Source organism: Papaver somniferum, chromosome 1 (genome assembly GCF_003573695.1).
Source record: "Papaver somniferum cultivar HN1 chromosome 1, ASM357369v1, whole genome shotgun sequence".
NCBI lineage: Eukaryota > Viridiplantae > Streptophyta > Magnoliopsida > Ranunculales > Papaveraceae > Papaver > Papaver somniferum.
This window is the reverse complement of record NC_039358.1, coordinates 39,061,577-39,133,665: the sequence shown is the minus strand read 5'-3', so window position 1 is coordinate 39,133,665 and position 72,089 is coordinate 39,061,577. Positions and strand designations below refer to the sequence as shown.

General features: G+C 37.2%; 2 protein-coding genes across 5 annotated transcripts; both read left to right on the top strand.

Moving 5' to 3' along the window:
* The first annotated feature begins 26,200 nt into the window (after positions 1-26,200).
* On the top strand, positions 26,201-31,291 carry LOC113327887. 4 transcript variants are annotated; one of them, XR_003349249.1, is made up of 7 exons: positions 26,201-26,426; positions 26,525-26,620; positions 26,751-26,803; positions 26,891-26,996; positions 29,600-29,771; positions 30,476-30,604; positions 30,851-31,291. XR_003349249.1 is itself a non-coding variant. In XM_026575011.1 (5 exons), exons 1-4 carry the CDS (start codon positions 26,265-26,267, stop codon positions 26,964-26,966), a joined length of 387 nt encoding a protein of 128 aa, XP_026430796.1. In that variant the 5' UTR covers positions 26,201-26,264; the 3' UTR covers positions 26,967-26,996; positions 27,713-27,910. The 4 variants fall into 4 exon arrangements, 1 of the variants encoding a protein (XP_026430796.1); XR_003349250.1 differs by lacking the exon at positions 26,751-26,803 and having other exon boundaries at positions 30,476-30,598; XR_003349248.1 differs by lacking the exon at positions 26,751-26,803.
* Positions 31,292-37,341: 6,050 nt separating this feature from the next.
* Positions 37,342-41,833, top strand: LOC113283723 (DEAD-box ATP-dependent RNA helicase 13-like). Its single transcript, XM_026533053.1, has 12 exons — positions 37,342-37,434; positions 37,755-37,928; positions 38,294-38,682; positions 38,807-38,987; positions 39,775-39,897; positions 39,971-40,087; positions 40,198-40,302; positions 40,605-40,745; positions 40,879-40,944; positions 41,059-41,217; positions 41,348-41,432; positions 41,520-41,833. The coding sequence occupies exons 1-12, from the start codon at positions 37,360-37,362 to the stop codon at positions 41,570-41,572; spliced, it is 1,668 nt and encodes a 555-aa protein (XP_026388838.1). The 5' UTR covers positions 37,342-37,359; the 3' UTR covers positions 41,573-41,833.
* The last annotated feature ends 30,256 nt before the right edge of the window (positions 41,834-72,089 follow it).

Genomic DNA, 72,089 nt, shown 5'->3' with positions numbered 1-72,089 from the left:
TCCGAACACTCTAAGATAGTGTAAGTTGGGTTTCCTACCATACCACAACTCATATGGAGTGTTTAGGGTTTTTGACCGTAGGTAGACACGGTTGATCAAGTAACATGCTGTGAGAACAGCTTCTCCCCAAAACCTTAGAGGTAGGTTTTTGTTATGGAGCATGACCCTGACCATTTCCTGAATATTCCTATTCTTTCTTTCAGCAACTCCGTTAGCTTGAGGAGTAATGGGTGGTGAGTATTTTTGAATAATCCCCAGTTTATCACAAAATTCAAATACTTTGGTGTCTTTGAATTCAGTGCCACGGTCACTTCTAATTTTCTTTAGTTTGCGACCTTGTTCATTCTGGATTCTATTAACAATAATCTTAAACTCACCAAGGGTTTCATTCTTATGAGAAAGAAATGCTACCCATGTGAATCTGGTGTAGTCATCTACCATAACTAAAGTATACTTCTTTCCTCCAACAATAGATTTTTGGATTGGTCCAAAGAGATCCATATGAATTAAATCAAGTGGGGATTTAGTGAGAATATCTCGAGATGACTTATGGTGAACTTTCGTTTGTTTACCCTTTTGGCAGGCACCACATACACCATCAATCTTTGCATTGATTTTGGGAACGCCTCTAACAAGTTCTTTGTTAATGATCTTAGTTACGAGACCATAATTGATGTGACCAAAACGCTCATGCCAACGATGTGTAGATTCCACCTTAGTCAAATTGCAACAATTACTAAACTGAGTATCGAGGAGATAACGGTTGTTTTTACCACGAGTTCCTTGAAAAATTACTTTTCCAGTTTTGTCTACAATGTCACATCCATTTGCATTGAAGACAACTCTATGGACTTTGTCACAAATTTGACTAATAGAAATAAGATTTGCAGTCATACCTTTGACATAGACTACATTATGGATTTCTGGAACACCGGGAAGCTTGATTGTACCCTTCTTTCTAATGTAACAAAAAATCACATCTCCGAACGTAACTGGTCCTCCTTCAAAATAGCTTATGGAAACAAACCACGAAAGATCACCAGTCATATGTCGTCTACAACCACTATCGAGAAACCATTGAAAAGGCGATGTTGATTTTAAAGCAAAAGCTCCCATACTAACACTACTTTTCTGTTTAGAATTTCTTGTTAGCATTGTACACCTTTTCAGATAAGTAAACAGTTGTTCAGCTTTCATGTGAAGATTGCTCGCAACTTTTATACTTTTCTGAAAACATGTACATGTATGTTGAGCAAGATTGTGAGACTCACAAAACATACAAGGATTAACATCAATAATCTTATTTAAGAAATTCTTCCTTCTATCAAGTTTTTCAAAGCATATACTTTGTTTAACACTTGACTTCAAATCCTTATGCTTTGCAATTTCTGCAGCAAGATCACGGTTGATCCGGATTTGTTCATCCAACTTCCTTTGGAGAATGACAAGGTTTTTAGAACATTCTATAAGATTATAATGAATTCCCGGAGAAGCGTTTATAGAGACTTTACTGTCCATCTAGTCAGATCGCATACAAACACAGACTGATAAGGTCTTTAACATGTTTGCCTGATCTAATACCAATTGAAAATGTGGGGGTCTAACAACCTCACCCAATATTTCGATTATCAATCTGTATGGACTAACTCCAATATACTTTCTAGAGAATCAACTAGACAGTCAGACTCAATCTAGAGAAAAGTATATCGAGGAGTTAATATCTCTCTCTTGATTTGATTTTACTCAAACAAATAGAAATCTGCGAGTCTTTATCAAATACAAGGATAATGAACTTGGATAGTACCAAAGACCAATATCCAAGGACCAATCAATTTCCAATCAACAACCAAAGGTTGGATTTCACAAACGCACAACCTGTGATATTTCAATTATATAACAAAAGATAATGCGGAATAGAAATAACACAGACACCATAAATTTTGTTAACGAGGAAACTGAAAATGCAGAAAAACCTCAGGACCTAGTACAAACACTAGCCTACTACAAACTAACTTCGGCCTAGACTGTAGTTGAACCCTAATCAATCTCACACTGATTCAAGGTATAGTTGCGCTCCTTACGTCTCTGATCCCAGCAGGATACTACGCACTTGATTCCCTTAGCTGATCTCACCCACAACCAAGAGTTTCTACGACCCAAAGTCGAAGACTTCAGCAAACAAATCTGTATCACACAGAAAAGTCTACAAGGATAGATAAATCTGTCTCCCACAGATAAACCTAAAAGTTTTGTTCTGTCTTTTGATAAAAATCAAGGTGAACAAGAACCAATTGATAAACCAGACTTATATTCCCGAAGAACAGCCTAGTATTATCAATCACCTCACAATAATATAAATTGTATGGTAGCGAAACTAGATATTGTGGAATCGCAAACGATGAGACGAAGATGTTTGTGATTTCTTTTTATCTTGCCCTATATGAGATATAATCTCAAGTCAATTATTCAATTGAACTCGTACGATAGAAAATGGCAAGATCAGATCGCTCAACTACAAGAGAAGTAGTTTCGTCTGGATTCACAATCCCAATGAAGTCTTTCAGTCGTTAATCGACAGGGTCTCGAGAAGAAACCTATGATTAAAGGATAATCGACTCTACCAAACCAACTAGTATCACACAGGAGGTGTGGGGATTAGTTTTGCACAGTTGCTAGACGTCTCCTTATATAGTTTTCAAATCAGGGTTTGCAATCTAAGTTACCTTGGTAACAAAGCATTCAATAATCACCGTTAGATGAAAAACCTGATTTATCCCAGCTAATATCTTTCAACCGTTAGATCGAAACTTATCTTGTCATACACAAATGAAATGTATTCATTTAGGTTTGAGTAACCGTACCTAAACGTGTACATTGGTTGATTCACAAATGGTTGACCAATGGTTAGCCATATGAATGCTTTCATATTAACCGTATTCGTCTTTCTCATAACTAGTTCAAATGACTCATAAGAACTAGTTTAAGAGTTGTTCAATTGCTTAGGTCTTTATACATAGACACAATTGAAAGAAAATCGGTTTGATTCATTTGAATCAATTCATGAACAATATACCCACGGTATGCAAAGATTGCATTCTTTATAATTTATTGTTTTTAAGTCCATGAACTACCGATTTGAGAAATAACTAGCTTGGGTACGCGTACGGGAATACGTACCTTAGCTACCGGATTTTGAGTTTGTTTTAGTTTCCAAACTCAACAGACTTTTTCGGGTGAAAAAGTTCCGCCAGTACGCGTACCTAAGGTGTCTGGTTTTTGAGTTCGTAAACTTCAAACTCAACAGAATTTCACGGACATGAATTTCCGTCAGTAGGCGTACGGTTACGCGTACCCAACCTGTCTCATTCACCAATACCGCATGCACACATATGCACACACTTGGTTTCTGGCACATGGATTTATACACTAATGTGCTAATACACTATATGCTTACATCCATAGGTGGTTACATATTCTCAACTCTATATTTCAATTGTTGAAACATTCTTCTATAATGTTATAACAGTCGTTAGACATAAAGAATCGACTATCGTCATCAAAGCTATTTTCAAGATTGAAACGTCATCATGACTTTCGTCATGGGTAAATATGAAGATGGTTAAAGCAAAAGCTTACCAACACGTATTTCGAGAAAAAGATAGGCGAGTAAACTCGGCTCGAAATAGCAAATGTGTATGTATGAAAACTGTCATACTTATACGACTTTTGTCTCAAGAGTAGGAGATAGAGTAGATAGACTTTTGAGTGACAAGATGAGTTCAAGTCTCCACATACCTTTTGGTCGGATGAAGTTCCATTGGTTCCTTGAGTAGTTCTTCGTCTTTGCAAGATAATCGCCATGGAGTCTGGAGCTCAACTATTCCTAGCTATCCTAGACCGAGACTTAGTCATAAGTATACTAGAAATCAAGACATATAGTTTTGATCACTAATATTGACAAACATGCTTGAGATAGAAACGCATGCGAGTTCGACCGAGCAATGCTCTAACACATCCATAATGCAAAACATGGGTAGCTTAGAGACTTCTAGCGAGCTATTCATATATCCATTAAGTATACCAAATTCATAAACTTATATCATGCTCTATCGAATATTAGTTTTTAAATCGGTTAATAATGGGAAGAATGTGAGTCTCACTTTTCTATTTCCGTGTCCTAGTTGTTGTTCTAGGAATCATTAAGTCATAAAAATTCTGTAAGTTTTATGCTTCTATATTAGAGGTCTAGCAAGTTCTTTATTATCCTGCCAATAGTTCGTCTTTCCTTTTCTTATATATTTCCGGATTGAGATATCTCTCCATCTATTCCTTTAAATTCATCTTCCTCTCCCAAGGATACAACAAAATTAATACTCCATGAAACCAAGTAATACAAGAATGTATACCACCCATTGAACAGGTTTATTTTGTTGTTAATGTTTTGGTTTTTCTTTGTAACTAGCTTCATTAAGCATTCAAAATCTGACACGATGGTTCTTGTTGGGTTAAATGGTAGTGACAAAACTGTTATCTTTTACCAACTTCGAGATGGCTCAACACATCAGGGTACTGTTACATCCATGATTCCAAATGAAGAAAAGTTTGTTCTACGCTCTGATTCCTCTAAGGAAGGCAAGATAAAGCCTGTCTGTGTAGTTGATGTTCCTGGATACTCTCGACTTCGACCAAAGCTTGATAAATATTTTCCTCAAGCGGATGGCCTTATCTTTGTCGTCGATGCTCTCGACTTTGTGCCAAACTTCCACGCATCCACAGAGTACCTGTATGAAATTTTGACCAATGCGCCTATTGTGAAGAAGAGAACCCCACTGCTTATAATGTGCAACAAGAGTGACAAAGTGAATGCCCATACCAAGGAATTCATCAAAAAACAATGCGAGCATCAAGGAATGCCATATCCGCTGCTGATATGTCTACGGATATGCACTTGGTGTGGCTGGCGAGACTTTCACGGTTTCTTAGTGTCATAACAAGGTAAGTGTGGGAGAATCATCTGGGCTCATAAAAGATAAATCATAGGTTGAGCATTTTATAAGGGAAAATGTGTATTGATTTTTATAACTTGTTTTGGAACTTCTTATAGCATTTTAACATTGTGACACTAACAATAAAAAATAGGGTTGAGGTGTTGCATGTTTTCCGACTTAAATACTTTGTAAGAAAACGTTGATCGATCAACAACTTTATTTAAGTTGAATCTCACATTCATCTAAATGATATATGAAGGTTAATAGCCAAAAAAAAAAAAAAAAAAAGCCTGACTTAACTACTTTGTAAGAAAACGTTGATCGATCAACAACTTTATTTAAGTTGAATCTCACATTCAGCTAAATGATGAAGGTAAATAGCAAAAAAAAAATTGCCTGACATAAATACTTTGTAAGAAAACGTTGATCGATCAACAATTTTATTTAAATTGAATCTCACACAGCTAAATGATAAGTAGCCAAAAGTTAAAAAAAAAGAAGAAGAAGAAGAAATCAAATTTGTACAGTGGAGGCAAACAAAAAAAATAAAACAAAAAAAACCAGCAAGCCCAAGCGGAGCCATCCTGCCAGCAAAGTAATACCAAGGCATCACACTTAGAGCAAGTATTACGGTGGAATCCAACCTATTTCAAGTGTGGAAAATCCATGAAATGTCAAGTCTAATGACTTCCAAGTTGGGATCTTCCATAGAAAATCCAAGCAGGGTTCCATGATTTGGTGGAATGGTCCATGGAATCCATTGAAACGTTAATAAGAATAGCGTAAAACGCCATTAAGAATAGCGCCTAAAAGACAAAAAAAACGCTAACGGCTGAAAAAAAAAGCCTCATTCTCAATGGAGCTAAGCTCCATTCTTAATAGCGTTTTTTTATCCGTAGATATAAATTGAGTTGTTGAGAATCTAACGGCTGAGAAAAAAGCTTCATTCTTAATAGCGAGCACTATTAAGAATAGCGTTTCTACTATTCCACCATTACACTTGCGCTTTCATCCACAGTTCCAAGTGCTGAGGTGGCGTGGAAGATGGATAGATTCCACCATAAGACTTGCTCTTAGTTAGCTGCACTTTCACACGAGCCACAGCCTATATAAATAAACCTGGACTTTGTAAGTGTCCAATGTGGCACTAAAAATATGGTAAGACTCTAAAACCCCAATGCCTATTCATTCATTTGCCTTCAGATTCAAAACATCAGTCTTTCTCTCTTTCCTTCAAGGAGATAAGAAAATTGTAGGAAGAAACCCTAATTTTTCTAAATAAGCACTAAGAAAAAAATTGAAGAATCAGCAGCAATTATGTCAAGCATGCATTTCGGAAGAGATGTACCGTGAATCCTTAATCTGTTTGAAAGAATTGGTATATGCCCTAATTACTTCTTCCTCTCATTTTGTTTGTTAATTTGCACCTAATTCTAACACCCAGAAAAACAACTCTTTTCTCCTGCTGGAAGACAACTTTACTTTACAACTTATGTATGATTCAGTGTGTGAATTTGGTTAGTATTGAAATGGATGATGATTACCATTTATCATTACTTAGTCTTATTTTATTTTTATGTTGATAGATCACCTGGAAGTTGATTATTAAGGATGTTTGATGAAGAGTCTGGAAGTTATGACTTGATACAGAGAGGGGCAAAGTTTGATTTGGTTTAAAGCTGGATTAGCCATGAATTAGGAAAGTGTATTGGTGGTCTTGTGTATTTGAAAACTGGTACTCTTTGCCTAGGGTGAGTTTTGCAATATCCGTACGGTGAGTTTTGGTGTACGTTCTAGTGTACTGAAGATTGATTGTTTTTGAATTTTGGTTGATGATGAGTGATTTTTTTTACATGGTTATCAAATGAATACGCAACCTTCAGAAGCTGAAGCAGGTTTTGATATTCGGATTCCACCTACAGTAGACCCATAACTGTTGATGAAGAGGTGAGCTTTTTGGAACTCTTATATTTGCTTAGTCATAGTTTATATAATGCAAGATTGAGTCTGTTAAAGATCAACTGGGCGGAGATTTTTAGAAACTTACTGATGTGGCAACTTTGCTTTTACCGACTTATAGCGTGAACAATGCAATTGCCTTCGTTGCATGCCTGTAGCTATAGGTAAATATCCGTAAACACATTTGAATTTTGAAAGTCTATGCCACAACTGGGCAAGTAAACTATATGTGTTGTGTAGCATCCTTCATTTAGTTACTGTTTGGATAGGGTGGATGAATTACTTAAAGAGGGTGGATGGAGGGGATTCAGGTCGCTGGTCAGAGTGAAATGGGTCTAGTGATAAACTGTTATGCTAGAAAATTGAGTATATATTGATATATTGAAATACCCCATATAGAAACTAATCGTCGATTCCCCGTGTTACTAGCTAAAACCACCTTCCAAGAAAATATCATGCCACTTCTAACTTTTCCTGATATCATGCCACTTCTAAATTTTCCTGAAATTAGTAAAGGTTATACATAGGACTCGCTATGAAATTCATACCTTTTTCAGTTGGAAACTTTAACTGCTTTGGTCACTGTGAAATACGTATGAAGCTAACCTATGCAGCATGTCAATCCATTTCTTTCCTCAAACATAATCTAGTCGAACTTGTTGTCAATTTATCGGATAATGTTCTTGCTGTCGTTGGTGTATGACTATTTTTATGCTGTGAACGCAAACATATCTATATTGCCGAGTCAGATATTGTGGTATGTGTTGAACGTTTGATTCTTCAAATGAAGAAGAAAAAATCATGAATTTGCATTACTCCTGCAACTGCGGATATATTGCCTCCTTATTTTTGTGTCCACAGTGTCCTTATTTTTGTGTCCAGACTGTGGGTTACAAACTTAAAACCCAGAAGCCGCTGTAGATCCGACATGTTAGGGATGTAGCTCAGATGGTAGAGCGCTTGCTTAGCATGCGAGAGGTATGGGGATCGATGCCCCACTTCTCCATCCTTTTTTATTCATTTTTTGTTACTAGCCTTGAAAACATTTTAGCAGAGCCGTTCCTGAATTTTTTTTACCCCGAAGCAAAAAAAAAAAAAAAAAAATTATGCCCCCCCAAAAAAAAAAATCACACAACTGTAATAATAAAAGATAATTATATAATTATATTGATATCTAAACATAAATCTTACAAAGTCCGTCGAATATTTTCACCCTTCGCGTATTCTTAGACGCAAACTCTCTAATGATAGATTTATAGTCTATTTTTTCGGCTATGGCTATTTCAATAGCTATCATATCCAAGCCATTCAACCTTTCTTGCAACGTTGAGGACCGAAGATAAGATTTGATTAATTATATACATAATTAGATCAAAACATCTTTTAACTAAAATATAAACCCTAACTTTCTCTATTTATATGTGTTTTAGAATTAGAAATTTTTTCTCTATTTATATGTGTTTTAGAATTAGAAAAAGGGAAAATGAAATCATATTATTGAGATCATATGATTCTCAATCAATGACTTAATACACATAGAATACAAGGGGACAGAGATTCACCTTTCTCCTTACGTTTTAGGCTCCAAAAAAAAAGAAGGTTATTATTGGGGAGTCACATTCCATTAGAGGGGCTTCACCTAATAGGACAAAAATGGGTCACCCAGAAGTAATATCAAAAACCCCTTATCTCAAATAATTTTGTAATGACCGAACAACCCTTTAGTTAATTTTAATTTAATTAATTTCTATGGTTGGAATCAATGTAAATCTGGACGTAAAACCAATTTCTAAGGTTGGAATCAATCCAAACCTGGACGTAAAATCAATTTATACAGTTGGAATTAAATGGAACCTGGACGTAAAACTACATGCAAATAAAATTCTACGGTTTAATCCAAACCTGGGCGTAAAATAAATTTCTACGGTTGGAATCAATCCAAATCTGGACGTAAAACCAATTTCTACGGTTGGAATCAATCTAAACCTGGAAGTAAAATCAATTTCTATGGTTGGAATTAAAAGGAACCTGGACGTAAAACTACATGCAAATAAAATTCTACGGTTTAATCCAAACCTGGGCGTAAAATCAATTTCTACGGTTGGAATCAATCCAAACCTGGACGTAAAACTAATTTCTACAGTTGGAATCAATCCAAACATGGACGTAAAGTCAATTTCTACAGTTGGAATTAAAAGAAAGCTGGACATAAAACTACATGCAAATAAAATTCTACGGTTGGAATTAATCCAAACCTGGCCGTGATTTCTTCATAAACTAAAATTACGTCTAGAAAAGAAGCACCGAACCTAGACGTAGCACTAGCAGAAACGTTACTGAAATCCTAATTTTACTTCAATTTCATTCAATCTAACCTATTTTAAGCACAGAAAAGAGTAAACAAAGATGTGTTTGTTCGATTATTACCTTACATACACCATGGGTTTGTTCAATGATATGAATTCAAATGGATTTATCGTTGAAGAGAAAAATGAAAGAAAGAAGAAGAGCAATTGAAATGTGAAGAATGAAGAATAGAAATTAGGTTTTGTTTATGTTTTTAAGTTTTAATTTTAGTTTAAGGATAGTTTGGACAGTTGCTATTGAATCAAAAATACCTCATAACCAAATTTTTGGTCATTAAATATCCAAGTGAAGCCCCTCTATTGGATGGTGACGCCCTAATAATAGCCTTCAAAGAAAAAGCAAAAGTGAAAAAGAGTTTTCTGTTCAAAACTGGAAAAAATTTGAGAACATTAACGAATATTCATCATTAAGTCCATATTTAAGTTAATTGAAACATCTGCCCCAAACATTTATGTAGTTTCTTAAATAAATCTTCTTACCAGCACCACAAAATAGCCAAAATAAAAAAGTGGTTGTTCAACTGACTCGACTCACCAGGCTGAGTCGGAACTGGGGCACATCGGCTCGTAATCCTTCCACTGTCAAGAGCGGGAGGTGTTCGTTGCTCTGAGAAACCAGCCTGACGCAGTGCCCTCCGCTATAATGATCACACAGACCAAGCCTTCGCCCGGACAATGCACTCAACTCCCAACTTGGAATGGGCAAGTCAACATAGCGTGCACACCAGTACCTACCAGGTGAAACCCGACCAGTGTTCAACACCTTGATGTCCCCCACTTGGGTTACAAGCTCGCGCGACCGAGCTCGACGTTTATTTCTCCAATCTTGAGATCTAAATACCAAGTATAGTTTCTAGTTTTAAGCGACGTGGGACTAAAATCCTTTTCCTTGGCACGTGCTTTTGGCAGATCTTTAGAAGGCCTCACCAAAACTAAATATTGAAAGAGAAAGAAAATGATTACATGACCTTCAGCTGCTGCCTTACTCATAATCATCCAAAACGATCTTCTCTGAATCCTTTGTATCCTTGGTTTTGGATTGACGGAGTGAACACCTGGAACTCACCGGAGATGGCATAGTATGGAGTACAAAAACCACCAAAGAATCGCCAACAGAACGATCGGCTGAAGACTCACTCCACTGATTTTCTGTGAGATACCAAAACTTATGCCTAAAGAGATTAATTAAGAGAATGTATAACACCTAAACAACAGAGTTTGTATAGCTTCTAGGGTTTAGAAACCTTAAACACAAACAGAGTTTTCTTGACACACAATTCACGGTACTTCCATATACATATATATATATATAAGAGCTTACCTCGCAAGACCCAATGTAAAATTAGCCTACCGCCGAGATGGTAGGAACTCACCGCGTATAGCCTGGCTTTTCATGGAGTTGTGTAGATTGGTATGGTTACAGCAACTATTACAAGGTCGTGGCACCTGAGAGGGATGACACCTTATTTATGTGTACGTGACACGTTTCAGGAATAGTTGCCATGTGTATAACATATATAATTCACGGCGCTACAGGAAAACATAAGGTTTTTTTTAGTCTAAAAAAAGATCAAGTCAAGACAACACAACCAAGCGGAATAGCAACAAAGGTCCATCGCTTCCAGACCTGTCCTGAGCTGTTGATGTTACATGTTGGGGATGTAGCTCAGATGGTAGTATGGGGATCGATGCCCCACTTCTCCATCATTTTTGTTTCTTTTTTTTCAAGATTCTAGAAAAAATGGTGTTATCAAGGAAAACTACGGCATTACTCCCGTGAAGTATATAGTCGCAATGACGTTGAGTAAGTTTGAATGAGGGTTAATTTGAATGAATATCCCTTAAAGCAAATTTCTTCCTCGTTTTGTTGGTTGTTTGATTTTTTCCTTTTTAAAGCTAACTTGCATTTTCTTGGCTAAGACGAACGGTTCTTCTTGAGTGGTGAGCATAATGTGGGATATATGATCGGAGAGTTAATTAGTGGACAATATCAGTGATTATTAATATATCATTATTTATTTAAATAAATGATATTATTCATTTTTTAAAGCATATAATTCATAGTGATACTTTAAATATGCACCTGCATCTTACTCGTACTCATTTAAATAATGAAGCCGGAAAGAGTGCGTGAGTTGCAAGTTGGCCGGCGAAATTGGGGAAATTCATTGATGGTCTTTCTACTCGGTGCATATTCTGTCATTCTTGTGCCGAAACAGTGGATCATATTTTCTTGCAGTGTCCGGTTGCTCAGGCTCTGCTGTTTGGTTCACCTCTCAACCTAAGGCTTCACAACTCATCTACTGCAAATGTTAAGCATATTTCCTGTCAGATTGTCTGCATGTTTTGGGCAATATGGAAGACAAGAAATGCAATCGCTTTTGAGAACCATAATCTCAACATTGGGAACATCATTAGAGATGGTTTGTATTGGTTCAACAGATATCACCTTCAAGCCGACGAGTTCTTGCCGGTTGACGGCATTGATAATAATAATAATAATAATAATAATCAGACGGTACCTCCGAGACAGAATTTTCTAAAGATAGATGTCGATGCAGCAATTAAGGATCAAATGTGCAGTTGTCTCCACTAACTCAAATGGAGACATATTAAGTGGGGGATGTCAGTTGCATGCTCAAAATAACCATCTCATTGCAGAAATTATGCTCATAAAAAAAAAAAAAGGCCGTTGCCGGAGATCGAACCCGAGTCACCGGCGTGACAGGTGGGAATACTTACCACTATACTACAACGACTTGATTTGTCGATATAGTCGACAATAATTTAATCATGGATCCATTTTCTTTGAGCTTCCGGTCAATGTTGGTTTTCCGGAACTTTTAATAACCCTTTGTGGATGGCCTATCAAGTATCAGTGTGCGTATTCCAAGTGCTTGAAAGGGAATAGTTTTACGTAACCTTGAGAAAGAAAAAGAACTTGATAATCAACATAAAATCCGGCTTTGATTCTTCATATCTTTTGAGCGGAAACTTCATTTTGTTGGTTGTTCCACATTTTGATTTTTTTTTCTTTTTAATGCTAACTTGCATTTTCTCGGTTAAGACGACATTGTTTCATTTACCCCAAAATACCATACATTTTCTGGATTCTGCAAGGAGTATAGGACCTCCTTACCTAACTTACTAGTACTTCAGTTCGTCTTCTTGACTTGAGTGGTGACCATAGGCATGATCGGAGATGGGCTTGGTGACCACCTCGGGAAAGAAAAAAGAAAAAAGAAATTTTTGAAAGAAGGCAAAGCCATCAAAAGTTGAAACCACCATTCAGGATGCAATTGATGCTTTGTGTTTTCCACCAAACTGGAAAAGATACTACAAATTTGTCGTACCAAAATCCAAATAAGATAGATCTTCGATTATTTTGAGCCATATATATGCAAAAGTTTGGATGCAAAATTGGATTTAAAAGCACCTAGTGAGCAAAAATTTAAGTATTCCTTTTTCTATTTTTACTTCTGCTATATCATCTATCTACATTTATAGTGGCTGCTGGAATTGCAACTCCAGGTACTAAAACTCCAAGCTTGGACAAACTTAAAACAAAAGAGACTGTTTTAGGACAAACCACTCGCATGCAGTACTAAACAACCACAGACAAATAAAGGGCTAGGAAGCACAACCCTATCCTCTCTTTCTCTTTCTCTTGTTCCTTTCTTCTGAAGTAAAATAATCAAGGTCCTGTTTTGAAGCTACCAAAAAAAGCCTTGCTGAACTTTTCAAGCCTAATAGGTCGAGAATCCCAGAATTTATCATCAGCAACTTCTCCTCAGCGCATTTTAGGTTTAATTGCAACTATTTCAATATCTACGGATCAGCTAAGATCTTGTTGGCATCTGTTAATTCGTCACCGTTATTCTGCTATAGTTCTAGAATAATGGTTTCCTTTTGAAACTCTGAAAAAAAGAGTGTCCAGTTCTGGCAAATCTTTGACACGAGGAACCTTATCAATTATTTCGCGGAGCGCGGCATCATATGATTTCCCAAATTCAACACTAATTCTTCGATAAAGTACAAGCTTGTTTTGTACGTGAGCTTGAAACGCCTAATGAAAGACAAATGTTATTATAAACATACAAGTACTATAGAAACTTGAGTATCACTCTAAAATTAAAATCAAAAAGAAAAGATATAACATATATACCCTTTTCTGCATCAGACTTTCCCATTGGATTGGAACCTCTACTATAGCTTGAGAAACCAGTTCTCATTCTCCCAGTTGATGTCCATGTAGGAAACTCCTCCAAAGGTCCATAATGATGATGATGGTATACCTACCAGCAATAAAATATAAATCCAAATGTAATAAATCAATCTAGTATCTAAATTACTTGTAACCGTCGTATGTTACTTAAATGCTACTAATATGGTACCACCATCACAATGAATAGATATTTGCGATAGAACAGACAAACCAGTCATCTAAATTTATTTATTTTTTGGACAAGGCAAAATATGTTTACTGAGCACCATGTTATTGCAAGAGCATTACAAGAAAAGTTACGAGTCATATAAATATTAGAAAAAGAAACATATGTGATAAATACTACAATGCTATTGAAGATGCAAATTGAAACAAGTTTGTAACCCAATGCTATTCAGAAGCATGCATTCTATCAAAAAAAAAATAGTAGCCCATGATCGCTAAAAATCAGAATGAAAAACCTCTAATTTGAGGCATGTACAACACAACCATACATTTTGAGTTCAGCCATTCATTGAGATTACACCTACTGCCAAGAAAAGACATTTGATAGTTTGCAGCATCAAATGTCAAAAAATAAACTACTACTACAAACATGCATATGGAAATTAACAGCATAATCATCTGATTAAATATTTTTCGTGGTTGTAGTAATGATGATAAGGGGTATCGTTCAAACTCGAACTTGTGAAGGTGAAGGATTTTTAGATTTATAAATATATATACAAATATAGACAAATTGGTATAGAGGTACTGGGACTAAAGATTCGGCCATTTTTCATTTTCAAGTGGTTCAGAAATTAATTCTAGGCAATTATAATTTAAAACAAAATGAAGATTAACTCTATTCTTTGCCAAAGTAGATTTTATAAAATATTACTTGTATTTCTTAAGCATGGCATATCAAAAATCCCTAGGACTAAGCATAAACCATCAAATGAAATCACAAATAATTAATTAAAATCTTAATTCAATTAAAATTGGTGCAAAAAGTAAATATAGAATTAAATAAAATTACCCCAAGTATGAAGTTTGGCCTCCTCCGTCGTCCCAGTGTTGGGGTTTATCTCAACATAGTAAAAATGCTCTCAAAATATTTCATTGATGCTCAAAAGTATTTTACAATGAAGAGAAATACAAGAAATTGATGAAAAACAGAACTCTGCGACCTACAGAAGGCGTCCAGAATCAACGACAGAGCTGAGTTGCTGTTGTCGTTGAAGAACTACGACCCACAACGGACAGTCGATGTTGCTGTTGATAAACGACAGCTTCTGCGAGTCCGTTCTTCGTGTTCTTCAGGCGTGTTAATGGCAGCATCAGCAGCAGGTAACTTCTCTGCAACTCCTCCTACGCCTCTCTGCTCGCCTCCAAACCTCCCCAAACTCTCGACAGCCTCTCTAGTACTCCCAGGGAACATATTTATACACATACAGCTCGTTGAATCTCCCTCAATTACTCCATATAATCTTCATTACTCGGTGTTTAAAGAAAATATTTTCCGAATATTTTCTTCCCTGAAATGATTCTCCACGCGTAAACAGCCTCTGATACTCCCTTATTTAGCTTCTACACGGTCCAAAAGTGTGCTAGAGTCCTCCATGCATCATCATAACACGTCCGAATCCCTCAAAAAATCCTCTCAAACCCGTGACTGCCATGTTCTCTGATGATGACTTGTTTAGCCGATTCTAGCCAAATTCGATCGATTCTGACACACATACTGTATTCCTTAAGCTATATCACATCTTCCTACCAATTTTTAGCCATTGAATCGCACCACAACACCTTCATTTTGTTGATTGAAAATCTGCCAGAGAGAGAATATATTTTCCCGCCAAAAATGAAATTTGAATTAGGAGAAGAAAAGTGTCCTCCCCCTAATCCTGTACGGGTGTCCCTTTAGCAATTGGGGTGGAAATAGTAATTTTGGGGTGGAAATAGTAATTTTTCTGGGTTCCTCCGGTACATTTCTGGGACGCTTCCGGTGCATTTCTGGGGTGCCTTTAGTACTTTTCTCCGGGGTGTAAATCATCACTTTTTTGAGCTCATTTCGCCGCAAAGGCTTATTTCTCTAAAAACATCTACAAAAACACAAAATAACACAATAAGTACTTAATCGAGTCTAACAATACAGAATATTGAGAACAAAATAGACACATAAATGCGTCTATCAAATACCCCCAAACTTATTATTTGCTAGTCCTCGAGCAAAATTTATTCTTGAAAAGTGACCGAGTTAATCTCGGGTGGGTTTATCAGAGGTGTACCCACAAAAACCAATACTCCAGACCCTAGCTATCTACGCAGAACCTTGGAAAGCACTAAAGAACCTCCTTGGTTGGCATACAATTATTGACTCTAAGAGGAAGAACCCTGATGCGAAATTCCAATTGGTGTACACGAGTTTGCACTCAAGCATACTAAAATTCATATAAGTGATAGAGCTCTACTAAGATAGTTTCACGATGGACATCATACTCGGAGTCAGACTAATCACATGAAAAGATTAAGAAGATGGAAAAAGAAAAATGTAGATGGTTGAAAAGTGAACGGTGTTTCCCATATCTGTCTGAAGGCCTCTGCCAAGATGAACCTAACCTAAATGACTGAGATACCGGTCTGACTAATATTAACACACTGGCATATACAAGGGAACCAGTGGTCAATAACTTAAATTTAGATCAACAAACTGGCAAATACAAGGGAACCAGCAGTTGACTACACATAACAATAACCATTTTTTTTTTTTTTTTAACTTAACAGCATGAATAGATCTTTTGGATCCAAGCGCATGCTTCTTGTCAGCAGATTACACGATAGTTCCCACGGGTCCTGCATTCCACGCTTGCTTAGGCGACGGAAACAGGGAGAACACACGCATATTGCTATCCAAGTGTTAATACTTATTCCGATTGGTCTAACTGGTCCGGTCTAATAATAATTTTTTTTTTTTTTTTGAAAAGGTAACTCAGTCACTCTATTTCACCCTAGCAAAGGTAACAACTTGAATCGTGTGCCCCACCAAATCACTTGAAATAAACGAAAACTAAAAATAGAAAGTGAAAAGGACTCGACAAGATATGGCGAAACTATCATGTTATTTCTAACACCTGAGCTCTGTGCTTTTATGAATAGACTCTATAGATGTTTCCATCTAGTCAGATTGGTTCCTCAACTCCTAAAACAAAAATGTTTCCATCCACTTAGATTGGTTAGTGCTATCCTTAATAGGCGTAAATTTCTAGGCTCTGGAGTTTATTTATTATGCAACTAAAAAGTTTCTCCCATACCCCCAAACTTAAATCTAACATTGTCCTCAATGTTCTAAAGATGAAACTAAAAGCATGAACAAGGAGAAACTGTTACCACTTGAAGCAAAAGAGATAAGGAAGGATATTACCGTGTCGCAAGAATATTGGGTTACCTCCCAAGAAGTGCTAAGTTTAAAGTCTTCAGCCAGACTTAGGAAAGGATTAGTCAACTCAAACCATAAAGTAACAGTCGAAATAACTGTGGGTCTTCAAAACGAAAAAGAGCTGACCAAAGGAAACTACAATAACCCAAGAAAGTGAACAAGAATAACATGCCCTTATCTAGTTTTTGATTAAGAAATTTATATCTAATTGTGGTTCAGGTTCAGGTTCTATGAAAGGGTCTAAATAAAATATTTTCCTCGGATGCATTTCCTCATAGGTTGGATCCAAATTATTAGGTCCTAGAGTCTGGAAAAACTCAAATATGATCTTAGAAGCGCACAATAATAACCTAAATAACTGAGGATCCTCTAAGCCAATAAGATTTGACTTACAAATTTGACCACAATGAGAGTAGTGGTCATTCTTAAGCAAATGTGTCGATTCTAATTTCCTAAAGCATTTAGGTCTAGTCTCACAACTTAATATTCGACACATTTGGAATATAAACGTTCCCACAGTTGGAAGAAAACTATTTGGTGGGAAAACAAAGTCAATCTGGGGATCATAGCCTGGGCAAACCACATCAACCAGAGGATGGGTTTCTAACGACTGAACTCCTTCATGGACATCATTAGGCTCGGGAAAACGAGTATGAAGGTAATCTTGTAAAATGGTCGAGGCACAGATATCAAGTCCTAAGTGTAGGGACTTTCTGAGAGTTAAAGGTAAGGCACTAGGGAAGTGATAATCACCCCCAAACTTAGAGTTTTCAGTGTCTCTAGATAGACCTCTAATTATTTCTTGAATTTCCGTATCTTCAGAGTCCTTAAAATATTCAAGAGATTCTTCTAAGTTATTATCAGGTAGTGCATCTTTACTCTCTCTACGGTCTATCTTCTTCTTCCAAGACTATTGTTTCTAAGTCGCTAGACTCTAAAACAGTATTTTCGAAATGAACCCGTTCCTCTAAACCACTATCGGCTTCGTAAACAGGAAATACTACGTCGTCTAAAACGGTGGTATCCCTAATCAAATCCTCGTCCATTTGAATAGGTGAATAATCATAAAAATTATTTGGATTTGAACTAGAAATAATATAATCACTATACAACTCAATTGGATTACTAGACTCCTGATCATTATGCCTACAAATTTCAGATTCTTCATCACTGCTATCCTCATCATCATAGTACGAAAATGATTGAACCTTATCTAAATAAGTAGTGTCTTTTATTCTAACCTCGTCCTCTAAATTAGGCAAATATTCACTATTTATATCAAGGGTAGAATTGGAAACACTATTTTGGAAAATTAGATTATTTCGAGCAGCATTAGATAACTGTTCATTTTCTTCCTCTAAACGTGCTTGAATTTCACTGAGCGTAACACTTATACTTTCACAAGTCTCATTGAATATCTTAGACCGTTGTGTACTCTCTTCTCTTGAACTAACTGCACGTTCATACTCCCTTCGAATTTGTTGGTAGGTTTCTTCTAGAGATTGAACAGGTTTAGAAATGTCATAATCAGGACTAGTTTTTAAGTAATTTTCCAAAAACGCATGACTAGTACTATAATATTCCTGATTTTCTTGCTCGTAAGACCAATTCGTGTGTGGATAGTAATTGGGCTCAATATGGTATGAACCATAACCTTGAAAAGGTTGGCGTTCCCAACTACTATTCCCACCATGGTCATAAAACTGATGATGTCCATATTCAAATTCAGGTCGATACTCATTGTATTGGCTTCTATCATACCAGTTCGACATTCTTAATTGCAAGGGAATTCTACACAATCACAAACAAGGCCGACTCGACTCCACCAAAACAAACCTAAAGATTTCTAGCAAACAAAAAGCATGATGGCTCCACTTAGATTGTTTCTAGACCAACTTCTATCTTTCGAAAGGGAATTCGTTGCAATTTGAGCAAACCCCTCTGGAATCAATCCGAGTCAAAGTAAGTTGAATTGAGGCGAGGGAAGCTCAGTGGAGCTTTGATACCCAAGGCCTCACCGCTATCACAAGGCGGCGCAGTCACGCATTCAACTCACATAAACCATCATGAACTTTGGAGTGTGCTTAAAGAGCAACCAATATTTTTCGAACGAGTTTCCTATTAAGCTCGTTACCCTATCGGTCTCGTTCTATTCCATATTTTAAAGCTTGGGTTCGCGTTAGGTTTCGTTTTCCTAAGGCGGGCAAGAAGGGAGCGGTGATGAAATCCGAACCCTTATCTTGTTTAGGCCAGGCCTTGCCCTTTACTAGGAAAATAAAGACAGTCCGGTTCGTCCTCAAACAATTATCACCTTAAGGCAGACAGTAACCCGCTTGCAGGAGATTCGCGGGTGTTTCGATTGGACTTACCTCCCGTACCAGACGGGCGATGAACCGTTGTCGTCGACTCGGGCCACGACTCCTATGCCGTGTGCGAACTCGAGGGGCCGAGACGATATAGTAATCGTCGTCCTTCCCTGCACACAGTTTATATAATTTTATTTTTTTTTTAATTTATAACCCTTCCGTAGGGTTTTAAAAATAATGTCCAAAGTCCAGAATAAAGTCCAAAATAAAAAAGAAAGTCCAAAATAAAAAAAAATTACAGTTTTCCTCACACACTCTAAAAAAAAAAATTAAAAATTAAATCCTAAAATTGTCCTTTTTTCTTCTCTTTTCGCTTTTCGCTTTAAGCTTTTTCCTCTCCAAGTCCTTAGTGCTCCACTTCGAACCTGTAAATCAAAGACAAAAAGACAAAGTAAAAAGGAACAAATAATTCTAAAAAAAAATAGTAAACCTAAAAAAAAAAAAATTCTACCTAAGCACAAATCCGCGTCGGCGGCGCCAAAATGATTAAATATTTTTCGTGGTTGTAGTAATGATGATAAGGGGTATCGTTCAAACTCGAACTTGTGAAGGTGAAGGATTTTTAGATTTATAAATATATATACAAATATAGACAAATTGGTATAGAGGTACTGGGACTAAAGATTCGGCCATTTTTCATTTTCAAGTGGTTCAGAAATTAATTCTAGGCAATTATAATTTAAAACAAAATGAAGATTAACTCTATTCTTTGCCAAAGTAGATTTTATAAAATATTACTTGTATTTCTTAAGCATGGCATATCAAAAATCCCTAGGACTAAGCATAAACCATCAAATGAAATCACAAATAATTAATTAAAATCTTAATTCAATTAAAATTGGTGCAAAAAGTAAATATAGAATTAAATAAAATTACCCCAAGTATGAAGTTTGGCCTCCTCCGTCGTCCCAGTGTTGGGGTTTATCTCAACATAGTAAAAATGCTCTCAAAATATTTCATTGATGCTCAAAAGTGTTTTACAATGAAGAGAAATACAAGAAATTGATGAAAAACAGAACTCTGCGACCTACAGAAGGCGTCCAGAATCAACGACAGAGCTGAGTTGCTGTTGTCGTTGAAGAACTACGACCCACAACGGACAGTCGATGTTGCTGTTGATAAACGACAGCTTCTGCGAGTCCGTTCTTCGTGTTCTTCAGGCGTGTTAATGGCAGCAGCAGCAGCAGGTAACTTCTCTGCAACTCCTCCTACGCCTCTCTGCTCGCCTCCAAACCTCCCCAAACTCTCGACAGCCTCTCTAGTACTCCCAGGGAACATATTTATACACATACAGCTCGTTGAATCTCCCTCAATTACTCCATATAATCTTCATTACTCGGTGTTTAAAGAAAATATTTTCCGAATATTTTCTTCCCTGAAATGATTCTCCACGCGTAAACAGCCTCTGATACTCCCTTATTTAGCTTCTACACGGTCCAAAAGTGTGCTAGAGTCCTCCATGCATCATCATAACACGTCCGAATCCCTCAAAAAATCCTCTCAAACCCGTGACTGCCATGTTCTCTGATGATGACTTGTTTAGCCGATTCTAGCCAAATTCGATCGATTCTGACACACATACTGTATTCCTTAAGCTATATCACATCTTCCTACCAATTTTTAGCCATTGAATCGCACCACAACACCTTCATTTTGTTGATTGAAAATCTGCCAGAGAGAGAATATATTTTCCCGCCAAAAATGAAATTTGAATTAGGAGAAGAAAAGTGTCCTCCCCCTAATCCTGTACGGGTGTCCCTTTAGCAATTGGGGTGGAAATAGTAATTTTGGGGTGGAAATAGTAATTTTTCTGGGTTCCTCCGGTACATTTCTGGGACGCTTCCGGTGCATTTCTGGGGTGCCTTTAGTACTTTTCTCCGGGGTGTAAATCATCACTTTTTTGAGCTCATTTCGCCGCAAAGGCTTATTTCTCTAAAAACATCTACAAAAACACAAAATAACACAATAAGTACTTAATCGAGTCTAACAATACAGAATATTGAGAACAAAATAGACACATAAATGCGTCTATCATCATCACCTTTTTTTTTTGCTACGATCCGCAAGATTACCAAAGACATTATACAGTCTGAAACTTAGATATTTCAGTCAAACACAAAACCAAAAACAATGAAGTGTTTAATCAAATTTTAGCATGATCGCCATAAGAGAAACATGCACCAATATCCATCTTCCTTTGGCTCATGCTTACGCTTACTACCTATAGATTTTTCCTTTCTTTTGGCCTTACCTTCACAGCTTTGCACATCTTCAGTTGTTGTGCAACTGGTAAGCTCTCTTACCGCTTAAATAGTTATATGGATATTTTGAATTTTGCGCCTCTTGAGTTCAGCAATGACCAACGAACTCGCGCCACTCAGAAATTGGAATATTTGATCTTCTTCACTCATGCCACGCACTTCTTGCACCAATACAAGGAAGTTTGCAACATAGGCTTGTGGTGTACCCGTCATTTTGAGCCTACGCGAACTCTCTCTTGCGTACCAAGCACCATTTCTCGGCTAGAAATGACATCTCAGTCCATATTTCATGTCATTCCATGACATAGAATTGGCATAACCAGCAACTTCATCTTCTTGCAGCATAGTTCTCGACCAAACCTTTACATCACCACCAAGGTAATTTCCTGCGAGAGTTACCTTTTGTCCTTCCCCAGTTCCATTTTCCTCAAAGTATGCCTAAACGTCATACAAGAAATTCTCAATTTCTCTAGCATTTTTGGAACCAGTGTAAACTCTTGACTCGGAGACTCGATTGGAGCTTTCTCCATTCACGTTTTCCCCTGAAAACATGCCATCACTGATTAACTTGTGAAGGTGCTTGTCATCTCATCTGACATTTGCTTCGCATGGCTTGTTGGTATGGTCTTCATGTCACTGAATTTCCCTTCAACTCAGTCACTTCAGCATTGGTTTCGCAATTTAACAAGGTTGCATCAGACACCTTGTCCTCGACTGCACCTACCCTTTTCGTCAAATTCTTTAAACCAATCTGATGTTGTTACTTCAAGTAATTCTAGCCTGCCATTTTATTCAGAAGCAAGAGGAATATCCAGGCGATCTCACCCCATGTGAATAGTCATTAGTACTCCTCTAGTTGATCAAACGCACCCGTGTAGTTCTTCGTCAATCAGCATGCCAAATATTAGATCCCATTTTTAATGCAAATTTTCTGAATACAATGCACCACTTACTTGATCACAGAAAAATAGCTTAAGAGAGAAAGAAATACCAGTGTATTATCCAACAAATACACTTGAATTGTGTACCAAACACAGCTCTGATACCCGTACTGTCACACCTTCAAATGCCTCTTGCAAATTTCTGCGAAAGCATAACCCGACAGCACAGTGGTTCTTTGAATCAAGCTTCACCACCTGCACTTCATCCTTATAAGTTTGCACCAATGAAAACAACCAACTCAACAGTTCTTCAGCGGAAGTGTTTAGCCTTCTTTCTCTTCACTTAACTCCTCAAATGCACCCCATAAAGCATTCAAACATTGACATACATAGCCAACAACAATCAGTCAACCAAGAATACTTAGAACATGACACAATCAACTTCTTTTATTGCATCAAAGGGGAAATAAAAAAAAAACTAGCCCACTTAGGGACTTACACAGACTTGTTCACTTTGAACCAAGCCTTAGCCTTACAAAAACTCTCATATTTTGAGTCTCACACTCTCTTATGTAAGCCCGCCTAATTTTCCATGCCTTAGAACTGGTTATACAACAACTTTGCTTGGCCAAAACCGTGCACAACCGTTGCACACGCATGGGACAGCCATCTGTCCCCTATAGCAGTTCCATAACCGCCTAAAACTCTGCTAACTGGCAAGTTCCTCTCTAAACTGGCGCCAGTGTCCAAAACATGTTCTCTAGTAGTTAGAAACCTTCTCCCATGCTTATAAACTCCCTTTATAATCGTTCTACTTCGTTTCGCGTCATTGGAATGCTTGTGAAGCCCGTAACCAACTCCTACCGTCACTTGAGCTGTATTGCACAGCTGGTGTGCTTTACCGAATTCTGCCTTGATCCAATGCTCAACCATCTTGGACCTGCATGATTATTGCTCTAAGCTAATGCACGGACAATCCTTGTGCTTGAATCACCAAGGAAAACTCATTAAGACCATTTTAGTTATTCATGCGTCATTTAACCAATTTGCTTGACAATAACAGTGACACTCTTGCATTACTAGCTTGTTTGCACTGTCCAAGCTTTGGCCAGCTTTGAACTAATGCCATAGACCAACTCTTGGCCTATTCTACCTTCTTGCATAATCCTTGAGTTTGGGCCAATTGATCAATTCCACGGATATGCCTTAATGCCAACATCACATGTTGCATCTATCACTTTGGCCTAGTCTTGCCTTTCCCTCAATGAAGCCTCATTATGTCGGCCAATAAGCTTCATTACTTAGACAAATGTCTTTACAGTGTAGCGCTACCTTTGCGCGTTACTGGCCCTGCAGGGTGGCACTATCTTAATGCTTGACGGTCTATACAGTATATCGCCATTATGGCTTTGCATTGCGCTATTATGGCTTTGCATTGCGCTGCTATTGCTGAGTACTGACTTGGCCTGCAAGACTATAACGCACAGTCGTTGTGCACCACTTGCCGGACACATCATAGTGCGACACCATATTGGCTGTTGAACTTTGAAACATCAGTGGACTAGGACTAGGCTTGACTGAAGTCCAAATGTCGTTGTGTTACGAATAGGAGGGAGATAAAACACGTTATTCTCCTCCTTGGTTGTAGAGAGAAAGAAGAACTCAGAAAGAAAAAAAGCCCCTAAACTTACTCGAAACCAATAACCTAATCTCATATCTACAAATTCATTTTACAGAAAAATCAAATCTATCTACGAATAATCTGATTTCGCGAACCCTAGGGATTAGATTTTGAGAAAGGAAGATTCAAGAAGAAATCTTAGAAAGTTGCGAAGGAGAAGAATCAGGTAAACTCTATAAACTTGTTACTTGTGCTTTTGATTTTAAGGTGAATCTGTGAATGATAAATTTTGTTGAATTTTGATTTTTCTAGTTGGATCTGGGTCGTACAAATGGTGAATCGGTGCGTCTTGGAAGTTCAGTTGGATTTGTACCTTAAAGTGCACAGGGGAACTGTTAGGGTACCAACCCTAAACTCGTCATAAGCCCATGGGTACAACTCAACTCAAAAACCGGTTGACTAGATGAGAGATCTCATTGACTTATAAACCACCTAAGTAAGCCCCATCTACCAATGTGGGATTAAGATCCCAACATCCCACCATGCTTCCAGACCCAACATCCTCGTTGGCCCACTTTATCGAGACTGAACCGGCGGTAGCCCTTTCCTTTATGGCGGCTCCACTTGACTACCAGTATTCAGTGCGGTGACAACTACGCCCATACATAAGTGCCCCTACACTTTAATCCAGCCTATAGGTCACCCCTTCCGTGGAGCGGTCATGGGTCATGGTGGTTGGCTCTAATACCAAATGTTAGGGTACCGACCCTAAACTCGTCATAAGCCCATAGGTAGAACTCAACTCGAAAACACGTAGACTAGATGAGGAATCTCATTGACTTATAAACCACCTAATTAAGCCCAATGTAGTTGATCTCGGATTCCGATTTGTCTCGGTCTCGAGCGAGACACTGGTACAACGTTGTCTCGGAGAGATTCCGTTTCCAAATCTCGGCGTAATTTCGGTTCCAATTTTTATATATACAATTAATACATATGTTAAAGATATAATGAAATAAAACAACAAAAACAAATATCATTAGGAAAACACAATGGTAGAAACACGATCATTATTTAAAAGTGAAAACAAATACTATCAAACACTGATCCTAGAGAAGGAAAGTTAGTTGAATTTATCTAGGATCCGGTTTGGTGTATTGGATTGCATCTTAAAAATGTATACATGTCTCCTCATCCATTCAATCCTTTGAGGATACCCTTGTGTCTTCATCTGTACCGTAGATCTGTCCAGCTTTGATGCTCCGCAATATACCAGATCATCACCTTCCTCCAACAAGCGTCAGAACTACTGCAGAACGGTCCATCTCCTACGATCAGGTGCTCGCCTTATTTCTTTTCTGATTTGTACGTGTTGGACAGGCCAATGACATCATCATTTCTCACCCGCAAATGGCAGAAGCTCCTGTCACCATCATATTTTCTCTAAACTCAGACATACTCTCTCCAATGATCTGTGTTCATCGTCTACTGCCAATACACGCAGCAACCCACGTCTTATATTTCCTCCAACGATCCACTAGTATATACACGAACTCGAGTTCAGTGCGAATAAACTTCATCACCATTGATCACCGAGATTATGATCATCACGAGTAACAACATCATCAGTTCATCACTGCCGATGACAGCATCATCACTTCCCCGCCTAGTCTCCGACATCATCATCACGAGCTCTCCATCAGCAGCAATCAATCACTAATGGCAGCTGCAAATGCCATCAATGTCATCTCTGCCATGCCAGCAAACCAAGCTCGGTTCAATGGCAGCAAAAACCCGTTCAATATATTCCCATCTCGGACTCAAACCCATCACCAAGCTCCTTGCGCTTGGGATCAGTTTACCAAATAACCTTATCTCGGTGACTCGTTTCGGCTCATCTCGGCCGAGTCAAACCGAGTTTTCCGGTCCTTTTCCGTCTAAGTGAAATCTTGTGTTTCGTTTTCTAGAGATTCGAAAACGGCAATTCCGCCGGAATTTCGGCCGAGATGTCCGAAATTGACTACATTGATTAAGCCCCATCTACCAATGTGGGATTAAGATCCCAACAGGAACGAAGTCTAGAATAGCGGATAAGCTTCACGGTACAACAACGAAAGACCTTAGTTTTGGGTGAAATTTTCTAGGGAAGAAAAAAACCTAATTCCTGTGTCTTTTCTTCATGATTTCGGGGTTTTGTTTATTTGCAGCTTTAACCGTTATTGGTTTAGAGACTAAAGGAGCTGTAGTAATTGCTGGTTTCTTCTTTGTTCTGCGGTTGTTTGCTTACAAATTGACCTACTCATTTTTGTCAATTACTGGATGTAATTTGGAAATGAAAAAGGTTTGTAGTGGAAACCCTAATCTTTGTGTTCTATTTTCTTTCATTGTGTAATTACAGATTTGTTTCTTTAGTTAATTTGGTATAAATTGGTTTTGCAGAAGCGAGAGATTCATCTGTGCTTTTGGGAAGTTGAATCAGGATTAATGCTTGCTGTTATAATTTGTGTTTTTGTTACCAAATGGCAGTCTTTCAAGGTATGTATTGCATCTGTGCATCTACAAGAACTGAGTTCCGTTTTCCCTGTTTGTTTTGTAGTGAAAACTCTAGTCTCTGTGTTTGATTTTACTTTAGATGTAACTACAGTATTGTGGTTTGTGATTGTAGGTTAAAAGGAATCTGTCTCTTGTCTCTTGCAATAGGGATGTTTATCCAGAAATGTATTTAACTTCTGTCATGTGGTTCTAGATAATAACTCTGATTTGTCCGCATAATGTATCTGAAGTATTGTGTCTTGTGATTTGTAGGTTAAAGGAATCTGTCTGTTGTAGTGTTGGCTGCCAAGGGTTTCTTTCAGACTCCAGAATCTGGATTCCTGTATGACACTTCCGGAATTTCTCTTTTTTTCGTCAGGTTAGTAGTAGTAATTTCTTATATGTAGGTTATTATCGATTCTGAAATCATGGTATTTTCCCCCGCCTAATTCACGGTCCTCATAATGCGGCTCTTGGAGCATGGACAACAACACCATAGACTCTCCCTGTCGATCCTCATAATGCATTTTCAATCTTGCTTGTTCCATTTTTAGTGCTTAGATGAAAATTCAGCTCCGTTTTTCTTGTTGTACCTTTCACATTAACTTACATCTATCTATTCTTAAGATTAACTTTGATTAGTGAAAAATGATGCGGTAGTAGTTGCTGTGTTAATCCGAGACAATATTGAGTAGATGTGTACTTGTACGAGACCAAAATGTTGATGCTTAACTGTTTCAGTATCTTGCTTCTGAGATTTTTAAACTTTGCACTGACATTTTACTTTTAATTGTTTCTTGTTCATCCAATGGAACCTTACTTCCATCGAGGCAATATTTTATTCACTTGTGGAATATATAGGCTGAGTAGGGCATTTCGTGGGAGGTATAGAGGACGACGAATAATCATTTAGCCTATAATAACTTGAAAAGCAAGCACTGGGGATCCGTAACTGGCATGAACTTTTATTTTGCTCTAGGGGTGGCATTTTTTTCGAATTTATTTTATACTTAACAGACATTTCAGTGCATTTTATACATGTCTCCCTGTCTTTGTTGCGCAACTGATTACTTGGTGATTTTTACTCATTTGAAGTTCATGAGGTCATCTGGCTGCACTTGCCACTTGTCATTAACGTGAGCTATCGTCTAATTATCAAATGATAGCCTGGTGTTACCTATGGGATATCTGTACTGTACAGTCATAGTGCAGTGCCTCTAAGTTAAGCTGTCACTGCCCACTGTAAATGCATTTGTTAGTACGATATATATTTATGTGTGTTTGGAATCTAGACTCAGGAATGATTGATATAGATAAGCAGTAAGAATTGCATCTCTAGCTGCTAGCTAAGTTTAGTTGTTTGGGATCGATCGGTTTATTTTCTTTCTTGTTAATTAGTAGTACTACTGGCAGAGATAATCATTAAAATTTAGACTTCAGGACAGAATCCCGCATTGCCATGAAATATTTGGAGTTGTATTTTATTTTAATACTCTGATTAGGATTCAGTAACAAGAAAGAGTGGACCCTTAATTACTCTTTTTGTTTGTCTGAGCTTTGATTTAACTCAAGCTGCTTTCCTGTTGCTTAAATAATGTGCATGGAGTTTGGGGATTCTTGTAAAATTAAGTACTGTTGGACATGATCCTTTCCCAAGATTGGCTCCTGCATCAGAAGTCCTCGTATTCCGATTCCCTTGCCTACCCCAAATTGTTTGGGACTAGAGGCTCAGAAGAAGATGAAGAAGATTGTTTGGCATTTAACTCCGCCTGTGTATTTTCTTTGCACAGCCTGTCGTAAGCCAGGATAAAGGAGGAATGTTCGTGGCTTGGCGAGCCAACGGTAAAATATCTAAGAGTTGGTTACTGCTTGGCAGTTCATACCATCAATTCGGAGATAATTGCAACCTTGGCAGTGTCAAGAGGTAGTTGCAGTATTGGCTGTTCATACTACCTAGTGAGGAGATGATTGCTGCTTTCCAGTTCATATCGTCTGATCTTTTTCCATAAACCTACTAGGGTTTTGAGACATATGATAAATCTGTCTTCATCAGTCTTGGCTAGGCTACTCAGGATGGTCTTTTGGCGTCCGTTTCTGCAGCCATGCAGGAGATAGATCTCTTTCCTGTCTCACTCTACTAGGCCTATTTGAAGAAGATGAAGAAGATAATCTGTTGGGCTTGACCTAGTGTGAGTTGCCAGACCTTCTCTAGCTATAGAGAAAGGTACCTAGGCAGCCGCTTTGCTGTCCAGCACAACTGTGCGAGGTTGTTCATATTGTAGGAAAAGAGTTGGTTACTGCTTGACAGTTCATAACTTCATATCATCGGTAGTCAGACTTCAAAAAGGAGAGAAGTGGGTGTTTTTCTTTGAGGGTGTTTCTTTGTTGCCCGTCTCCTGAGATCTGCTTGATTTTTTCCTCTCTACCGAGAGATGCAAAATCAGAGCTGATGATTATGAACTTGATAAATCATGCAGATCTCATGCAGGAGATAGATCTCTTTCCTGGGTCTCAGTCTACTAGTTCCATATAAATCTACTAGGGTTTGGAGACTTGTTAAATCTGTGTTCATCAGTCTTGGCGAGGTAACTCGGGATGGTCTTCTGGGCCATCGTTTCTGCAGCCGTGCAGGAGATAGATCTATTTCCTTGTCTCACTCTACTAGTTTCATATAAAGCTACTTGGGTTTGTAGACTTGTTATAAATCTGTCTTCATCAGTCTTGGCGAGGTAACTCGGAATGGTCTTTTAGGCTACCGTTTCTGCAGCCATGCAGGAGATGTATCTATTTCCTTGTCTCACTCTAGTACTCTACTAGTCTGAGCCTCCTCTCTCCCTCCTCCTTTTTTTTTCCTGGAAAATTAAAAATAAAAACTGAAGGGTAAAATTTTCTTGGATTCAACTTTTTGCTGACTTTTAAGAGTTTTTCTATGTGTGAATATATATATATGTATTTTCACTTTTTTCTTGTCTCATTGAACAGGTATCAGGTCCAGTCGTCGTTTGCCGATGGAGTGGCAAGGGCTGCTATGTATGACCTCATACATGTTGGTCATGACAGTCTTTTTGGGGAAATTATATGATTAGAAGGAGATCTTGCTATAGTATGGGCTTTGATGAATGTTGCATTATTTCATTATTTTCTTTCACTCAAGGTATACCGCATTATTTCATTATTTTCTTTCACTTCCTTCCATAAGTGCTTCCAATCCTTTTCCTACCTTAGTTACATTTTTGACAGTGTTTCTTCCCTTAATTCATGCAATTTTTTGGCTTCCTCTGGTCAACAAGATTAAACTGTTTTTCAATGTGGCTTCTTTTTATTAATATAAACATGGCTTCTCTTTTCGAAATTGTTTTTAGTGAATCTAGATGTTTTTGTCGGCAGAAAGACAATATCAAGAACCAGGGAGAATGTAATTCTTTCTATTGCAAACACACAGACTCGTCTTAGCCTACCTGTTAAAGCTGATCCAGTAATAATCTTCTTACCTCAACAAAAATCTACCATTCAAACTCTCGTTGTATTATGTTGTACTTTGCGATTCAAAATGGAACAGTTAAGTTAGATACTGGGTTTTGGGGAGTGGGGGGGTGGGTGGATCCGATCAATACTCTTTCTTACTCATTAATAAAAGATAGATAAGAAAGCTGTTACTGAGGTTTTCTTAAAAGTACTTGAGACTTACAGAAAGAATCAGTTTGATTATACAAGGTAGCATGTATTATAGGGTTGCTGGCATATTTTTAACTAAGACGGGGTTCCAAGCCTTCTAATCTAGATTATGACTTAATGATGTGCTTGAGTTTTGAAAATTCCACGTCTGCCTCTTTAGACTCGAGTTTCTTTGGTATGCAGATGGAAAAAGAGCTGAATGTGATATTGGACCCTGGCGAGGCACAGCCAGCTATTAGCTGTACTGGTGATAGTGGTCCTGTGTCTTACCTTGAACAAGTCGTTTCTCCCATTTCTGAGACAATGGTTAAGGTTAGTGCATTTTCTTTCTGATTTGATTTGTAATTGCAAATATACATAGGTTCACCAAAATGAATATCAGATTTAATGGATGAGTTTTTGTTTTATTGTATGTATCATCTTGATATATCTTGTTAAAAGATAAAAAGGAGACATGTGCATGTTTTGTACTGTGTTTATGCATGTAATGCTAGATCGTTTTCTTCATGCTGCCAACAGCATGTTTTGTGCTCAGTTTTTTTTCTTGATTTCTGGCAGACAACTAAAAGTAGTTTTGTGGAGCACCAGACAATTGAAGTTTTCACCGGCTTATTTTTGGTCTTAACGATTCAGGTTGTTACATTCAGATAGTTGATCGGAAGTTCCATATTTGCTATTCAATGGTTTGGTAATAGATGCGTGCTTGCTTTCACACCTACAGAGTCTGACAATTATAGCTTTCAATGACGGAAACAATGGACAAAAACTACATGGATAAAAAGTAGGTCTTAATTAAACTGTCATCAATCAATACTCTAACCACAACAATGGACATCCAACTGTTAGAGATATAAGTGTGTGAATAGTTTGTGTCAAGTTAACTGGTCAATATTGACTTGACTTGTATTATTACACCCAATGTTTGTCTTTAAATACTTGTAATAATACTTTCTTAGTTTGTATTGAAAACAATTCTTTACAATACCATCAACTTCAGTGTTTCTCATGGTATCAGATGATCCTGAGAGTAAAAATTTCTTCTGCTAAACAAATTTTCTCAACATCTTTTATAGCATTCAACGAATCATAAAACCCTTTTTCAATAATTTTTGATTCAGATTAATTACAAAATTTTCAAGAACACTTCTTACTGCATAAAGATTTCATTCAAGATTTGCATCTGGGTTTATTCTTCATCAGCTGTCTTCAATCTGGTTAATGACTGCAACAATTGTTTATAGAAGACGCAAAGATATGCCTTTTGCTTCCGCTGCTATGGTGGGTACTAATTCTGATTTTACCTTTCCATTCTCAAATATTTCAAATTTTGTTTCTGCAAAATTAGGTCCCAACAATTTTTTGTTGTGGAAAGATCAAATGGAATCGATTCTTATATCTACGGATTTGTATGGGTATGTTACTGGTGATGTTATTGAACCGGTTAAGAATTTAGAAGTTAATGGAGTTTTGTCTATAAACCCTCAATGGGTTCTTTGGAGGAAGATTGATTGTTTTGTTCCTAGCTGTTTAAAAGCTACTTTTACAGATTCTGTGTCTGGTGATGTTTTAGGATTATCTACTTCTCATGAAATTTGAGCATATCTTGAAATATCTTTTAGAAGTCAATTCTTAGCCAGAAAAAGTATGCTCAGGAATCAATTGCACAATGTTAAAAAGGGTAATCTTACAATTCTGGTTTATTTACAAAGTATCAAAACCATTGTTGATTCTTTAGCTGCCATTGGAGAAAGGATGAGTGATTCAGATTTGGTTATATATGTGCTGCACAGAACAGGGAGACTCCTTTTACTTTTGCAGAGTTAAAACCAAGATTATTAAACAATGAGCAATGGCTTATTGAACAACAACAAGATTCAAGTACTACTTATGATACTCAACATGCTCTTTATGGAAAAAATGGAAATGGTGGCAATAATTTTTCTGGTAATGGTAGGAGCAAACCAAGAAATAACAATGGTCCAAGAAATAATGGAAATTTTAAGAGCAATACTGGTTTTAATTCAAGAAATAACAATGGTCAAAATACTGTGTCTCAAGGTGGTACATTTGGACATGGAAATGGAAATGGAAATGGAAGAGATTTTTCTTCAGTAGAATGTCAAATTTGTAGAAAGAGAGGTCATTATGCTAGCAGATGTTGTTTCAGATATCATCCTCCAACATTTACTAATTCTGCTAATGAAGCTCACCAAATTTCTTTTCAACAAGCCTTTACAACTTTTACTGAAGATCATTCTGCACGTTCTACTTCAACTGCTACTCATTGGATTTTTGATTCTGGTGCTACTGCACACATGACTAGAGATGAGACTTTACTTCATAATTCTACATCTTACAAAGGCAAGGATCATGTGCATGTTGGCAATGGTAAGTATTTTTCTATTACTTCAGTTGGTAATTCTCATGTTAATACTTCTTCAACCAGCTTTAACTTGAATAAGGTTTTATTTGTTCCTTCTATGAGACATAATTTGCTATCTGTTGCAAAATTTACTAGAGATAATTCTTGCTACTTCAAATTTTATCCAGATGGGTATGAGATTAGAGATATATACTCTGATATTGTTCTTGCTCATGGAAAAGTAGTCAATAGTTTGTATCCTATTGCTCATTTTCCCAATGCTCATTTTTCATTATCAGCTACTTTGTCTGCTCCTTCCCATGTATGGCATGCTAGATTAGGCCATCCATCTAATCAAATTCTTCAAAAACCTCACTCTACTAAGCAGATTGTTTTGAATTCAGCTTTACCTTCTGCTCTTTGTCATCCTTGTCAACTTGCCAAAAGTAAGAATCTTCCTTTTCAGTTATCTTCCTCTCATGAACAAAAACCTTTAGCTTTAATACATTGTGATGTTTGGGGGCCTACTGTACCATCTCTCAAAGGTTATAAATATTATATTCTGTTTGTTGATGATTTTAGTAGATTTCATTGGATATATCCAATGGAATTGAAGTCTGATGCTTCTCAATGTTTTCAATATTTCAAAACTCATACAGAAAATCAGTTTTGTACTAAATTTTAGCCTTTCAAGTTGATGGTGCAGCTGAACTTGTTAAAGGATCTTTCAAAGTTTTGTTACAATCCAGTGGTATCAAAAGTAGAATATCTTGTCCTAGGACACCAGAACAAAATGGTTTAGTTGAACGTAAACATAGGCATATTACAGAAATGGGTAATACTCTCATGTTTAATTCTCATTGTCCTAAAGAGTATTGGTATGATGCTTTTCTTACTGCTTCTTATCTCATTAACAGAACTCCCATAAAGGTTTTGAATTTTAAGACTCCCTTTGAAGTGCTCTTTGGTGCTTCTCCATATTTTGGTTTTCTTAAAACTTTTGGTACTATTTGCTATCCTAATCTTGCTCATTAAAGAGCAGATAAACTTTCTCCCAAGTCTGTAAAGTGCATTTTTATTGGTTACAACCCTCTTCATAAAGGCTATAACTGTTACAATCCAGTTACCAAAAGATTGTATGTTTCAAGACATGTCAATTTTTCAGAAACAAAATTTTATTTCCCTCCTACAACTGTTTCATCTTTTTCTCTTCCTTGTGATGCATCTATTTCTAATTCTTCGTCTTCAACTGACATTGTTCCTACTAGTACAATAGTTACAAGGTCTCAGAAAGGTATTTTAAAACCAAATTTTTTCCAGATCATATTTCTCATTACTCTGTTAAACATCCTCTTTCTTCAAAGTATAAATCTTTATTGACTACTTTAATTGAGCCAAAAACTTTTAAAGAGGCAATGAAAAATCCAGATTGGCAGGTATCCATGAAGGATGAATACACTGCATTGACGGATAATGATACTTGGTCATATGTTGCTCCTGAACCTCACATGAACATATTAGGTTCTAAATGGTATACAGAGTAAAGAGGAAATCTGATGGAACTGTTGAAAGACTAAAATCTAAACTGGTAGCTAAGGGATATGATTATCAAGATGGTGTTGATTTTAATGAAACATTTAGCCCAGTGGTTAAGTCACCAACAGTTAGAGTAGTTCTTTGTTTAGCAATTACTTATAATTGGTCGGTGAAACAATTAGATGTTAGTAACGCTTTTTTACATGGATATTTAGATGAAGAGGTTTATATGTCACATCCACAAGGTTTTCTTCATCCGGATTATCCTTCTCATTATGCGTGTCGTCTCAAAAAGAGTTTGTATGGCCTTAAACAGGCACCAAGAGCATGATTCTACAGATTTAGCTTATTTCTTCTTAAATGTGGTTTCAAGAAGTGTGTTTCAGATAATTCAATGTTTGTTAAGTCAACTGGTAGTGATATTCTTGTTCTCCTATTATATGTTGATTACATATTATTAACTGGTAGTTCTTCTGTGCTTATTTATGAGATTATTACCTCCTTGAAGAAAGAATTTGCAATGAAAGAGTTAGGGGACTTAGCATATTTTCTTGACATTGAAATTGTGAGACATAGTGATTCTATAGTGTTAACCCAAAAGAAATACACTTTAGAACTTCTTGAGAAAGCAAACTTGTTGGATCGTAAAGCTTGTGATACTCCAGTTGTTAAGGCCAGTAGACTTTCTATTCATGATGGAGTTAAGTTGGACAATCCTTGTCATTACAGAACATTGGTAGGTGCTCTGCAGTATTTAACAGTCACTAGGCCAGATATATGCTTTGCAGTGAATTATGTTTCACAATTTATGCATTCTCCATCTGATTTACACTTGCAACTTGTTAAGAGAATCTTGAGATATTCGAAAGGAACTGTTGGTCTGGGGATTACTTTGAACAAATGTGATGTAACTATCTTGAAGGCATACACAGACTCTGACTGGGCAGGGTGTCCAGATACTAGAAGGTCCACTTCTGGCTTTGCTATTTTTCTGGGTTCAAATTTGGTGTCTTGGTCATCTAAAAAGCAACCTACAATCTCAAAATCCTCTGCAGAAGCTGAATATAAATGTCTTTCTGTTGCGTCAGCTGAATTGCAATGGTTTTCTTACTTATTGAATGATTTACATGTTGCTGTTAAATCTGTGTTACTGTTATGTGATAACACAAGTGCTCTGGCTTTGGCAACTAATCCTGTTTTTCATGCCAGGACCAAGCACATAGAAATATTACATCACACTGTCAGGGAATTGGTTGAGGAAGGATTCTTAAAGCTGCAGCATATTTCTTTAGAAGATCAACTGACAGATCTCTTTACTAAAGGCTTGTGCTTTCCAGCTTTTTCAAGACTTTTATCTCAGTTACTTGGGACTCCTTTATCTACTTCAGTTGCTTCTTCTACTTCAGTTACTTCTTCTGCAGTTCAACTTACAGAGATTTCTTCTTAGTTTTATCTTATGTCAATCTGATACTGTATTCTTAGTATCAGCTTGCAGGGGGAGTATTAGAGATATAAGTGTGTGAATAGTTTGTGTCAAGTCAACTGGTCAATATTGACTTGACTTGTATTATTACACCCAATGTCTATGTTTAAATATACTTGTAATAATACTTTCTTAGTTTGTACTGAAAACAATTCTTTACAATAACATCAATTTCAGTGTTTCTACTCAACAGACGCACATATTTTCCCAAACCCATGTTCAGTTAAATACACGCAAAGAACAATAGTGAATCTGTATTCATCAATCAGAAACTGAATTTCTGTAAAGTCTGGTATATTCCGAAATCGGACAAGATGACAATGTTCTGCATTCTCATTAGCACTTGATACAACAATTGTCTTGTCGGGAAATAAGTTTTGGTCCGTTTAATATCAACCGGGTCATCGAAATACTAAGGTTCGGCCCGTTTGTTTTTATTTGACATCAGGGGATACTCTCTCGCGTGTGCTCCTCCTTTCTCGGTCTCGTAAAATTTGCAGGAAAAACACGAAAACACGTCCATGGCGGCCAAATCTAAAGCTTCCCTTTCTTCATCAAAGAAGAAACTGATGAGAGGTATTAAAAAAGCAGCGGAAGATGTAGATTCATTACCATGGAAATCTTCTGTTCTCAAGATGAAGATCATTTTGCTCAAGGAGCTAATGATTTCGATGGCGGTCTCTCTCTCTCTCTCTCTCCCCCTCTCTCATTAGGTTTTGATATTTCTGAATTTTGGATTTATGATGTTTGTTTGTTTTATATGCAGGTTTTATTTCTCTTGACGAGATTGATGAGTTGATTATGGTGTTTTTGATAAATAAATCCTTTTGAATCCAAGAAACTGACTCGTACTGAGGACTCTGGGTGATGATGAAGAGAAAAGTTGATAAGAAAGTAAAAAAAACTAAAGGCTAAGAAGAAGAAGAAGAAAAAGAAAGCCTCAAGGTTCTGGTAAATGGCAATTTCATTTATTTTATTTATATTCTGGAACAAGTTTGGAGATTTCATAAATAAATTTTATGTTTAGGATTTTTGATGGCTTACTATGAAAAAAAATGCAGAATATTCACATTATTAAGGGTTTTAGGGGTTTTAGAAAACTTAGAAGATTATTGACACAACTTAGGGTTTTGAAAATTAGATTATTGCTACAATTTTGGGTTATGGGAGTTTAAGTTTAGGGTTTTTGTGTGGAATAAGATTTTTCTAGTCTAGATTTTTTTGGTTGTTAATTTTTGTTTGATTTTTTTGTGATCTACAGAAGGGGATTCTACGAGTTTTTGGGTGTAGTGAAAGACATAGTGACAATAAAGTTGAGATAGGAGAGACAGTAGTTGATGAAGCCTGATTTTACGAGTGGCGGGCATTGAGGCTGCATCCATTGTTGTTGAAATCGATTTACAAGCTTGGGTTAAAGAACCACACCTATTCAGAAAGTTTTGTATTCCTGCTGGCTGCCGCGCATCAGGAAAGGTTGGTTACCAGCTAAAAAATTTATGATGTTAGCGTAGGTATGTTGTATTGGCATCTTTTTGTGTTTGAATCTTGTGTTTTGACTGTAGGATGTGATTGGAGCTGCGGAAACAGGATCTGGGAAAACACTTGCTTTTTTTGGGCTTCCAATTTTGCAACGTCTACTTCAGAGCGAGAAAAAGCAGGGCGTATCACTTACAGAGAGAGGAAATAATGTGGAAAAAGGAGCTCCTCGGTAGTACACTTCGGGCGCTCATCATAACTCCTACAAGGGAGCTGGCACTCCAGGTACCATGTAGTTTCATCAACATCTGTTTTTTTTCTCTTCTTCTAAGTTTTAGTAATTTAATGATCATAGTAATGCTCCCCAAATATATATATATATATATATAACATTTACCCATATCATCTAGCTTCGGCGGCGTACAATTACTAGTTCACACTTCAAACTAAGGTGCAAGTTAAGTGGCCCAACTATACTAACTACTGTTAACTTTAATTATTGAGAATCTGAGACTTGAGTACTATGGTTTTGTGTTGGTTACAGATATTGGTGCCTCCATTTTTTTTTGTTTTTTTTTGTTGTTAATATGCTCCTCTTTATACAGGTTACTGATCATCTCAAGGTGGCTAGTAGCTTGACAAACATCAGGGTTGTCCCAATTGTTGGTGGATTTCGTCAAAAGCAGGAAAGGCTTCTAAAAGCAAGGCCTGAGATTATTGTTGGTACTCCAGGGAGGTTATGGGAGCTTATGCAAGGAGGAGATCCACACCTTGTTGAGGTACTCTCGAATGTGTCATTTGTAAATTAATTGTAAATTTACTACTTTGCTATGGCCAGTCGGCAGTGAGAAGGTAGATGACTTTGCTGCCTACATTTTTCTAGCGCTGTTAACTTGTTATACCAAGATGCACCTTATAATGTGATGCAGTTCTATTCTACAGCCTTATAGGGCTTTGGGACCCATTAGGATACTACATAAGTGATCTGTGATAAATGACATTAGAACAACTTGTTTGGTTTCTTGCATTGACATGAGACACAGTGACCCTTAAGCCATAATAATATTGACGAGACACTTTATTCAGCAATTGTTCGATCAATTATAACTTGTCTACATCTTAATCAGTTGACCTCCTTTTGCAGTTACATTCGCTGTCATTCTTTATTTTAGATGAGGCTGACCGTATGATTGAGAGTGGTCATTTTCAAGAGTTGCAGTCTATCATTGACATGTTACCTATGACTGCCGCACCTGATGAAGGGCAGCTTGAAAATTCACAGAGTTGTGTAACGGTTTCAAACATCCAAAGGAAGAAAAGGCAAACGTTCGTCTTTTCTGCCACTATAGCGTTATCTTCTGATTTTCGTAAAAAGCTAAAGGGTGGATCTCGTAAATCCAAACAATCTTTGAGTGGCGAGTTGAGCTCTATAGAGAAGCTTTCAGAACGAGCAGGGATGAGGGCAGATGCCGCAATCTTTGATTTGACAAATGCTGCAGTTATGGCGGATAAATTAGAAGAATCTTTTATTGAGTATGTCCTCCTCTTTTAGCAATATTTTGGAGCATCTTTCATATGACCTTGATGCACTTTGGCTTTCTCTACCTTGTAACGTCATTTATCGTTAATTAATTGGGTAGTTCAATTGTTTGTGCAGATGCAGGGAAGAAGATAAAGATGCCTATCTATATTATCTTTTGAGTGTTCATGGGCAAGGACGGACTATTGTTTTCTGCACGTCAATAGCAGCTTTACGTCACATTTCTTCCCTTTTGCGCCTTCTTGGCATTAATCTGTGGCCGCTTCACTCTCAAATGCAGCAGCGAGCACGCCTGAAGGTACTTTCTTCATTGCAGTGTTAATATATATGATTTTTTCTGTGGTCTATTCATCTTTAGATGTTACCTCATTAAATCTTCTGATGTAATACTAATTTGGCTGGTAGATGTAGTCAAGGGGCTAACAACAGATAGATGTTGCAAATGGCTAGTTGAACAACCTGCAAAATGGTTACTCGAACTTTGTTTGCACAATGCTATCAGTAAATGATTCATGAACGTTGTCTATTTTATTATGGTAAATTACCAGAGTCGTGGTGGCATTTCACTAACTCAAAAACTACCAGAGAAGTAAATAATAGTGGAAACAGTATTAGTGAAGGAAGATGCAGTATGAATTACTTGTGTTGAATTTAGTGAAACTTAATGTTGTTCAGCTAAACTAAATCTCTTTGTTTGTTTGTTTTTCTTCGATGGTTTATGGTAAATTTTACATGATGGATTTGGCATTTAGAACGAAATAACGAAATATTCTTTGCTGCCAGGGAAAGTAATCTCAAAGACTGAAAACTACGTTTCTGTATCATTAGTCACTGTGTGTCGATCTGAGCAATGGAAATAAACCAACTTGATGTGTCTGTTTGGAGCCTAGTGTGGATCAGCTTCACCTCTTTGCATTATAATATATATCTTGAGGATGCCAATATATATTTCTCTATAAATCTCCCCAACATTTTAATCCATGTAAACCAGCATGTATATATATATATATATATTTTTTTTTTTTCCACTTCTTTGTGTGTAAACTAGCACTAATGATCTTCTCTTTGATCTCTTGGCTTTTCAGGCAATGGATCGTTTTCGTGAAAGCGACAACGGTATACTTATTGCTACTGATATTGCAGCAAGAGGTCTTGATATTCCTGGTGTTCGAACCGTTGTCCACTATCAACTTCCACATTCAGCTGACGTAAGTAGATTCAATTGTTGGTAATCTTCGCACTGGCTTTTTTGACCTCCTAACTTGAAGTTATTTGCTGTAGGCTTATGTTCATAGAAGTGGAAGAACTGCTAGAGCATCTACAGACGGTTGCAGCATTGCATTAATCAATCCAAATGATAAACCAAAGTTTTCATCCTTGTGCAAATCTTTTCAAAAGGTGAATTCCCTTGGAAATGAAGTAGTTATTTGCAGGAATATGTTGTAATCGAGTATTTTGCATTTAGCATCTTATTATATGTGATGACAACTAGTCTTATCTGTTCTCAGGAAAGTCTTCGACGGTTTCCTTTAGATAACTCATACATGCCAGAGGTTATGAAAAGATTATCTGTTGCGCGTCAGATAGATAAGATCACACATAAGGATTCCAAGGTAACCAGATTATATCTTGGGTGAGAATATTGCATGGTGGTTTACTTTCAAATTACCATTTGGACACAATTTTACGCTGAGTTTGCACACTGTTTAATTATTAATTAAATTTCCAGCTTCTCATACTTCTAGTGTAGGTACACAGTGGTGATCGTAACCCTAATCTCACTTCACCACCTAAATTAATTCGCAATTTTGTTGTAGAAATATAATGCTCTATAATGGCGTAGCCCAATAAGAACTTCGAGTTGTGTATGACTTGTTTCTTCACGTGCTTCTTCATTTGTTTCCCTGTTTTCCAGGAAAAGGTAAATAAAACCTGGCTTGAGCGTAATGCCAAATCGGTAGAATTGGTTCTAGACGAGGACGACAGCGAGGAAGAAAGGGTGAATAGTCATAAACAAAGAAAAGCCACCTCGTCTAGATTAATCAAGCTGCAGACGGTATTTCTAACTTCGCTCTTTCCTTTATTTCTCTAAGTAGTTGATCTTGCTGTTGAATATTAGTACATGGTACACCTATCTGACGGGAGGAATCGATCTGGATACCTGATTAATTTTTATTGCACAATTTCAGGAGTTGAAGAGCCTGCTTTCCAGACCTTTACAGCCAAAATCATTCTCGCATCGCTTTTTGGCTGGGGTAATTTCTATTATCAAACTTTTACTAGTCTGTTGCTTTAATATTGGCAGCTGTTTCATTCGTTTCCCTTTTTTGCATGTTCCTGTTTTTATATTATTATTTTGTATTTCTCAGTCTGGCGTTTCGCCTCTACTTCAACACCAATTCCAAGAATTATCTGCGAAAAAGTTGGGTGATAATAGCAATGTTGGAGAAAACAGAAAAAGGAAACTAGTTGTTATTGGGCAGGATTGTATTGAGCCACTTCAGGCACTTCGCAGTGGCGGCCATGAGGTATAACATAAATGAGACATGTTTAGTAGTATTGGTCCTTTTCATAAAATAGATCTAATCGACATTACAAAAACTTGGGATATGGAAACTTAGTTTCTAATATCATGTTAATCTCATCTACTATTTTAAGGTCTCCATGAATGTGAAAGAGACGTCGGTAAGTGGAAGGAACATCATAGAGAATGCAAAAAGAAAGAAAAGAGAAGCTAAAAACCGTAAGTACATCATATATCTGTATGAATATCATCATGTGTCTGCAATTTATAAACGAGTAGTATTGTAATTGTACTTTCATCTCCCAGGTGCCCATGACCAAAAGAGAAAAGACAAGAAAAGACTGAAGAGTGGAGAGTAGAAGAGCTTTTCAAAATCAACATTGGGACTCTGATCACAGTGCTGAAATATCAGTTTACATTTTTACTTGAATCTAGCGGATCACAGAAACCAAACGAGTAGTATTGTAATTGTGCTTTGCGAGTTGTTTTGATGCAGTAAATGCTCCTCATTGTTAAGATGATCTTGCTCTATTCTTGTAACAAATTAAAGACTTGGATAGTTCTTGCAACTTTACAGTACTTGGATTTTTTTTTTAAATGCTAACATAGCTTACATACTCCGTCTAAGGTGTTTCTGGACATCTTAAAGTGAATTCCTCTAATCGAGGGCAAGCAAATCCACGGTTGATACTGATTGATCTAAAAGTGTTGATTTCACTTTGAGTTCCATGATCAAAAAAAAAAAAAGAACGCCGTTGCCGGGGATGCTCGTTGGTATTGTTTTGGGCATTGCGTTTTTGTCTTTCTTTACCTAAACTAGTTCAAGCAGAATAAGAATATGAACTCTACAGCTTAAATCATATCAGTATGGAAGGTGTTGTAGATCGACTTCAAACTCAAATCGAACTAGTTTTGCAAATGCATCCTTAAGCTTTCCAGGTAGAAATCTCTCGGATCATTTTCAGCTCATGAGCAATATCGTAATCAATTTTCGGACCCATTCTCTCTCGCATAGTACAGCCAAGGCGGTTTCACGGTTTCACTAATCGTACCCATGTACTCTGCTGAACAATTCCATATTATCTCCGGCTTCTGAAAAAGTAATACTTTCATTTTATTTTTTCTTCATTTTAGCCTGTTATCTTTTTCCCACGTTCATCATAGTTTTATTTTTTGTGGTATCGTTGCGTGTGCCAATGCCTCCACTATTCGGTATTCCCCTATCTGCACATGCATACAAGAAATCTTGACAAAGCACTGACGAAAGTCTTCAGCACCTAACAAAAAAAACATGCTTAATTACTGGGGCGAGAAGCCAGTGATGCATTTGGGCAGCAGAAGCATTGGTTCTCAGCTTGGGAGTCAGACTTGTATTTTCGAGTTTCCCATTTATTCGATTCACCGAATACGGCTAAAATATCCTAGACTAAGGTTTTTCCATTAGAGTTAACAAAAAAAAAAGGACATCGGTCCACAATCATGACAAACAGAAGTAAATAAAAAGAAGAACTAGATTTTAGTAAGAAAATCATTACAATGAAAAGAATTCAGGAAAAAAGAAAACAAAAACACAGTGGTCTAGTGGTAGAATAGTACCCTGCCACCAGTGGTTTATTTTCGGAAAGTCAAATGTTACTTTAGTTTTCTGGGACCACTTTTCTCTTAATTTCTTTTGATGACAAGTGTCATGTGGACCATTTCTCTTAACTTCTTTTGATAACGCCATTTCTCTTAACTTCTTTTGATAACGTTGTATTTAAGCTAAAACCAGCCAATTAATTAGGAATGGAGGGAGTAGATGCATCTGCTAAAGATTCAAGTCCCACATTGGTTGGTTAGAAGAAGTCCCACATTGGTTGGTTAGAAGGAAATTTATTAGCTTAAATACAACGTGCTGTCACTTATCGTTCGGGCAATGACATAACTCGCACAATGTGGATAGGGTTCCCATGATTTTCAGATTTCATCTGAAGAAGATGTGCGCATATGAGCTCGCTTTTTTTTTTAATTTGAATCCTGGCTGCTCCAGATCAAACAAGCATATATTCTATTTGATTCTTCTGATTACATTATCATTACTTAGTGGCATCACAAAGGACGAGGTCCTAGTCATACATCTGCTTTTGGGGGTGTTTTGACAGTCATAATGGATTGTTACTCACATTGCAGTTTTGGCACCATTTCATAGTCCAACCACATATGTATGTTGGGTCACAATCTAGTTTTTGGGTCACAGAAAAACTATGTTAGGTCAGGTGGTGAAAATGCTTGCTTTGGATTACAAGGAAAACTATATAGCAATCCAGGGGTGCTTGACAATAGAATTCATGGTGCACTGCATCACATTATAGATTATCTCTGTATTTAACTGCATCCCTTTTGCAGTTAGGCTCTTAATTTTTTTAGGCGAGCAAATGCACTTCCTTAGTCAGCAACAAGCAAAAATGCACCTCCTCAATCAGCACTCTTGTTTCAACAGCAGCAGCATTTGGCCGTGGAAATGCCCAAATCTAGTTACCCTACAGCCTGCTAAACTTTGCTTTAAGCTTTATCGCTTCACTAACGTTAAGGATAACGCAGTTGTATTACAGGATAAGCACTCTCTGGATAACACGTACAACCCATGCCTTCATTCATGCTAAAAATCTTCAGGGACCATGGAGCGCAGGTGGACTCCTCTATCCGCCAATCGATATTAGCAATACAATTGCTAATTTGGGGGGTTCCTAAAGAAGGAATACTTGCAAAATTTATATCTCCAGTAAATTTGAATTTTGTTCAATTTTCGCAATCATGCTTAGCAGGTTTTTTTTCTGTTTCCCACCAAAACAAAAACCAAAAAAAGAAAGATTTGGGAGTCTGTCAGAACCAAAAAGAAAAAGAAAAAAGATTTGGGTGTCTGTCAGACAACAGCACGACCGCCACAGCAGGCCAAAGCTTTTTTATTTTTTTGCAGAACCTTACACTCGTCAGATGGAACCAGTTTTGAAAAGGCTACTGATGATGCATCAATGGAGGGAGACTGAAATGAATCAAACACGGGGATGATACTTCGACGAGTCCATCATACGCAAAACTGAGAATTCACGGGAGTAAACCTTAGCCAAGAAGTAAGTTTTGTGAGCATTAATAGCTAAATTGCTCTTGTTAAAGTTAGTAGTCTGGTATTTTAGATTTGCTCATGTCAAAGCTAGTAGTCATTACTAGCTAGATGACACTCTCTGCTTCACACTTCTGATTCTTGTGCTCTCTTCCGACATCTGTATCGAATAGTAGTTTCCATCCTTTGAGTTTAAGAATCAAGTTCTTAGGTTCTTTATTTTATCTAAACTCTAAAGTGTATCTCGACTACTCAAGCTGTGTCAATACGTAAGTTCAAACCTGGCTTCTTCCTTTGAGTTTAAGGGTCAAGTTCAACAGAGAACAAGTTTATTGACAACAAATCATTTGCCAGACACTGGCTCTCGCTGACCATTTATTTTTTGAGAGGAATTGATTAACTGGATGTTGAAGACTTGAAGAGTCATTTGGTATACAGGTTTTACTTAGAAAGAAAATTAGAGAGATACCCCTAATTGAGCTGTTCTTCGTGATCACACTCTCGGCATCTAGTACAGGCAAACTCACTCTCCACTGCTCAACACCAAATATACTGAATGCAACTTTAATAATTTACCCGCCCTAGTTTTTGACCTCTGCACAACAAAACTAGCTCCCACTGTCATGGAACAAAGACATCTTTTCGCCAGTTATTTGAATATTTTTTTTTTGATCAGCAAAAATAGATAATTATATTGATAAGTAATAAAGAATAATACAATTGAGAACACAAACACCACAAACAAATGAACAATCCTCAGTGAAATCCATTACAAGCACTCAACTCTTCACTCTCTTACTAGTTCCTCCCATCTAAGAGCAAGGTCTTCAAAGTGTACTCCATCTAACACTCCCGTTGGCTGAGCCCAGTATAGAATATCGGCTTTGATTTCCAGAATGAGATTATATACAAGGATTTCCTTATCATTAAAAGTTCTTTGGTTCCTCTCCTTCCAAATTCCCCAACAAATAGCAAATGGAAGCACGTTCCATATAAAATTTCCTTTTCTTGTGAAGACTCTAGTTTTTGTTTCAAGAAATACCATGCTAATATCTCTTCCCTGAACCCAATCCACTCCGAATGCTTTGTAGAAATATCTTCACACTTCGGTTGCCTCAGTACAATGCAAGAATAAATGATTAATAGATTCTTCCTCCATTTTACACATGTTGCATCTATTTACCAAGCATCGACCTCTCTTTTTAAGTACATCCTGGGTAAGAATGGAATTGTGGTGTACCAACCAAGTGAAAAAAGTAACTTTAGATGGTACCTTACTATTCCAAACAGCCCTATGAGGAAACACTGTATTTTCTTTATGAGCCAATACCTTGTAGCAAGATCGAACAGTGAAAGTCCCATCTTTCGTGTGTTTCCAAACCCTTGTATCCTCATTGTCACTGATAACTATTGTTTCCAAAAGAGTTGTGAGTCTCACCGCTTCCTGAATCTCCTCATCAGTAAGTCTTCTTCTTAAGTCTAAATTCCAACTGATGTTGCCGTCAGTTATAGAATAGAACTTATCAATGTTGTGGTCTTTTTTCCTTGATACTCTGAACAGGTTGGGAAATTCTATCTGAAGCTTGAGATCGCCGATCCACTGATCTGTCCAGAATAGAGTCCTATTTCCCTTGCCAATGCAATATCTGATCCCCTCCATGAATTTTTGCAATCTCATGTTGACACCTTTCCAAACCGAACTACCATATGATGATCTAATATTCCTTATATCCCATTTATTCTTCGTAAGCCCATACTTCTCTTTAGTAAGGACTCTCCACAGTGATTCTTCTTCATTCGTAAACCTCCAGCACCATTTGCACAATAACGCATCATTCATAACCCGCAACTGTCTAATGCCAAGCCCACCATATTCTTTTTCCATACACACCTTTTCAAATGAAACTAAAGCATATTTCTTCTTGTTGTTTGTGTCACTACCCCATAGAAAGTTCCGCATGATCTTGTTAAGTTTTTCTCGACTGACGCCGCATCGAATAAACTGACATGAGGTATATGACAAGTGTGCTTAAGACACTTTTGATTAAAACCAATCTTCCACCATAAGATAAAAGACTCCCTTGCCAAGACTGTAGTTTCTTCTCCATATGCTCTATAACCGAGTCCCAAATATTCTTGTGTCTATACTGGGCACCTGTTGGCATTCCAAGATACATAACAGGTAACTCCTGGAAAATGCAGCCAAGACCAGTCTCAACAATGTCGTCCGAGTTTGTATTTCCAAACTTGATTGCCGAACTCTTCATTGGATTGATACTAAGTCCCGAACTGATTTCAAAGCAAATAAGAAGAGCTCGAATGTTAAGAATCTGTTCAGCATCATCACTAGAGAAGAAGATTGTATCGTCTGCAAAAAAAGGTGTGACAGTTGTGTTCCATTTGGCTTGACTTTGAAACCTTTGTATACCCCAGTAACTTCCAGTTTTTGTACCATCTTGCATAGTCCCTCCATAACCATAGTGAAAAGGAAAGGGGATAGAGGGTCACCCTGTCGCAACCCTCTAGTACTCTTGAATTGATTCCCAGGCGTCCCATTGAGGAGAATAGAGAAGTGTGCAGTCGATACTAGAGTCTTGATCTACCTTCTCCATTTCTGACCCATTCCCATTTTGCTCATGATAATGTCTAAATATTCCAAGTTTACTTTGTCATATGCCTTCTCTATATCCAATTTGAACATCCACCCATTCGAGCCCTCCCTCAGCTTAGAATCAATGCATTCATTTGCCAATAATATACTACCTATAATTTGTCTGTTTTGCACAAATGCATTTTGTTTATTCGATATAACATGGGGAAGTACCTTTTTAAGCCTTGTAGAGAGAACGTGCGAGATAATCTTGTAGCAAGTATTGATCAAGCTTATCGGCCTATAGTCGGTCACCAGCTCCACATTATCTCTTTTCGGAATGAGAGTGATAAAAGTATTATTTGTTCTCCAATCTAAGAAACCATTAATGTCGAAGTAGTGAACCATGCTCATGAAGTCCTCTTTTATAATATCCCAGAAATGCGTGTAGAACTCAATAGGGAAGCCGTCAGGTCTCGGTGCTCTGTTAGATTCCATCTGTTTAATAGACAATACAACTTCTGTTTCTGTAATTTGAGTTTCCATTTCCTCCCTTTGCACTTCACTAATTCTTTCAAATTGTATATCTTCCATGAATGGTCTACTCACCTCCTCTTCTGTGTACAAATCAGAATAAAACTCTTGTAGTTTCTCCCCAATAGAACTCCGATCTTCAGTTAAGTCTCCATCAATCCTCAGACAAGAGATGTTGTTGGCCCGTCTCCTCCCATTTACAATTCTGTGAAAGAAGCCAGTGTTCTTATCCCCATCTGCAATCCACTGTCCTTTTCTCTTGTTTTGGATCCTTTTGTGCTCCAAATTAGCCCATTTGATGTAGTCTTTTTTGAGATTAATCCTTTGTATACGGTCTTGGATGGTGGCTGTCACTTCCTCGTCAACAAAGTCTACCTCCTGGATCTGGACTAGAATTTCATCCATCTTCTTGCCTACTTTACCAAAACTATCTTTATTCCAGACTTTAAGATATTCCTTGACTGCCATCAGTTTCTTGCAAAAGACATAACCAGGATTCCCACTGAAAGTTAAATCCCCCCACCATCCTTGCATCTTATCTTTCAGGTCGTCACTTTCTAACCAAATAATCTCCAGTTTAAAAGGCCTTGCACCTGAATACATCATAGTTGTCGACAACATTAATGGAGTATGATCTGACACAGGCCTCGGCTTTGCACTCTGAATAGTATCCCAAAACATGGCTTCCCACAATGGATTTAGCAAGAATCTATCAATACTACAATATGGGTTTTCTTGAAAGTTAGACCAAGTGTACTTAGCACCACTAAGGGGCAAATCCACCAGATCATGGTTGGAGATGAAACTTATGAAATCTCTCATAGCCCTGCTGACTCCTCGAACTCTATTTCTATCTGCTATCGATTTTGTAACGTTCCAGTCCCCTCCTAAGAATCCAGGAATACCCCATATCCCCATGACCTCTCCTAGTTCCCTCCATAATGTTCTCCTATCCTTCCTGTCATTTGGTGCATATATATTTGATATGTAGAACTCTAATTGTGTCGTCTTCGACTTGAACATACAAGATAAAGAATGAATTCCATCCAGTTTGTCGATGAGTTCAATTTTATCCTTCCTCCATAATATACTAATCCCCCCCTTGGTTCCCCTAGAAGGTATGTAACAATAATCTACATTGGGGTGGCACCAAACCTCTCTTCTGTGTTGAACAAAAAAAACTTGGAGTTTTGTTTCTTGAAGTAATACTACATCAGGATTCCATTTCAAAAGTACTGAGTTGATGGCTATTCTTTTATCTTTGTCTCCTAGTCCCCGTATATTCCACGAAATTGTTTTCTCTATCATCGGAACCAATCTGCCTTTGCCCTTTTTCTCCTGTCCTCCTTCGAGCCTGTAGGAATTGTGCCGCGTAGAAAGCTGTGAATTCTACATTTTTCTCGGTTGAGACGACTCAGTCCTTCACTAATTATACTTGGGATCTCGACTGCAAACTCTATATCTTCACTCTCATCTTCACTTACTTCCGTCTTCTCCCCTTCACTGCTGTCTTCTAGGTCCTGTGACTCTACATTAGGTGCTTCCAACATTTGTTGAACTCCAATAAGAGCGTCATCTGTTATTCCACATGAAACAGTCTTTTTAGCTTTTAGTATTCTAGATTTTCCCCTCTCCATAGCGACTACTAACGATCCCATGATACTCTCCTCTACCATGCTCTCCATCCCCCTGAGGGGTAAACCCATAAGAACCCCCACATTTGTGACTGCCTGTCGTAACTTTTCTTTCTCAGTCTTCAATTGGTCTTCCTTCCCCTTCTGCACTGCTTGTTGGTCTGAGTTCTGTTCTTCTTCGTCATTTGTGTCTGTCAATATTCCAACTTCTATGATGCCATGATTTTCCTCGACTTCTCCTGACGACCAGTACTGTTCTTCAAAAGGTTGATCTTCAAATTCCGTTACAATTGGATTCTTAGTGTTGATGGGAATTGCTTCACAAACTTCAAATTCCGTTATTTGAATATTTTTCCCGGTTAAGAATGTGCACATGCTGCTTGAATAGACATAACCGTTTAGCCAAGCCATAGAGACTAAAATATTTGTTTTGAATATTGTTGGAAAAAGAACTCTAGCCCCTGATGTATCAAAGGATCCAAAGCAACATTTAGATAAACGCCCAAGAGCTGATTTAAGATCTGGTCCACATTGAACCATTCCATAAGCATTTTAAAATTATCACTAATAAGATCAAAAAATGGTTTTTCATTCAACATATACAAGTAATACTTTCGAATTTGGACACACAGTACTAGTATCCTTCAGTTGCAAGTTATACACAATATGAGCATCCATGTGGGGCTAATCATTTTGTGGGATGTACTTTGCCTTGTGCTTTCTTCATCATCATTGGATTTTTTATTAGTTCTCGGTGATATAGTCCATTCCATGACCATTTCAGAGGTATCATTGCAAAATCTTTCATTATGAATTTTAAAGCCATGCCTTAGAAATGAAAAGTTTCGTTTTGAAAATTATTGGGTTCATGGAATAATGCGCTTCAAAACTTCCAGACATAACTTCAAATTCTGCTTCTAAGATAACGGTGAAAGAAAGGTTACCTTCCTAATGATTCAGCACTGGAATAGTTCAATTCATGAAGTATAGCCAGAGCCTAAAAAAAGACTCGAGATGAATATCATAAGACTTTGATTCCACCACTGTTTCCCCATTGTTTTTCTTTTCCTCCCGAGTATTTCATGTCTCTCCCTCACCATAGAGTCGAAGTTCTAGCAGATCAAGTACCTTTCTTTGTCTCATGAAGGTTCAATTTAAGCCTGTAATTGGTTTTTGTCAGTTAGCCAACGAAATGCTAAATATTGGAAAAACAGCAGATTCAGCACTAGTGGTCTAGTGGTAGAATAGTACCCTGCCACGGTACAGACCCGGGTGATGCATCCTTTTTTTTCTTTTTCAGACAAAAACGGGTCACCTATAAGTAACATCAAAACCCCCTTATCTTATATAATTTTATGATGACCAAACAACCCTTATTTGGCTAATTTTAATTTAGTTTAATTAATTACGCCTAGGTTGGACATATAGCAAATCTAGGTATAAAATTGGAGTTACGTCTGGAAATCAACTAAACCTAGGCGTAAAATTGGAGTTACGCCTGGAAATCAACTAAACCTAGGCGTAAAATTGGAATTACGCCTGGATATCAACTAAACCTAGGCGTAAATTGGAATTACGCCTGGGAATCAACTAAACCTAGACGTGAACGACATGCAAATCAAAGTTTACGCTTGAATTGAACTAAACCTAGGCGTAAGTTCTTCAAAAACTAAATTACGATTGAAAGATCTAGTACCGTACCCAGGCGTAACACTAGCAGAAAGTAAATAAAATCCTAATTTTACTTCGATTTCATTCGATTTAAGCACAAAAACGAGTACAAAAAGATGGGTTTGTTCGATTATTACCTTACATACACCATGGGTTGTTGTTGAGGAGTTTGAAAAATTCATTCTTCAATTGATTGAATCGGTGGAATGAGTTGAGGATGAAGTTGAGGTTGATTGAGATGTTGATTACCATCATTAAGATCAGTTTGCTTCTTCCTCATCTGTTTTTATTAGTTTTAATTGAAGGGTCATTTTGGACAAATTGTTATTGAATCAAAAATATCCCTTAACCAGATTTTTGGTCACCAGATATCCAAGTGACGCCCTTTTAAAGGAGTGTGACGTCCCAATAACAGCCTTCAATTCTTAAGTTTGCTGCCTTGGACAACGTAGAGCAGAATAATTGGTTTATGTGCTGATGGTAGGATCAAACTCTTTTCTATTGACTTGTTAATTCCGTGGGTGAGTTATCAATTTTAATGTTTGTTATCAAAATCTTGTCTTGTTTATGTAGGACTAATCATTTTTCCCTTCAACTGAGATTTAAAGTTACTAAATAGTCCAGGTTTATTTGTAGGCTTCCCAACCAAAGGAAGAATAGTGGCCGGGACTCAATACTTCTAGATTGTACTCATTCCGTTTCTAAAAGAGATGGAAAAGAAAGGTAGTGTAGATGAGTTGAAAATTTAATAACCTGAGAGATGTAATAAAAGTTCTCTCTTCAATCAGGCTGGAACTGCATTTTGCTGCTGGACCATAAACCCCGCAGCATTGCAAAAACTAAAATACATGATGCAGTCTATCCATCTGACCTCGTGGGTTGTATTGCGTGATAAAATATGATGAATTTACTCTTCATATCATTTTTTTTAACTCGTAATCTCATTGCATTTCTAAGATTACAAGAACAAGAGAAAGAAACCAAAAAACACAGTTAAGGCCCAAGTATGTGAGAAATGCAGTCTGGATATTTTAGAGGGTTTCCACCAGTTGTGGATTATATAAGCCGATGGAATGAAATAAAACTGTCTTTGGGGGGTGTAGTGTATGACATTTGCCTCTCTTTAGATTAAACTACCATTCCATTTTTGGACGACGGCCAAAGGGAGGAGTCCATATGTGGTGAAAAATAACCAATGCTGTCCCTCACAATGTTTCTGCAAAAATATCAAAATCAGATACAATTTCATCAAATCGAAATTCAAATTGACATGATTAAACAAATTGATCATGTAATTCCTTCGTATATAATCAGATTTCCAGTATAAACTTCTTAAAAAAATTCATCAGATCGTTTGATTGATTCACACTCCAAACGAATTCCTAAATAATAGAGTAATTCAAACCATGCGGTAAAGAAGACAAAGTTCTTCACAGATTTCGACCCATATACCAACAATTCGACCGATGTACAAATTTTGAAGACAGTGGTGGTTGTTGTTGATGGTTGGTGAAGAAGTGTTTAAATTTTCTGAGTAATTAGAGTTATTGGGTTTGTTTAGAACTTGAATTTGCAGGCTAGAGAATTGCAAGGAAAAAGCTAAGTGAAGACTTTTGATATCAATCTGCCTCTAACAAATAAGCATATTTGATTTCCCTTTAGAGCATATCCAATGGAGTATGAGTTTTAAAAAATATTGATGCCACCTAGGTTTTAATATGACGTGGAAGTTTGAGTTTGGAGGAGAGTATGGATTTTTGGAGACTCCCGTCCATACCGACGTCATCAATTTGTAATTAATTTTTTAAATTTTGTGAATTATTTTTCTATAAATAAGCGACAAGTATACCAAAATAGATATGGATACAACTACCACTGGAGATGCTTATCAAAACAAGATTTGTATTTGGATTCTATGTTATTAAATACCTTTTTTTAGGTATCCACATATGATAAATACTTATACTCCATTGGAGATGCTCTTACATTGTTTAAATCAAGGCTTGGAGATTTGTTTGAAGTAAAAAAAACTAGCAAACCTCACGAATTTGGAACACTTACACTCAATTAGCTGAGAAATATGGATTACTAACCACCTCTCAAGAAAAATCTTAAACCGATCAAAGATGGAGAGTTTTAGATATATATCTTGACGAAACACAAAGTTTGAGTCCAAGATAACTTTGCGATTTCTATCTATCTCGTTCTTGATCAGATATTGATGAAAACCTCGACGATTAATAAGAACAATATCAAGATACACGAGCTATCAGGTAAAAGGTAATCACCTGGTTTCATGAATCCCTAAGTGAAGTCTTTAAGTCGTATACTTAATTATGTTTCTAAGAAAAACCCAGGTTTAAAGGACGACTCTATCAAGAAACTAGGACACCGAAGTGTCAGGGATTAAATTTCCACGTTGTTAGAGTTTCTCTATTTATAGACTTTCAACACTATAGGTATCTTTGAATTCAAACTAAGATAACTTGAAATCCAAGCAAACCCTTTCTCATGCAGATGAAATTCTTGTTAGGAATTCATATAAGCATGTGAGAAGTGAATCTTGAAATTACACAAAAGAATATACATTGTGGTCTAGGATACTGGAACCATGTACAATGATAGATCATGAAAAATATGCCTTAAGAACTTATAAGCTTAATTGTGTTCATTAACATTCAAGATTTAAATCATGATTTACAAACACAAAATGATTTAGTGAATTTATTTTTGTCTTAGAATCGTTTATGATAATTGTAGCAATTCTAAACATATTCGTCAATGGGTAGGTATGTGTAAGTGTACGCATACCTATAGACCAGTCTGTGAACTCTTGCTGTTGATTAATGGGCACTTGGTATGCATGCCTTTATTCATTTACGAATCAGGCCCTCTAGGTCTTTAATGAACTCAAAAACTTAGGGTACGCGTATTGGGTATGCTTACCTACCCTGTTCCGGAACTCAAATGTCTAGGGTACGTGTATTGGGTATGTGCACCTACCCTATGTCCATAATATCTGTAGTTCTAAAAACTCTCTTTCAACAATTTGAAACATTCCCAATCGACATGGATATGAATACAACAATAACGAGTCTTATGCGATCATTACTTATCAAAATAAAAACCGTCTAAGTTAGTTAATGCATTATTTGTCATATTTCAATTATACATATCAAATAATATAATGCGGAAAAGAAATAACACAAAACACTAGAAATTTTATTATCCAGGAAACCTGTAATCTAGCAGTAAAACCACGGGACCTCGTCTACTTTGAACACTTCATTGTATTAAGTTGCAAACACTGGCATACTATCAGATTTCAAATGGCAGCGTAGTTGGAATCGAACCAATCCTTCGATATACTTATTAAGATTGAGTCTGACTGTCTAATTGATTCTCTTAAAAGTATATTGGAGTTTGTCCATACATATTGCAAAGTGAAATATTGGATGTGGTTGTTAGACCCCCGCTTTTTCAGTTTCCCTTGTGATTCTTCTAGCCAAACGTTGGTTCTCTTTAGAAGATGCTCCATAGTCCTTAGTAAAGATTAATGTTACGCTACCTCCAACAAGATACCTATTTAATTTCCTTCAAATACTATAACCAAGGTAATAAAAATCTATTTTTTGAGGGAATTCCAAAAGAAGAAGAGTTATCAAAGCGATTCTAAGAAATTATGGTTTAATATCTCTTTAAAACTTATAGAGATATACCTAATTGATTTTACTTCACAATATCTATCTAAAACTAAATATAAATATTGTGGAATCACAAATATGAAATGAAGAGTACTTTGTAATTTTTCTTAGCTGTTGGATTGTTGTCCTTATCAGTTGTTGGACTGTTTTCTTTATCAGCTAACTCATTGTTTGATGTTTTCTTTGTCTTCCTAGAAGGTTTCTGATTGTCATCTGTTTTCTTGAATTTATTATTGCTTGGACCAGAAATAGAGCGATGTGCATACTCTGTAGTTTCACGATGTTGGCTTTCTTCTTTTTTCACAGAATATGCAATCAATTCATTTACATCTCACTTTCTGTCATCTATATTGTAAGCAATCTTGAAACCTTCAAACTGTTTTGGAAGTGAATTAATTGCATATTAAACTACATAATCATCTATAAGATTCATGTCCAAACCTCTTAACTTGTAGATAAGATCAATATGATCTCAAAAATTGTTATCCCTGTTATATCGCATAGAAGACAACTGACCCATATATCTGCCAACCATAGACTTTTCGGAACTTGTGAACTGCGACTTTATGACTTCCATAAATTCTTTAGCTGTCTCTGTATTAGGAATACCACCTCGTATAACATCAAGAATAACACCGCGCATGATAAGAAGACTCATCATGTTTGCATTTTCCCATTTAAGGTAATCCCTCTTCTCACTTTTCTTTTCAGTATCCGAAAGTGTTTCTGGTTTAGGTTCTCTCAAAGCGATATCATAGTCTAAATAACCCAAAGCTATTCCAACCTGTGATTTCCACCTTGAGTAATTTGTGTCATTCAGTGGCTCAATTCCAGTTATGAACCCTTGAACTTGAACATGATTCATGGTTGTAACTGTCATACCATTTAAAACTTTATTCTATTTCACATGATTGATAATTAAAATTGCACCAACTAATCATTAGACTTTACGATATGATTATGCATACAACATTAACATATGATATAGTATATAGGTATAACAAATCAGAACAGACTTATTCTTTATAATAAACTATTCTGGTTTCATACTTGATATCTCATAGCTTCACCTTTGGGTGTAAACTACGATATATCAAAGTCTCTTAACCATAAAACAAAGATAATCGACTCATATTTAGTATCTAATAATCCCTTTTCACCTTTGGGTTCGAAGAATTATCATCTACCACATACAAGCAAATCATTTTGCTCCGTTCAAGATGTCTTAAGTATGATTCACCTGTGGGTATAATCATACCAGTGATCTCCAGAATGCAACTTCATGCAGTTCCTTAATAGAAAAACATGTACTTTGTTTCTTCTTCAAGTATCACTTTGGCGATACACATCATACAACAAAGACACATATGAACTGTTGAAGCAAAAACAACATATAATTCAAGTTGATTTTTAAGGATCTGAACCTAACATGTCAACTACTAAAAGAACATATACTAGTTGTAGAATATTGTTTAAAACCTATAACTCTGATACCAATGTTATAATTTCAGCACCTACACGTGATTATTTTAGGCTAAGCATGATTCACATGGGTACTTTAAGTTAAGCATGATTCTTTATTTCTCTTGACATGTTTACAAAGATATACTTTATGCTGACTTTACTGAATGTTTAGAATCTTCTATTCTGTAACTAGAAAGTTCACATTCATAGCATGATATAGTTAGGTACATACCTTCGATTGTAGGAAAAATATGATGCCGACTAGAAAGCAATGAAATCAGTAGAACCAGGGAACTATTCTGCTTGGTAAACTTCCAATTCTATCTCCTCTTATCATTCAATGATGGTGTAAACTTTAGTTAAATAAGAGGCTAGAATGGAGTCCACCTCATGCTTCATAAAAACAAGTGTCCTTCAACCTACCATCATCAGTTAAAGAACAACCCTGTAACAACACATATTATCTTCTATGCCACCTGCATTATTCAAGAGATATCAATTCCTTGACCATAACAGAAAACAGTTTGTGTCTAAGTCAAGCAAAATACTAAAATAGTGGCCTTGCCAGGAACCGGGTTAACCCCTAATTAAACCCGAGCCCAACCAACTCGAATCTGGCAGCTAAAAACCCGACCCAAAAACAGGTCGGGATGGATTGGTTTAGGTAAAACCCAAACCCGCCCATGTGCAACTCTAAAACCCCAGTGCCTATATTCATTCATTTTCCTTCAAAACCTCAGTCTCTCTCTTTCCTCTTGAGGAGATGAGAAAAAAGTGTAGGAGAAATCCCTAATTTTTCGAAAGATGAACCATTTATTTAGTCTTCAAGAATAAGCAACAATAATGTCAAGATGCAATCCGGAAGAGATGTAACCGTGAATCACCTTCTGTGTCCAGGTAACCCAACCATCCTTGCCTATTTCATGATTTCGCGTTGATTACAGTTTTTCTTCTGACCAGCTTGCCATCGCAAACTTTCTTGCTTATTTTGGGTAGTCAATTGTTTGATTATTAACCGGAAGATCTCATATTCAACCCCACCCAACTAATTACCTTGTTTTGTGCAACTCCCTCAATTATCTGGTTTGTACATTATAGTTGTTGTTATGACCTTCAATAGATTATAAACCCATGTTTCTGGTTCTAATCCTGCACTTAGAGTAAGCATTTCTGTGTATTTTGATGAATTCAAAAGTGGGTCTGCAAGGGACTAAGGGAACATGATGCTCTTTCTTCAGAAATTTATGATCCCTGATTGACCTATCATATCTATGGTAGAGGGTACATGATGAAGCCAAATATAAGTTACATGCCAGCCATTAAGATCACTTTATGATTTACATTTCATTTAACATAGCGCATTAGCAGAAGTTAGTTTTCCTTGAATAGTCCTTTATACTATCATCGGAATATATTTGAAGTGACTGTAAAGTTGCATATATGAACTCTCTACTTCCAAGCTGGTAGAGAACTCGCTCTATGGGACGATGTATGTGTTAGTTATTGGCTTGATTTAGGAAACACCCTGTTTTAGGAAAGATCAAACTGATTTTCCTAAATCAGTTTGCACCTCCTCAAGTATTTTAGGAATCTGTTTTCTAAGTTACATTAGGAAATAGTTCTCTATTTAGGACTTCTATTTCTAGGAAATTCTAGATTATTCCTAGGCCTATAAATAAGAGTGATAATCCTTTGGTTATTGTATCCCAGTCTGAATTGTAGAGGTGTGTGAAGACGTCTATTCTCTAAGTTTCAATAAGAAGTTTATTGCTGCAGTGGAGTAGGCACATTGCCGAACCACTATAATTCTTTGTGTTCCTGTTTAAATTCCCCCACTAGTTTTTCTGTTTTATGTGTGAAGATCTTGGTGTTTTTAGGAAGTAGCTAAGCTTAAGCACTACAAACTGGTATCAGAGCCAGTTCTAGGGTTTCATCTAGAGTTAGCTTGTTTGAAGTCAGAAACAAAATTTGAAGGTGAAGATGTCGAAGTCGATGTCGAACGCAAAGTTTGAAGTAGAGAAATTTGATGGTATGAACAACTTTACCATGTGGCAATGTGATGAGTGCTAAAAAATGCATATTTCTATATATTTTTCTTGGCATTTAACTCATCTTTTGTGCATTAATTCTACATTTTATCCCATATTCTGTATTTTCTTTGTTTTCAAGAATAAATATTTTTATTAATTAATTTTGCATTTTTAGGTTGTAAATAAAGTTTGGATGAATTGCGGAGCGAAAAGAGAAGAAAAGTAATGAAAAGTCGGGAGGAGTTACACAAGGAAGCCGCGAAGAATGTTGTGCACAAGACCAAAAGGCTAGAAGTGGGCTTGAAGAGGAAGAAATTGTTCTTAAAGAAGAAATGGGCTCAGAATTATCCCAAGCCCAACTTATCTCCCAAACCAAAACCCAAATCCATAACCCACTTCTCATGTAGCCGTCAGATTGGATCCATATCATCATCCAACGGTCGCCTCCTCTTCGTGCATCAAAGTCTGAAATTCCTGACCAACACTACAGCACCTAACTTCATCTTGAGCCGTCAGTTTCGTTGTACTTTCGCATCCAACGGTCGCTCCTCGCTTCCTTCCATCTCGCCGTTGGATCAATCCATCATCTTTGCATCCAACGCTTTATCTTCGCTGATCATCAAGATTCTCTCCACCTGCTCAACACCTGAGTACCAAACACCTATACCCTAAACCAAACAACACCTAATCTCTTCTCCATCGACTCCATCTTCTACACTCCGTCTGCAACAGCCTCACCTTCACCACCAAATCCGCCAACTCCACTGCCTCAACCACCACAACCCCCACCAAAAGCCATCATGGCTATCACCTACCGAAAACCATCATTTCCCCTATCTCTCTAGCCATCTATTTCATCAATTTATCATCTCTCATCTCACTGAAACCCTAGGTGAGAAATTGATAAAATAGGTGAGTCTATAGAAGCAATTGAAGCATGGAGATGGACCAGGAGAGGCAGAAGAAGAGTGGGTCGACGAGATGGAGCAGTTATCCCATCAAATTTGGTGATATTTCAAAACCCTAACTTTACTGATTTGGGGATTTGGGGAGAAATAGTGTATGAACCCTAATTGGGTTTCTGGGTATAAATAGAGGGGTGTGTGGGTGTTGTAAAGATGCCTGGACTAGCCAGTGTGTCACCCAAGAGCACTGGAATAGCCAGTGTCTCAAGGGTTGTAGTTCAATGCTCTGTTTATGTTCAATATTTGAATTCATGTTTCAATTATCTTGTATGATGTATGTTTGTGTTAGCATGTTAGTCATGAGCTAAGTCTCACTAGCTGAGGCTCAGATGAAGCTTTAGTGGACTGTTAGGTAGTGGAATGTTAGGTTAGAAGCCTTAGTTCACTGAATTGATTGAGCAATGGGAGAAATCAGTGCTCACTAGTGCTTGTGATTGATTGTACTGTCAAAAGACAGTCAATACTAGGAGCACATCAGTTGAGCAAGCTGATTATCTTGCTATTCCCTTTTTGTATGCTTAGGATCTTAAGTTGGCCTTAACTGTCACTTAGTTCCATTAGGGATTCAACCTAGAACTACATTATTTGGCTCGGTCACAAGGGTGGATTCAAAGCCGTAGCTTAGCCCACAATTTGTTTTTACAGTCACTTGCAACTCTAATTCTCTTATTCTTATTGCTCAGTTGAGTTTTCCTTGCTGTTTTATTTAGCTTTTGCACTTCACATCTTGCTGTGCACTGAAATCAGTGCACTGCCTTCCCTGCCCTTGGCTCATAGCCTTGGTTAGATGTTTTACCATCTCTGTTTCACTGTCACTGCAGCCTTGGTTCTTAACTGTTTTGCCATATTGCTTTGTTGTTTTGGTTCTTAAATGTCATGTCATTTGCTTTGCTTTGTTAACTGTTTTCCCATCTTTGCATCTGCCTTATTGCTTTGCCTTGCTCACTGCCATAGTGCTTTGCACCCATTGATAGCTTAGGAATGCTTCAATACACCCCAAGTCCCTGTGGAATGACCCTGTCTTGCACACATTACTACAATTTGACCCTGTGCACTTGCAGGTATCACTGTAGGCATCCGTTTATTGTCTTATTTTCACATCCTTAAAAGCCTACCAAGTTTTTGGCGCCGCTGCCGGGGACTTGGCTGCCGTGTTTTTGAAGTTTTTCTTGCTGTTCTTTGCATACTCATACCTGCTGTGTAGTTCTGATAAGCATCTTAGTGTACTCATCTTGCATATTGCATCTGTAGCTGTAACTTAGTACCACCTGTAGTTCTGCACCATTGTAGTTCAGCATCATTCCTGTCACGTTGCTGATTTTTACTTCATTCCTGTACCTATTTGTTTCAGCTGTAAATTGTAGTTCTTTACCGCATCTTAGTTTGTTCACTGCATAGGCAGCTGTGGCTCATCTTGCATTCTCAGCTGCATTCTCATACCAGCTGCATTCTTTGCTTGCTTCTCATAATCAGCTGTGTAGCTTGCTGTAGATTACCTGCCATTTTGTAGTTGTTAACCTAGCATCACTGCATTTTCATTTTCACTGTCCCTGCATTCCATTTTCATCTGTAACTTCTATAACTACATGTTAGTTTTCCGTTTGTAGCTGCACCTACATCATTGTCCTGTCCATTCCTGGCTTGGGTTGTTGCTTTACCCATTTGTTTCAGAGATCTGAACTTCTTATCTGAGCTTCCAGGTGCCTGAGCTTGTGGTGTTGCTGATAAACAAGCTTGCAAACTGCCTGTTGCTGCTGCCTGTTGCTGTTGTTGAGCTGGGCTGGTGCTGTTGGAGTAGAAGTTGTGACCCAACTGGGCTTCAACAAGAGCTAAGGATGATCCAAAGCCCAACTGGGCTTTTGCAACCAAACTGAACAGCTGGGCTGTGCTTCAAAGGTAAGCCTAATCCCAAACCCAAAGTTTTTGGGCTAGTAATTTTTTTGGTTTGTATTGTTATTCTCTTTTGGGCTTGTAATTTTAATTATCTTTTTGGGCATGTAATAATTATTTTAATTTTATTTCTTTCTTTATTTGGGATTGTAATAATTTTTTTTTTTTTTTTTTGTGGGTTTGTAATAATTAGTTTTATTTTTTTTATTTCTTTCTTTATTTGGGCTTGTAATTTAGTTGTTTGTTAGGCTTGTAGTTTCTTTTAAACTAAAATTTGGGCTTCAAAACCCACCAAAAAAAAAAAAAAAAAAAAAAATTGCTCCTAATTTCGAAAACCAAAGTTTTCAAAACCCATAAAAACCAAAATTTTCCCATAAAAAACCAAATTTTTGAAAACCCTTTAAAACCAAATAGTGGGCTTTGTGTCTTTTCAATATGGGCCAACCTAGTGCTCTCCATGAATACATGTATCCCACAATAAAAATTCCATTATCATGTATTGTCTTACCTCAAACCAATAACCCTTTTAAAATAAATGCAAGCATGATACAAATACTTCCTTTATTTCGAGGGTTCGATTCTGAGAACCCCTATACTCATGTAAGAGAGTTTGAACAAATTTGTCGGACTATGCAACCTGATCATATGTCCGAAGACTCTTGAAATTGCGTTTGTTTACATTTTCTCTAAAGGAAAGGGCCAAAACATGGTTTTACGGTTTGAGACCACAATCAATCAACACTTGGGACCAACTCACAGATCTATTTTTCAAAAAATTCTTTCCACATCATAGGACCATCGCTATTCGTCAAAGTATCAATTGTTTTGTCCAATTGGATGAGGAAACTGTTTTTGACTATTTTGAACGTTTTAATGATTTGTTGAGCGAATGTCCACACCATGGATTTGAGAAGTGGAGACTTGTCGCTATCCTCTATGAGGGACTAGACTTTAAATCTCGAGCCATGGTTGAGTGTATGTGTAATGGTGAATTTCTTGATAAAACTGTGGATGATGCATGGAAATTTTTAGCTGAGATTGCAGAGAAAACCCGTCACTGGGAATCCATTAGGGAAACTGAGACACTGTCACATGATATAGGTGGTAATGAATTGAACTTTGGAAATAGCATGTCTAGTCCTTCTCATGTGTATGATATTGAATATGAACCTAATCTAGAGGAACATGAGTTGACTAATAACACCACAACTGCTAATAGGGACAAGTATGCATATTACTATGATGATGATGATGATAATGTTATGTTAGAAGAACATGTCTATGCTGAAAATGTTGTGGAACCTTTGGTTTCAAATACATTAGGCTTTTCTGCCCCGACCTTCATGAATGATATTTCTTCTAGTATTTCATATGCATGTGATGTTGATACTGATTTAGATATTGTGCAATTATCCTGTGAAGAGCATGACTTAGGTAAATCTTCTGTTGACACTAATGATCCTATGCATGAAAACATAGTTGATGTGTCTGATTCCATACTTAAGCCACAATATATTGCTTCTGTTGATGATAATTTGAATATATCGGATAACCATGATTCTGAATTAGGACTTGTGCAAATTTTTTGTGATGATGAGCATGCTACACATCTTGAGTGTGACTTAGATAATGCTGATGTGACTGATAATATTGATACTCTTGATCTCATGCATGTGAGACGCTTAGATGTCACTTTCTTGCCTAAGTCACAATCTGATAGCCTTGCATCCTACCTAGATTTAGTTTGTCACAATATTGTCAAACCAATTTTCATGAGAATACCTAATCTAGGCCTGGAACTGTGTGCCTCTCAAGTCCTCTTGGACTATTTTGCATCTAAGTATAATATCTTTGAGGAACCACAGTTGGAATTAGCATGTGTACCCGTCCCTAGCAAAGTTCATTTCGAATTAGACCTTGTGCATGATGAACCCCAAAAACTGCGAGATTTTGTATCCAAAATTTTATCTGTTGAAAAATCCAGGTTTGGGGGTAGCTCATTTTGTTTCACAGCTTCACTTGCATGCCTATCATATTATTATTGTGTGAAGCTGTTGAAACCTCTACACTTTGTCTTTTGGGTTGATCCTCAACTCTTTAGATTGTTAGTGTACGGTGAATTTTTTGTATATAATCCAGTAGATAAAATTTCTTAAAACCCTTTTGTTCCTTTTGTATATATTTTGCTAATCCAATATGATCTCGGCTGAAATATGTTGGATTTTTTCCTTGAATAACGGAGTCTAATCTTGCTTTCGCCGAAATCGGGTATTCTCTTTCCTTTTTCTCTACTCAACATGATCCTCTTCATATGTTGTATTATAATTTTGTTCATATTTTGAAACATTGAGGACAATGTTTAGTTTAGGTTTGGGGGTGGGTGAAAAGTAGATACTTTGATTATGCCATAATTGAAAACAGAACTCCCGCTTTTGAAAAAATTTAAAAAAAAAATTCCAAAAAATTCCAAAAAAAAAAAAAAAATTAAAAATGATAACAAAAAAACATAAAAATGGAGCTCATTTACCTTGAAATGTTGACTCTTGTGCAAATATGTAATTTTTAGGAGTCTTAGTAGATATTTAGGCACCCTGATTCTAGCACAATTCACATAGTGATAAGAAACTTGCACACGCACGATCTACCAATACATGTATAGCCTCGATCTTCAAGGTGTTTGATAGGAAGTTTGATTGCCAATCACTTTAGAATACTGAATGAGACTTGACTAGCTTGTTCTTTGGTTGGCTGGGATAGAAGTTGGAGGATACGTTAAGAAAAGCAACCATAGAATTTGACCGGATGCATTCGATAAGGGCCACCTCTTGCTAAGAGTCATGTAATTATGTTTTTTATTTTGTTCATGTATCAAAAGTGTCACTATGTTGTAAAGATCAAAGTTATTTCATCAAAAAAAAAAAAAAAAAATCAGAAAAAAAAAAAAAAATCAAGTATTTATTTATTCCATGTTTTGTCATGTTAAAGACAATAGTTCTCTCTTGTTCCAAAAATAAAAGAGAGTAATCAATGTAAATAAGAGTCATGTAAGGAGTCATCTTTTTTGTAAATAGTCTTGTAATAAGCAAGGAGGGTGCATCCATCGATGTATAACGCGGGTAAACTGAAATATCACCAACTCATTGGGTGAACATTCACAATTCTCGTAAAGCCGGACAGCTAGCTTGGCTTAGAATTCGGTTCTTAGCCTAAAAACTATCTCTTGGTGATTAGTGGTCATAACTTCAGGTCATTCTAGACACATGTGTAGATACACTTTACACTCTTATCACATGTCCTTTTTTTGTTATCAGTGCTAGGATTGTGCCTTTGATAGCTAGATTGACATCTCCATTTTGCTGTGAGCTTAAACTGTCTTGCACATGTCACATTTGATGGAATCTGAGCTTATATTTTGACCTAGAACTTTGTAGGTACGTTCTAAGCAAACCTTCACGAGACTTCACTCGTCCACTAGGGACACTTAGTGGTTTAAAAGGCTTAGTGCATACGCTAAATGCATTCGAGAGACCATCGACAGTGGTATAGGTAGGATTTCCTTAGTTTTGTTTTACTTGAGGACAAGTAAAATTCAGGTTTGGGGGTATTTGATGAGTGCTAAAAAGTGCATATTTCTATATATTTTTCTTGGCATTTAACTCATCTTTTGTGCATTAATTCTACATTTTATCCCATATTCTGTATTTTCTTTGTTTTCAAGAATAAATATTTTTATTAATTAATTTTGCATTTTTAGGTTGTAAATAAAGTTTGGATGAATTGCGGAGCGAAAAGAGAAGAAAAGTAATGAAAAGTCGGGAGGAGTTACACAAGGAAGCCGCGAAGAATGTTGTGCACAAGACCAAAAGGATAGAAGTGGGCTTGAAGAGGAAGAAATTGTTCATAAAGAAGAAATGGGCTCAGAATTATCCCAAGCCCAACTTATCTCCCAAACCAAAACCCAAATCCATAACCCACTTCTCATGTAGCCGTCAGATTGGATCCATATCATCATCCAACGGTCGCCTCCTCTTCGTGCATCAAAGTCTGAAATTCCTGACCAACACTACAGCACCTAACTTCATCTTGAGCCGTCAGTTTCGTTGTACTTTCGCATCCAACGGTCGCTCCTCGCTTCCTTCCATCTCGCCGTTGGATCAATCCATCATCTTTGCATCCAACGCTTTATCTTCGCTGATCATCAAGATTCTCTCCACCTGCTCAACACCTGAGTACCAAACACCTATACCCTAAACCAAACAACACCTAATCTCTTCTCCATCGACTCCATCTTCTACACTCCGTCTGCAACAGCCTCACCTTCACCACCAAATCCGCCAACTCCACTGCCTCAACCACCACAAACCCCACCAAAAGCCATCATGGCTATCACCTACCGAAAACCATCATTTCCCCTATCTCTCTAGCCATCTATTTCATCAATTTCTCATCTCTCATCTCACTGAAACCCTAGGTGAGAAATTGATAAAATAGGTGAGTCTATAGAAGCAATTGAAGCATGGAGATGGACCAGGAGAGGCAGAAGAAGAGTGGGTCGACGAGATGGAGCAGTTATCCCATCAAATTTGGTGATATTTCAAAACCCTAACTTTACTGATTTGGGGATTTGGGGAGAAATAGTGTATGAACCCTAATTGGGTTTCTGGGTATAAATAGAGGGGTGTGTGGGTGTTGTAAAGATGCCTGGACTAGCCAGTGTGTCACCCAAGAGCACTGGAATAGCCAGTGTCTCAAGGGTTGTAGTTCAATGCTCTGTTTATGTTCAATTTTTGAATTCATGTTTCAATTATCTTGTATGATGTATGTTTGTGTTAGCATGTTAGTCATGAGCTAAGTCTCACTAGCCGAGGCTCAGATGAAGCTTTAGTGGACTGTTAGGTAGTGGAATGTTAGGTTAGAAGCCTTAGTTCACTGAATTGATTGAGCAATGGGAGAAATCAGTGCTCACTAGTGCTTGTGATTGATTGTACTGTCAAAAGACAGTCAATACTAGGAGCACATCAGTTGAGCAAGCTGATTATCTTGCTATTCCCTTTTTGTATGCTTAGGATCTTAAGTTGGCCTTAACTGTCACTTAGTTCCATTAGGGATTCAACCTAGAACTACATTATTTGGCTCGGTCACAAGGGTGGATTCAAAGCCGTAGCTTAGCCCACAATTTGTTTTTACAGTCACTTGCAACTCTAATTCTGTTATTCTTATTGCTCAGTTGAGTTTTCCTTGCTGTTTTATTTAGCTTTTGCACTTCACATCTTGCTGTGCACTGAAATCAGTGCACTGCCTTCCCTGCCCTTGGCTCATAGCCTTGGTTAGATGTTTTACCATCTCTATTTCACTGTCACTGCAGCCTTGGTTCTTAACTGTTTTGCCATATTGCTTTGCTGTTTTGGTTCTTAAATGTCATGTCATTTGCTTTGCTTTGTTAACTGTTTTCCCATCTCTGCATCTGCCTTATTGCTTTGCCTTGCTCACTGCCATAGTGCTTTGCACCCATTGATAGCTTAGGAATGCTTCAATACACCCCAAGTCCCTGTGGAATGACCCTGTCTTGCACACATTACTACAATTTGACCCTGTGCACTTGCAGGTATCACTGTAGGCATCCGTTTATTGTCTTATTTTCACATCCTTAAAAGCCTACCACAATGTGAAATTCGTGATGCTTTGAGTCAGGAAGACATAGAGGATGCTATATTAAAAGTAATACCCGCTGCACCAGAGATGACGGACGATGAATGGACAAAGCTGACTTCGCAAGACTTTTTGAGAGGCACAAAATCATGCAGCAAATTGGGATTTTGTGAACATTGTGTGAATGGGAAGAGAACTAGAACGAATTTTATGACCGGTAAAAGCACCACAAAGGGAATTCTAGACTATGTTCACACAAATGTATGGGGACCTTCAAGGACTCCATCCTTGAGAGGTAGAAGATATTTTGTATCCTTTATAGATGACTTCACCAGAAGAGTATGGGTTTACACCATGAATAGAAAGGATGAAGTTTTGGGAATATTTTTGAAGTGGAAGAAGAAGGTCGAGATGAAGACCGGCAGGAAAGTGAAGGCCTTAAGATCGGACAATGGTGGTGAGTACAAGTTCGATCCGTTCCTACGAATCTGTGAAGATGAAGGCAATGAGCGTCATTTCACAGTAAGGGAGACTCCACAACAGAACGGGTGGCGGAGCGCATGAATCGTACATTACTATAAAAAGTACGATGTATGTTTTCTAATGCTAGATTAGGCAAACAGTTTTGGGTTGCAGCTGTTGAATATGCGTGTCACCTAGTGAATCGATTACCAACAATGGCACTAGAAGGTAAAACTCCGATGGAAGTATGGTATGGTAAACCAGTTTCAGATTAAAATATGTTACATGTATTTGGTTGTCCCGCTTATTACCATGTGAGGGAAGGAAAGCTTGATCCTAGAGCCAAGAAAGCCATTTTTGTGGATTTCCAATCAGGGGTAAAAGGATACAAGTTGTGGTGTCCCAAGTCAAAGAAGGCCGTGATAAGTAGGGATGTTACCTTTAATGAGACTACAATGTGGAAAAATGAATCATCTGAAATAAAATTAGAAAGTAGGCAAATGGCGGAGTTTGAACTGAATGAGAAACCAGCGAAGTCTGTCCACATAGACGAGAATTATGAAGATGTAGGTTCTGATGAAGACTTAGAATTGGGAACAACTGATGGTTCAACCCAAGAACCAGAACAAGAGGTACAAGTAGAAGAAACACGACCTGAAGTTTCGGAAGAAGCTACATATTATGATAGTATTGCTCATAGGAAAGAAAAAGAAATACTCGCCAACCAGAACGGTTTGCATATATAGTTGCATATGCATTACTGATTGTAGAAGAAGAAATTCCTTCCACTTTTAAACAAGCTGTCAAGACAGCTGAAAAGGTGGAGTGGGAGAAATGCATGAGTGAAGAGATGGATTCTCTTGACAAGAATGAAACTTGGGAGCTGGTGGAGATACCTAAAGGAGAAAAGGAAATTGGATGCAAGTGGGTATATACAAAGAAGGAAGGATCTCCAACTACAAGCAACGTAAGATACAAAGCAAGGTTGGTATCTAATGGCTACGCGCAAAGGGAAGGGATTGACTATAATGAAGTGTTTTCTCCAGTGGTAAAGCATACTTCCATTAGAATTTTACTTGCTTTAGTGGCGCAGTTTGATCTCGAGCTTGTACAACTTGATGTCAAAACTGATTTCTTACATGGTGACTTGGAGGAGACGATTTATATGAAGCAACCTGAGGGGTTTGAAGTAGCAGGTAAAGAAGATTGGGTATGTAACTTGAAGAGATCGTTGTATGGATTGAAGCAGTCTCCAAGGCAATGGTACAAACGATTCGACAAGTTTTTGAAGACACAAAAGTACACAAGTAGCGACTATGACTCTTGTGTGTACTTCAAAAATATCAAAGATGAATCTTTTATCTACCTACTTTTACACGTAGATGACATGCTTATTGCATCTAAAGGTGAGGTGGAGATTCAACGATTGAAAAATCAGTAGAGTAGTGAATTTGAGATGAAAGATCTCGGTGAAGCAAGGAAAATTTTAGGCATGGAAATTGAGAGAGATAGGAAATCAGGCACTATTAGTCTTTCTCAAAAGTCTTATTTGAAAAAGGTATTAAAGCGTTTTGGTTTAAATGGAAAGTCTAAACCAGTAACAAAACCTCTAGTTCGACACTTTAAGTTGAATGTTGAACAGTCACCAAAAACAGTGGAGGAGAAGAGGTTAATGGCTGAAATACTGTATGCAAGTGTTGTTGGAAGCCTTATGTATGCTATGGTGTGCACTAGGCCTGATATTTCACAAGTTGTTAACATGGTTAGTAGATATATGCATAATCCAGGGAAGGAACACCGGCAGGATGTGAAGTGGATTCTGCGGTATATTCAAGGTACCATAGATGTTGGATTGAAGTTCTCACGAAATGAGAAAACTGGTTGCAAAGTAGTAGGATATTGTGATTCCGATTACACTGGCGATTTGGACAAGTTTCGGTCCAACACTGGTTGCGAAGTAGTAGGATAACTTCCATGATTCATCATTAATTAGTCTTATTCTGTTTTTGTGCTGATAGATAACCTTGGAAGTTGGTTACAGGGCATTGGGTATTCCTGGACATGGGTCAAGGATGTTCGAGAACAGTGATATGGATAATTTTATGAAGAGTATGGAAGTTATGACTGGATATAGAGAGGGCCAATTTGATTTGATTAAAGCTAGATTGGATATGAATTTGGAAGTTGTATGGGTGAATCTTGTGTATTTGAAAGATGGAACTCTTTGCCTACAGTGAGTTTTCCATATCCGAATAGCGTGTTTGGAGTATGTTTTACTGTAATGAAGATTGATTGTTTTTTAATTTTGGTTGATGAGGAGTGATTTTTAAGTACAGGGTAATCAAATGAATATATGCAACCTTCAGAGGCTGAAACGGGTTTTTGATAGTCAGATTCCACCTATAGTAGACCCAGAGATGTTGATAAAGAGAACCGACAGTAAATAGGCACCACATTATAAAAACATGACTTATGAGGTGAGCTTTTCGAAACTCTTATATTTTCTCAGTCATAGCAAGATTGAATCTGTTAAAGATCAATTAGGCGGAGACTTTTGTCACAGGGTCGTGTGCGTTCTTCTCCTTTGCTCGTAGTAGAGAAGAAACTTATAGCGATTTCTTTTATTTATTTTTTGAATTTCTGTTTGATCAATGCCATTTAAAATTGCTATCTACCTGCCCACCATTTAATCAGTTAATTCCAGTCCACTCGCCTGTGAATTGATCTTTTTTCCTTTTACGCTCCAAATGTACGATTTCTCTTTCTTTCGCTCCAAATGACTCCAAAGTAGGAGAAAAAATAGCTTTGCCTACTCTTGGAAAAATGTTTTGCGTACCCGTGAAAAGAAAAAAAGTGATAAAACTGAAGACTAGTATAAACAAAATGAAAGAAAAATAGGAGAGCAATATAGTAGTAGAAGAAAAGAAACTTTGTTGATTTCTTATGTGTTTACAAAGGTGGAAAAGATCCTCTTATATATAATTTCTTCCATTAGGGAAATAACTACACCATTAAATCACCAATTACACCTAGAATAAGGGGGTTACAAGAGTTAAAAAATTAACACCCATAAAATGGGTATTAAGAGCCTAATTACTATGAATTAGTAGAGTGGTGGTTCATCTCCATATAATTATTTTATAACACTCCCCCTAGATGTCCACCACGTAAAAATGTTCCCTCGTTAAAACCTTGCTAGGAAGTGGGAAAAACCATAGCGAAGGAAAAAGAGTGCAATATGTGGTGAACGTTGATAGAACTACCTCATTAATACCTTGCTAAGAAAACCTCGTGGGATAAATCATAGCGAAGGAAAAAGAGTGTAGATTATAAAGTTTCTCCCCCTCTTTACAGCACGCTCTATAACACTTTTAACTTGACAGGTATTTCAGTTGCCTCATTCCAATCTTATGAACCAACTTCTTGAATGTGTAGGTTGGTAATGATTTATGAATAAATCAGCAAAATTATTACTTGATTGTACTTGCTTTACTTCAACTTCTACCTCCTTTACAAATTCATGTGTGAAGAAACATTTAGGAGAAATGTGCTTTATTCGATCACCCTTGATATAACCAACTTTGATTTGTGCAATTCAAGCGGCACTGTCTTCATATAAAACTGTTGGAGTGTTTTTCTTCGAAGGAATCTCACATGATTCTTGAATATTATGAATCATACTTCGCAGCCAAACACACTCACGACTTGCTTCATGGTATGCCAAAATTTCAGAATGATTTGAAGAGGTAGCTGCTAGTGTTTGCTTTACTGACCTCTAAGATATAGTTGTATCACCATAAGTAAAAAAATAACCTGTCTTGTGTAGTTACATAAGATTTCCTTGCAATTGAACAACTCTCTAACTAGTTCATTTGAGTCATTTGAACTAGTTATGGTGAAGAAGAATATGGTTGATATGAAAGTGCTCATATGGCTAACCATTTGGTTAACTATTGTTGAACCAACAAATGTACATGTTTGGGTACGGTTACACAAACCTAAAATCGTGCATTTCATTTGTGTGTAACAAGATAAGTTTTCGATCCAACGGTTGAAAGATATTAGCTTGAATCTAAATCAGGTTTTTATCTAACGGTGAATATTGAATGCTTAGTTACCAAGCTAACATTGACTGCAAACCCTGATTTAAAAGACTATATAAGAGAGAACTCTAGCAACTTGGAAACCTAATCCCCACACCTCCTTTGCGATACTAGTCGTATTAGCTAGAGTCGATTCTCCTTTAACCTTAGGTTTCTTCTTGTAAACCAGGTTAACGACTTAAAGACTTCATTGGGATTGTGAAGCCAGACCGATACTACTTTTTCGTAGTTGTGTGACCTGATCTTGCATCTTCTATTGTTTTGAGTACAATCGTAACGATTGGCTTGAGATTTATATCTGCGATATGCAAGATATAAAAGTAGTCATAAACATCTTCGTCTCATCATTTGTGATTCCACAATATCTTCTTTCTCCGCATCGATTAAGATTATTGTGAGGTGATTGATAATACTAGGTTGTTCTTCGGGAATATAAGTCTGGTTTATCAATTGGTTCCTGTTCACCTTGATTTATCAAAAGACGGAACAAAAACTTGTAGGTATTTCTTTGGGAGACAGATTTATCTATTCCTGTAGCAACTCTTCGACTATTTGTTTATTAAAGTCTTCGACTTTGGGTCGTAGCAACTCTTAGTTGTGGGTGAGATCAACTAAGGGAATCAAGTGCATAGTATCCTGCTGGGATCAGAGACGTAAGGATCGCAACTGTACCTTGAATCAGTGTGACATTGATTGGGGTTCAACTACAGTCCAAACCGAAGTTAGTTTGTAGTAGGCTAGTGTCTGTAGCGGCTTAGTACAGGGTGTGTTCAATCTGGACTAGATCCCGGGGTTTTTCTGCATTTTCGGTTTCCACGTTAACAAAATTCTGGTGTCTGTGTTATTTCTATTCCGCATTATATTTTGTTATATAATTGAAATATCACAGGTTGTGCGTTAGAATCAATCAATTGGAAATCCGACCCTTGGTTGTTGATTGAAATTAATTGATACTTGAACATTGGTCTTTGGTACCGTTCAAGTGATTTCTCTTCTATTCAATTAGACTCGCAGATGTCCACCATAAAGTGGGTATTAAGAGCCTAATTACTATGAATTAGTAGAGTGGTGGTTCATCTC

Bases quoted from the DNA above. Each gene is read 5' to 3' on its own strand.
- LOC113327887 (XM_026575011.1), top strand. From the start codon at position 26,265: ATGATTTCGGGGTTTTGTTTATTTGCAGCTTTAACCGTTATTGGTTTA. The intron at 26,427-26,524 runs GTTTGTAGTGGA...TTGGTTTTGCAG, and splicing joins GTAATTTGGAAATGAAAAAG to AAGCGAGAGATTCATCTGTG. The intron at 26,804-26,890 runs GTATTTAACTTC...TGTGATTTGTAG, and splicing joins AGGGATGTTTATCCAGAAAT to GTTAAAGGAATCTGTCTGTT.
- LOC113283723 (XM_026533053.1), top strand. From the start codon at position 37,360: ATGTGGAAAAAGGAGCTCCTCGGTAGTACACTTCGGGCGCTCATCATA. The intron at 39,898-39,970 runs GTAAGTAGATTC...TATTTGCTGTAG, and splicing joins AACTTCCACATTCAGCTGAC to GCTTATGTTCATAGAAGTGG. The intron at 40,945-41,058 runs GTAATTTCTATT...TGTATTTCTCAG, and splicing joins CGCATCGCTTTTTGGCTGGG to TCTGGCGTTTCGCCTCTACT.